A 72089-nucleotide genomic window follows, 5' to 3' on the forward strand; every position below is an offset into this window, starting at 1 on the left:
CAAGATGTCCATAACCGGGGACACGGCTAACCATGATTAGTTTATACACTCTGCAGAGGTTTGCGCACTTTTCCCCACAAGACTCGATCTCCTCTGTTTGATTTCTCGCACTACATGGTGTTTGAGAAACAGATGACCGAGACACAGTCTTCCGGAAACAATAACTCTTTACTCCGGGTGGACAGTTACACCTACTTTCCCCTACATCTGCTAGCCCACCACTGAAAGAGGTCTTGCAACTTACTCAACTATGCTAGAGCCCATAATAGCTTGTGGCTGCACACGGAAGTTTCTAGCATGAATAATCTCATGATCCCTTTGAGTCTGGGTGGCGGTCCATAGGATAATCACACGGAACCCCGGGGTTTCCAAAAATACAGGCAACCTGGTTTCTCCAAGTGCCTCAATCCACCCAGAGGTGTATTTAAGTAGCCACCTTAAGTTGAACCATTAATTAACAATCTCACATCTGTCATGGAAATCACTCACCCAATCCACGTCTATGAGCATAGCATAGCAATATAAGCAACGTAGAAGTAACTCCCAAAGGTTTGATAATAAACAGGACAATAGGTACTACCTCATCTACTTCCCAAAACCCACATATTAAACAGATCCTAACCATGCAATTGTCTGAGGATTGATCTAAAGCAATAAAACTGGGTACTAAGGAGGTATGATCAAAGTGTTACTTGCCTTGCTGATAATCCGTGAAACCTAGAGACTCGTAGTAGCACGCTTCGCACTCTGGGTACTCTATCGCAAACAACAATGACATACATAAGCAATCAAGCATAGATGCACGGGTAAAACTCAAATAAGAGAGCTAACCAGAAAGTTCAACTTAAGAACTCTGGTTTGCAAAAAGAATCAAATCGAACGAAACAATGAAACTCAAACTGCGAAAGAAACAAGATCCGTTTACTAATCTGGACTAAAGTCAAATTTTACAGTAGCAAAAACTTGTTTGAGTTGGTTAAACAAAAAAAGGGTTTCGAGACGAAACTCCAGGCGCTTGAATCACCTGATTCCGATAAATGAGCGAAAAGTTATACTAAAACGAAAATCGGATCAGAAATCCTGATCGAAAATAATCGCGAAAAACCTGAGAAAAAGAAAAACTGACGAACAGGCTAACGAACGAACGTTGGCTATCTGCGACAAACGGGCGAAAACCGTTTGTAAAAACGAACGTATGGACGAACGCCCGCAAAATAAATAAACCGTCGGAAAAACCGACCTAACGAAAAAAACCGGAAATTATAAAAAAAACCGGATATAGATCTAGGGTTTATCGAAATAAACCAAAAAAAACGGCGCGGTGGCGGTCAACTCCGGCGGCGGCGGCGGCGGCGGCGGCTGGGGCGGCGCGGGGCTCGAGGCGGCGGCTAGGGTTTGGGTCGCGGGTGGGCTGTGGGCGGCGGTGGTCTGCGGGGCAGGGTGGCCCGGCTTATAAAGCCCCCCGGGCGGAGTCCCGGTCGGGTACGGCCCGGAGTCGGTTAGACTTTTTTTTAAAATAATTCCGTCGTGCAGAAAAAGAAAAAAAAGGAAGTACTAAACGGACTCCAAAAATCCCGAAATAAATTTTCCCCGTCCTCTAAAAATAAGCCGGACAAGATGAATATTTATTTGGGCCTAAAGTGCAATTTTGAAAAACGCATATTTTTCCTATGCAAATAAAATAGCAATAAAATCCCAAATAAAAATATTCATTTGTTTTTAATATTTTTCCTCCAATATTTCATTATTTTTGGGGAAGTCATATTATCCCCTCTCATATACTTTAAATATGAAAATATTTTTGGAGTGAAAAATAATTAAATAAATGATCCTCGTTTCTATATTTGATAAAACTCAAATATGAAAATCGTGAAATCCCCAACTCTCTCCGTGGGTCCTTGAGTTGCTTAGAATTTCGAGGATCGCAAATCGAAATGCAATAAAACATGATATGCAATGAATGATCTATGTATAACATTCCAATTGAAAATTTGGGATATTACAGTAATGTCTTAAATCATAGAAGAATTTTTTCTTTTGTTGGTATGTAAATCTAGGTGGTAAATATTTATCAACAATGTAATTAGCATAGTCAGGATACCAAGGATTAGCAACATTTATTGCAGCTAACTGCTCATCAGGAAAACTATCATCAATAGGTAGTGGGTCATCAAGCACATTTTCAAGCCTAGATAAGTTATCAACTACGGGGTTCTCAACTCCTTTTCTATCAATGATATGTAAATCAAATTCTTGTAACAAGAGAACCCAACAAATAAGTCTAGGTTTAGCGTCTTTCTTTTCCATAAGATATTTAATAGCAGCATGGTCTGTGTGAACAGTTACTTTGGAATCAACAATATAAGGTCTAAATTTATCACAAGCAAACACCACTGCTACAAATTCTTTTTCAGTAGTAGCATAATTTCTTTGAGCACTGTCTAGAGTTTTACTAGCATAATGAATAACATTCAATTTCTTATCAACTCTTTGTCCTAGAACCACACCAACAGCATAATCACTAGCATCACACATAATTTCAAAAGGCAAGTTCCAATCAGGTGGTTGAACAATAGGTGCAGAGATTAAAGCTTTCTTGAGTGTTTCAAAGGCTTCAAGACAATCATCATCAAAAACAAAAGGAATATCCTTTTGCAAAAGATTAGTAAGAGGCCTAGAAATTTTAGAAAAGTCTTTGATAAATCTCCTATAGAAACTAGCATGACCTAGGAAACTACGAATACCTTTGATGTCCTTAGGACATGGCATTTTCTCAATTGCATCAACCTTAGCTTGGTCCACTTCAATGCCTCTTTCAGAAATTTTATGACCCAAGACAATGCCTTAATTAACCATAAAGTGGCACTTCTCCCAATTCAAGACAAGATTTGTTTGTTCACATCTCTGCAAAACTCGATCAAGATTGCTTAAACAATCATCAAAGGACTTCCCATAAACAGAAAAGTCATCCATGAAAACCTCAACAATCTTTTCACAAAAGTCAGAGAATATAGCCATCATGCATCTTTGAAAGGTAGCAGGTGCATTACATAAACCAAAAGGCATACGTCTATAAGCATAGGTTCCAAAAGGACAAGTAAAAGTGGTCTTTTCTTGATCAGGTTGAGAAACAGGTATTTGTGAAAAGTAAGACTATCCATCAAGGAAGCAAAAGTGTGTGTGCTTAGATAATCTTTCAAGCATTTGATCAATAAAAGGCAAAGGTTAATGATCTTTTCTAGTAGCTTTATTTAATTTTCTAAAATCAATTACCATTCTATAGCCTGCAACAATTCTTTGTGGAATAAGTTCTTTCTTATCATTAGGAACAACAGTAATACCTCCTTTCTTAGGGACACAATGAACAGGACTTACCCATCTACTATCAGCTATAGGGTAGATTATACCTGCTTCCAGAAGTTTTAATATTTCCGTTCTTACCACCTATTTCATCTTTGGATTTAACTGACGTTGGTGATCAACAACTGGTTTAGCATTAGGTTCCAAATTAATTTTGTGCTGACATAGAGTGGGACTAATGCCCTTTAAATCATCAAGAGTATATCGAATAGCAGCTCGGTGCTTCCTTAGAACCTTCAATAATCTTTCTTCTTCATGTTCTGAAAGGTTAGCACTGATAATAACAGGATATATCTTCTTTTCATCAAGATAAGCATATTTCAAAGTGTCTGGCAATTGCTTTAATTCAAACACAGGATCACCTTTAGGTGGAGGAGGACCTCCAAGAGTTTCAATAGGCAAATTGTGTTTAAGCAGAGGACGTTGTTTAAAGAAAATCTTATCTATTTCATTTCTTTCATGCATATGTAAATCATTTTCATGGTCTAGCAAATATTGTTCTAAAGGATCTATAGGTGGCACAGCAATAGAAGCAAGACCAATTAATTCATCCTTACTAGGCAATTCTTTTTCATGATGATTTCTACTAAACTTGGAAAAATTAAACTCATGAGACTCATTACCAAAGCTAACACAAACAGTTTGTTTCTTCCAATCTATCTTAGCATTAACTGTGTTCAAGAAAGGTCTACCAAAGATAATGGGACAGAAGTCATCTTTTGGGGAACCAAGAACAAGAAAATCAGTAGGGTATTTTATTTTCCCACACAAGACTCCGACATCTCTAATAATCCCACAAGGTGATATGGTGTCTCTATTGGCAAGTTTAATAGTAACATCTATGTCTTCTATCTCTGCAGGTGCTATGTCTTTCTTAATTTCTTGATATAATGTGTAAGGAATAGCACTCACACTAGCACCCATGTCACATAAACCATGATAACAGTGATCTCCTATTTTAACTGAAATGACAGGCATGCCAACAATTGGTCTATGTTTATCCCTTTTATCAGGTTTAGCAATTCTAGCAGCTTCTGCACAGAAGTAAATAACATGCCCATCTATATCTTCTTCCAAGAGATCTTTAACCATAGCAACATTAGGTTCTACTCTAATTTTTTTATATGGTTTAGGTGTTCTAACATAGCTTTTGTTAACCATAGTTGAAACTTTAGCATGTTCCTTTATGCTAACAGGAAAAGGGGGTTTCTCAATATAAGTTGTAGGAACAACTGGATCAACATTATAGAGTATAGTTTCTTCTTTAACTGGTACCGGTTCTTTAATTTCTTCTTTAATAGGTGGGTGATACTTAAACCACTTCTCTTTAGGGAGTTCAACATGAATAGCGAATGACTCACAAAAGGAGGCTACTATCTCATATTCAAGTCCGTATTTAGTGCGAAACTTCTGAAAAGCATCGGTATCCATAAAAGATTTAACACAATCATACTTAAGCTTAATACCTGACTCTTTACCTTCGTCGAGTTCCCAATCTTCAGAGTTGCGTTTAATTCTTTCCAAAAGATCCCACCGGAATTCGATAGTTTTCTTCATAAAAGAACCAACACAAGAAGTATCCAGCATGGTTTGATCATTACGAGAAAGCTGAGCATAAAAATTCTGAATAATAATTTCTCTTGAGAGCTCATGATTGGGGCATGAATATAACATTGACTTAAGCCTCCCCCAAGCTAGAGCGATACTTTCTCCTTCATGAGGCCAAAAATTATATATATAATTCCGATCACGATGAACTAGATGCATAGGATAAATTTTTTGGTGGAACTCCAATTTCAAACGATTCCAATTCAATGATCCAATATCATCGCATAGCCTATACCATGCCAATGCTTTTCCCTTCAAAGATAAAGGGAAAACCTTTTTCATCACCTCATCTCCGGGTAAACCTGCAAGCTTAAACAATCCACAAATTTGTTCCACATATATCAAGTGCATATCAGGATGTTCGGTTCCATCTCCTGCATAAGGATTAGCTAGCAGATGTTCTATCATACCTGAAGGAATTTCATATTCAATATTTTTAGTAGGTGCAGTAGGTTGAGGGGTAACTAATTGTGGTTCCGGACGAGGTGAAGATACCTCGAACAAACCCCTCAAAGGATTGTTTTCCATAGTAACAAGTGACAATAAATTTCAGCACACTATATAAATGTTTCCTTACCAAAGGCGCTTCACTCCCCGGCAACGGCGCCAGAAAATAGCCTTGATGACCCACAAGTATAGGGGGTCAATTGTAGCTCTTTTCGGTAAGTAAGAGTGTCAAACCCAACGAGGAGCAGAAGGAAATGACAAGTAGTTTTCAGTAAGGTGATGTTTGCAAGTGCTGAAATTGTAAGTAACAAGTAGTTTGATAGCAAGATAATTTGTAACGAGCAAGTAACGATATAGCAATAAGTATGCAGCAAGGTAGCCCAACCCTTTTGAGGCAAAGGACAGGCCCAAACGGTCTCTTATGATAAGCAAAGTGTTCTTGAGGGTACACGGGAATTTCATCTAGTCACTTTCATCATGTTGGTTTAATTCGTGTTCGCTACTTTGATAATTTGATGTGTGGGTGGACCGGTGCTTTGGTGCTATTCTTACTTGAACAAACCTCCTACTTATGATTAACCCTCCCGCAAGCATCCGCAACTATGAGAAAAGTATTAAGAATAAATTCTAACCATAGCATTAAACTCTAGGATCCAATGAGTCCCTTACGGAATAGCGCATAAACCAGGGTTTAAGCTTCTGTCACTCTCGGAACCCATCATCTAATTGCTACTCCACAATGGATTCCCTTAGGCCCAAATATGGTGAAGTGCCATGTAGTCAACGTTCACATGATTTAACTAAGGGAATCACAACATACATACTATCAAAATATCGAACACATATCAAATTCACATGATTACTTGCAACATGATTTATCCCGTGACATCAATAACAAAGGTAACTACTCACAAATAATAAACATGCTCATGATCAGAGGAGTATTAAATATCATCATGGATCTGAACATATAATATTCCACCAAATAAACCATATAGTAATCAACTACAAGATGTAATCAACACTACTAGTCACCCACAAGCACCAATCTATAGTTCCGGTTACAAGATTGAATACAAGAGATGAACTAGGGTTTGAGATGAGATGGTGTTGTTGAAGATGTTGATGCAGATTGCCCTCCCCAAGATGGGAGAGTTGTTGGTGATGATGATGACGATGGTTTCCCCCTCCGAGAGGGAAGGTTCCCCGACAGAATCGCTCCGCCGGAGGGCAAAAGTGCTCCTGCCCAAGTTCCGCCTCAAGACGGCGGTGCTCCATCCCGAACCTTCTCCTTATTTTTTCTAGGTCAAAATGACTTATGTACCAGAAGATGGGCATCGGAGGTGGGCCGAGGAGGCCACAACCCACCAGGGCGCGCCTGGGGGGCCTAGCGCGCCCAGGTGGGTTGTGCCCACCTGGTGCCCCCCTTTGGTGGTTATTGGCTCCAATATTTCTTAAATAATCCATAAAAAATCTTCATGAAGTTTCAGATCATTTGGAGTTGTGCAGAATAGGTGGCCTAACGTAGCTTTTTCAGGTCCAGATTTCCAGTTGCCGGAATTCTCCCTCTTGGTGTGTACCTTGAAAATTATGAGAGAAGAGGCATTAGAATTACTCCAAAAAACATTATTATGGGTAAAAACATTATAAATAACAGTAAGAAAACATGATGCAAAATGGACGTATCAAAGGTCATCAACCCCTACCTTGCGGAGGTGCTGCAACACCATCAAACCATTGAGATGCGTGAGGGGGTGTTGAACATCCGCGATGTTCAAGGGCCAAAGAGGACCGAAAGCATGGAGACAAGGCTCGAAGCAACGAAGCAACAAGTCTTGACGTCCCAAGGGATGGTGGAACGTGGACTCAACGCCAATCACTCCATGTTCATGGAATTTACCCGTGACCACAAGCTGGACGCCAAGAACATTAGGGAGGCCATCTTCAAGCTTCATGAAAAAACCGAGCATGTCCAATCCCAGATCTATGACCTGCAAAACCAAAACTGTGTGTATGAATACAGATTAAAGAGGATGAGTTTGGCTGCAGATTTGAGGGTCCCAGAGACTCATTCATCTTTTTAGGATGGTGAACCTATGCCTTGGAAAATGGAGGACAAGCCCACAACATCATCAACCTCATCACCACCATCACCTCCGAAGAAGGAGACTTGAGTATATGGGTATGTGCACTCCCCTTGGTTTGTGCCAAGCTTGGGGGAGGTGTCCCGGTATCGTATCACCATCAAATCTCTACCTTTATCGTTTTTCTCAGTTTGATCCTGTTGGATATATCTTGATCTAGTAGAATAAAAGTTTTTAGTATGATTTAGTTTTTGAGTTCTGCTTTATGATCTATCTATGTAATCGAGTCTGTGAGTTATATAATAAAGAGTAGTATTGAGTTAACGGCTTTACTTTCTTGCTTTGATCTTGAGAAAAAGAAAAGGAATAAAAGAAGTAAAAAGATTATATAATGATCTTATGGAGAGTGATGAATTCACATATAAAGAGTATGATGAATAAGATTTGTTGAGAGTTGATCAACATAGTTTTGGTCATTGTTGCAATTAATATGAAGTAATAAAGAAAGAGAGGTTTCACATACAAATATACTATCTTGGACATCTTTTGTGATTGTGAGCACTAATTAAAATATTACATGCTAAAAGCTTGATGTTGGACAAGGAAGACAACATAATGGGTTATGCTTTCTTATATCCGAATAGAAGTTATATTGTCATGGATCCTCCAACATGTTAAGCTTGCTTCCCCTCCTATGCTAGATAAATCTTTTGCACCAAGTAGAGATACTACTTGTGCATCCAAACATCATTTAACCCAGTTTTGCCATGAGAGTCCACTATATCTACCTATGGATTGAGTAAGATCCTTCAAGTAAGTTGTCATCGGTGCAAGCAATAAAAATTGCTCTCTAAATATGTATGATCTTTTAGTGTAAAGACAATAATCTTTATACGAACTTGTGATATGGAAGAAATAAAAGCGACAGACTACATAATAAAGTTCTTTATCACAAGCGGCAATATAAAGTGACATTCTTTTCCATTAAGATTGTGTGCATCCAACCATAAAAGCGCATGACAACCTCTGCTTCCCTCTACGAAGGGCCTATCTTTTACTTTTACCTTCTACCTCTATACAAGTCATGGTGATCTTCATCTTTCCTTTTTACACTTTTTCTTTTTGGCAAGCACTATATGTTGGGGAAAGATCCAGATATATATACCCACTCGGATGTAGGTTATCATAAAGTATTATTATTGACATTACCCTCGAGGCAAAAGGTTGGGTGGCGAAACTATAAGCCCCTATCTTTCTCTATGTCCGACTGAGGCTTTGATCTCATAAGTATCGCGTGAGTGTTAGCAATTATAAAAGACTAAAAGATGGTTGAGTATGTGGACTTGCTATACAAAAGGTCTTACATTGACTTTTTCTGATATTATGATAAATTGCAATTGCTTCAGTGACTGAGATCATAGTTTGTTAGTTTTCATTAAAGTTTCTAATTCATGCTTTACCTTGTGAATGAATTGTTACTTTAGCATAAGAAATTATATGACAATATATGTTGTTGTTTTAAAAATGATCATGCTACCCTCATGTCCGTATTTTATTTTATCGACACCTCCATCTCTAAACATGTGGACATGATTATCGATTTTGGTTTTCGCTTGAGGACAAGCGAGGTCTAAGCTTGGGGGAGTTGATATGTCCATTTTGCATCATGCTTTTATGTTGATATTTATTGCATTATGGGCTGTTATTACACACTATAGTACAATTATGCCTTTTCTCTCTTATTTTACAAGGTTTACATAAAGAGGGAGAATGCCGACAGCTGGAATTCTGGACCGAAAAGGAGCAAATTTGAGAGACCTATCCTGCACAACTCTAAAAGTCCTAAAAATTTACGGAGAATTATTTTGGAATATATAAAGAATATTGGGCGAAGAAAATACCAGAGGGGACCCACCAGGTGGCCACAAGCCTGGGGGGCGCGCCCTACCCCCCTGGGCGCGCCCCTAGGGCTTGTGGGCCCCTTGGCAGGTCTCCAGTGCCTATCTTCTGCTATATATGAAGCGTTTGGACCTAGAAAAAACATAAGGAAGCTTTCGGGACGAAGCACCGCCGTCTCGAGGCGGAACCTTGGCAGAAGCAATCTAGGGCTCCGGCGCAGCTGTTCTGCCGTGGGAACTTCCCTCCGGGAGGTGGAAATCGAAGCCATCGTCATCACCAATGATCCTCTCATCGAGAGGGGGTCAATCTCCATCAACATCTTCACCAGCACTATCTCCTCTCAAACCCTAGTTCATCTCTTGCACTCGATCTTTGTCTCAAAACCTCAGATTTAATAGTGTTGATTACTCCTTGTAGTTGATGCTAGTCCGTTTATTTGGTGGAAAACCATATGTTCAGATCCTTAATGATATTCAATACCCCTCTGATTATGAACACGAATATGCTTTGTGAGGAGTTAAGTTTTTTCCTGAGGACATGCGAGAAGTCTTGTTATAAGTAATCATGTGAATTTGTTATTCGTTCGATATTTTGATGAGATGTATGTTGTCTTTCCTCTAGTGGTGTTATGTGAACGTCGACTACATGACACTTCACCATGATTTGGGCCTAGGCGAAGGCATTGGGAAGTAATAAGTAGATGATGGGTTGCTAGAGTGACAAAAGCTTAAACCCTAGTTTATGTGTTGCTTCGTAAGGGGATGATCTGGATCCACATGTTTCATGCTATGGTTAGATTTATCTTAATTCTTCTTTGGTAGTCGCGGATGCTTGCGAGTGGGGTTAATCATAAGTGGGAGGCCTGTCCAAGTAAGGACAACACCCAAGCACCGGTCCGCCCACATATCAAATTATCAAAGTAACGAACACGAATCATATGAGCATGATGAAATCTAACTTGACAATAATTCCCATGTGTCCTCGGGAGCGCTTTGCTTTATATAAGAGTTCGTCCAGGCTTATCCTTTGCTATTAAAAGGATTGGGCCACCTTGCTGCACCTTAGTTACACTCTTTACTTGTTACCCGTTACAAATTATCTTATCACAAAACTATCTGTTACCGATAATTTCAGTGCTTGCAAAGAATACCTTGCTGAAAATCGCTTGTCATTTCCTTCTGCTCCTCGTTGGCTTCAACATTCTTACTTACCTAAAGGACTATGATAGATCCCCTATACTTGTCGGTCCTCACCCCACGGTGCTGAAGACAGTGCAACTGTCCGTGTCCACTTCGTAAGCACAGTTGGTAATGGAGCCCCTTGCGGTAAGGCATAGTCCAACAATGCCTGCTTCATCTCGCTCGATGACACATCTCTCACTTAACCTCTTAGCTAATTTCTTAAAAAAAATATGATAAATGAGCATCTCACATTACTATACACTAAGGATATCATCACATTCTACACTAAGCATATGACATTACTACACACTAAGCATATCCTCAAATTCTACACTAAGCATATCACAACACATTAGTACACTAAGCATATCACATTACTACACGCTAAGCATACCATAACATTAGTAAACTAAGCATATCACATTACTACAAACACTAAGCATATCATCAAATTCTACACTAAGCATATCAAATTTCTACACTAAGTAACATACCATGACATGGCGGTTAACATTTGTCCTTGTCAGGCAGGTCAGGGATTGCATCCCGACGTAGTCAACAGGTGGAGGAAGTATGTAACATCCCAAAATTCTAAATTTTGGAATGTTATATTAAATAGATAGTTTTGATTGATTGTATGATTGTTTGTGTGAAATTGAGTGAAATTTGAAACTCTTTGAAAGTGAATGAGAGGGAATAAAAGGACTTTCCCAAACTTTCACCTTTGCTTTCTGATCTCCATGAACTCAAATTCTTTTGAGATACAAAACCCTAGAGGGAAGATGTCATGACTTATTCCATTTAAAATGAAAAGGGTTCTGAAAATATTTGAATTTCATTTGGAAATATTTCAAATTCAGAAACTTTATGCAACTCAATAATTTTCATGGGAGAAGATAAAATGACTTCTTCAAACCATATGAAATATGAGTTGGAAGTTTCAAAGAATCAAACTAAAAATCCCTTTGAAATTATTTTTCAATTTGGAGTTATTTGGGTTTTATTCAAATTATTTTTCTCCAAAAATAAAATATATGGAAAATAGGGTAAAATGATTCCCTACATCAAAAAATTGAAGAGAAATAAATTTGAAATCATTTTGGTATTTTTAAAATGATTTTTATTGGGTTTTATTATAGTTTTAGCACTCTTTGTTTTATTTAACTTTTTGTAAAATTTATTTCATGTTAAAAATGTTCATGTTGTAGAAAATCTTTTTCTGAATTTTTTTGATATATAATATGCCCATATATAATTTTTATTATTTGTTGTTTATTTGTATTTTTGTTGTTAGTAAAAAATTATTTAAAAAAGCTTCTTCTCGCCGAACTGGGCTGGCCCAGCCCAGCCGCGCCGTCCCCGACCTCGAGCCGGAGGCCGGATCCCGCACGACGCCGCCGCTGTCGTTTCCAATCGAGACTCCGATCCAGCCGCCCCGCCTTGGCCCCTCCTCCACGCCTCCCGAGGCTGCTCGCCCCCCCCCCCCCCTTTATAAGCTGCGACCCGGCCCCCCCGGACCCCGTCCGCGCCGCATCCCGCCACCGCTCCTCGCCGCACTGCCGCTGCAGCGCTGCCGCCCTCCTTGCGCCGCTAACGCCGCCTGCCGCTGCCCCGCGCCGCAACCCGCCGTCGCTGGAGTTCACCGCCGCCGCCGTCGGTTTTCTCGCCCAAACCGCCGACCGGTAATAAACCGCCGCCAGTGAGGTTTATTTTTAGTTCACCGGTTTAGTTCGTTTTTTTAGAAAAACCTAGATCTGTTTTTTAGGTTTAGTTATTCAGTGTACGTCCGCTTTTCTGTTTCAGAAAACGAACGTTCGTTATTTAGTCTTTTTCTTTTCTGTTAGTTTTAGTCAGGAACCTATCCGCAATTAGTTTACTTACAGTTTAGCCCCTGATCTTCAAACCCTCACAACTTTTTGCTCGCTTATCCAAATCCAACGAAACCAACGTCCACTTCTTCATTATGATCCCCTTTATCCAGTAAAACAACTTAAAATATATTTTTGAAAGTTTAATTTTTTTCAAACAGATTTGAATTTGAACTTCTTTTGTTCATAACTCGAGTTTTATAACTCTAATTTAATTGATCCTTTTCGCAAATCGATGCTCTTGACCTAAAATTTCTGATAAGGCCAAATTTACCCAATTTTGGTACTGTTAGAAATTGTTTTCTATTTCAAGAGTTAATTGCTTGTTTTTGAAGTTTTTTGAGATCTTTTCTTCGATTCTTTTGCATGAGTGCTTATGTATGCAATTGCTTGCTTATGATAGATTGATCGGAGTGTGACGAGTAGAACTATCAGAGTTATGAGCGTGAATCATCTTCATCAATAGTACAAGGCAAGTTCACACTTTGATCATATCCCTTTATTAGCCAGTTTTTATGCATTAGTTTCAATCCTCAAACATTGCATGGTTAGGATTTGATAACATGTGGGTATTGGGAAGTAGCTGATGAGGTAGAACGTATTGTCTTATATTCAACCCTTGGGGGTTACTACGTTATGCTTATACTGCTATGCTATGCTCGTAGACGTGGTTTGGTTTGAGAGAATCCATGAAAGATGTGAGAGTTATTGTTAAACTAAGGTTTAAACTTAAGGTGGCTACTTTAATACACATCTGGGTGGATTGGTTGGGGCACCCCGGGGATACCAGTGGATTGCCTGGACACCTGGGGAATCCAGTGTTGTCCTAGGAGATCCCGGGGTATCCGTGTGATCATCCTATTGGAATGCCACCCAGGCTCAAAGGGATCATAAGATTATTCATGCTAGAAACTTCTGTGTGCAGCCACAAGCCATTATGGGCTCTGGCATAGTTGAGTATGTTGTGTGACCTCTTACAGTGGTAGACTAGCAGATGTAGGGGATGTAGGTGGTACGGTCTACCCATCGTAAGAGTTAATGCTTCTGAAAGACTGTGTCTCGGTCATCCGTTTCTCAAACACCATGTAGTGCGAGAAAACCAACGGAGGAGATCGAGTCTTGTGGGGAAAAGTGCGCAAACCTCTGCAGAGTGTACAAACTAATCATGATTAGCCATGTCCCCGGTTATGGACATCTTGAGTATCTGGTACTTGGATTATTGATTTGATCTCATCACTTTACTTAAATAAATTTGTTGGGTTATTAATATTATTTTGGGATTGAGTTGGGGTTACCTTCTCAATGTTTTCAACAAACTTTGTAGTTAAATAAAAATATATTCTTTGTTGTAGGGAAAATTTGGCTTTATGCAAAAATAAACTTAGAGCCTCCACCAACCAAATATGCATGTAGTGATAGCTTTATTCATCATTGCTCTATGGTGTGAATTTGCCAGTACATTCAATGTACTGACCCTTTGTGGATGCAATGTTGCAGGATTCTTACGACGAGTAAGTGATACGTTAGGATTACGATGTCTACACTCAACTTTGCCGTTGGTGTTGTTGGGACTCCACAACCTTGTTGTTACTTCCGCTATTTGGATTGAGGTAATAGTATTTACGTTACTTTATACATGTGATTTACCTCTATTATAAATCCTCGAGTACTGTATGTGTCAGCATATCGATACAGGGATGACACTTATGCACAGAGACTTTGATCCATTCGGGTCGGTCGCTACAAAGTATGTACCAGAGGTAGACCGATTCGTCCTCACTCAGCCTAATCCATTGGGCATAGAGGGCTTCATCAAGTGGGTCCTCATCATTTTCGCCCTTTGAGTTGAGGTAGATAACAACCAGCCTTGGATTTTGTCTTCTGAAGGAGAAGCTGGTCAGTTCACCCCAGTGAGATGCATGTGGGCGATGAAACGATCCCATTCATCTCCTCCAATCTGGGATATCATTCATCCCTTGTGGACCTCCATAGTGTAGGGCCCTCCAAAAGCGTCGGAGATCACAGTTTCTTGGGTAATAAGGTCATTGAACTCCAATCTCACATTGCAAGGGATGATCTGTGTAAGAAAAACCAAAAAGTAAACACATTGCATTACTGGAAATAGCAAGAAAAACAAAAGAACTAACTATTAGGAGGTTCATGTATTGTGTTACCGCTACATGAACAAAGCACGGCTGGAAGTACATGCCAAACAGCGTGCCACTTGCAAGGTTGGTTGCACACCTTGACTTGCACACTAGACATGGTGGCGGCTGCGCCATTCTACACAAAATATAATTGAAACTAAGTATATAATCAATTTTTACACTAGTAAATCAATTTCTACTAAACATAATTGGAGTTCATTTTACACAAAATATATTGAAAACTAAGTATATAATTCTACATTAGTAATTGTACACACAAATAAATATAATCTACGGAGGGAGACACAAATAAACAAATTCGACACTAGTAATTATAGGAGTTCATTTTATTTGTTCCTAATAATCTAGACACTCAAAATATTTCTAATCAAAATGCATTATAAATATCGGATTCTACACAATATCAATCGGATTATCACTAAAATCTCTACACAAAGCAATCCATGCAACTAACTTTGGGATTCTACACAATACTAATCGAGATAATCACTAAAATTTCTACACAAATTAAAGCAATCCCCTAAATCAACTACATGAATCCCAATGGATCCCATGTGGTGTGTCCGCGGACGGAGGACGCTGGAGTGGAGAGGAAGGAGATGCGATGGGAGGAGTAGTGGATCGAACCTTGGTGCTGGTGAGGGGGGCGACGGGGCGGCGACGGGGGCGGCGACGAGGCGGTGGCGGCAGCTTTGGTTGAGGGGAGTTGTATACGGCCGGGATGGGGTATGAAATGAGAGAGTACGATGAGTTAGGTCTTTTACTAAGTTGACTTAGGTCGGCTATTGCTGGTGTGGGACAAAAGAGCAACGCCATAGCTAATAACAACCCAAATAAAAAAAGACTAAGATTAATGAAAGACTTGACAAAATAAAATACTTAACATTTGAACTAGTGGTAAAGAAATAAAAGTCCTAAAATGATAAAAACACTAAAAATAATGATGAGTACATATTTTGTGACTAGTATAATCATTAAATACTTAAAACACTTGATAAAATGGGAAAATTGTTTCTGGCGTGCATAGAAAACAAATGCCAGCACTAACAAATTAACTATGGCGTGCATACAAAACCAACGCCACCACTATATTCTAAACGGTGAGTACATATGCCAACAGATTTGTGGCGTGTCTAGAAAAAGCTATGCCAACACTAAACATGTAAAGCTGACGTGCTAATTATGCCCACGCCAGCACTATTTTTTTCAAATAGTGCTAGCGTTGATGAAAAATGGCGCGCCACCAACTAAAGTTGTGGCTAGCCGTTGTTCCACTAGTGTCAACAAGGGTGTGGCCTTTGTCCTTGGATGTCCTCCTCTTGAATGTACTTGCAACACCAACCTTGTGGATTGTAGGCTGGGCTCCTTCTCGACCAAGTATCTTGGGATTATATTATCATTGTTTGAACTTACAACGGCGAATTTTTGCCCTACTGTGCTCAAGGGTGGATCTCGTGTGGCTCGTTGGCACAACACCATAATTCCTGTGGAGGAAAAGTCATTATTATTGATTCTTGCTTCTCTAGCTTTCCTACCTACATCATGAGTTTCTATCTGATCTCTGAATGGAATCATGCTAGTTTTGATAGAAATCGTAGTGCTTTCTACTAGAACAATGTTGATAACAAGAAATATAGGGTAGTTAATTGGATTATTATGTGTAGACCCAAAACCAATGGATATTTGGGCATTATGAACACATCCATTATGAATAAGTGCTTAATCATGAAGTGTTGGTGGCACATTCATCACAATTCCCTACATTTTGTCTGGCTTCATATTCTCAAAGCTAATATTTTCCTGACATGGCGCCACTCAATGCTAATTCTAGGGGAGGTTCTCAATTCAATTTTGGAAGTATTTGATGAAATTTTGTGAGGAATTTTGCGGCTTGCTCAAGTTTGAGGTTGGCTTAGGGAACTTAGTTCGACTTTTTTATTGGTGGTAGGGGAATGGCCACCTAGTCGTTCTTTCCCTATTCTGTTAATCCATTGTTCCAACCAAGAGGCCCCCCTCGTGACTAAAAATTGGGACCTTGGTCTACGACAGTTTTCGTATCCAAAATAGATGACAAACTGGCAAGACCTCACTGCCCTTTTTCTTCCCTCTAGGAGACTCTAGATCAGATCTTGTGGCCACATTATTCTTCTGGCGAATTCTTAGTCAGGTCCCTTTATTTGAAAATGGTGCAGGGGCACGTCCTAACCAGTTCATAGATGTTCGGCGGCCCGTATTCCAGTTAAGATAAACTTATTTTCTTTGGCATACAATCATGTTACGTTTCCTAGCTAGGGACCAAATCCTTAGTCACAATGGCAATGCAACGGCAGGATGTTCAATAGGTTTTCACTTTGCTATGTTTGCATGTGAACCTTGGCATTGTATTATCCATCTTCTTGAGTGAAGTTATCGATATAGTAGTATCTATAAAGATGGGCAACTACATTTTTCTCTAAAAAAACACCACACGTACGGACTCACATGGCGTTTATCGAAGACATGGCTCGAGAAACTCGAACACTGATGAACTAAAATCGTCCATGCGCTATGTGTCTATCACTAAAAGAAATTTCTTTTTTTGCCAACACATTGAACATTTCAGACAAGCCCCTCTATGCCTTACTCCCTACCATGTTTGTCATTACGGCCGAGCCTCGGGCTCTTGTGAGTGAAGTGCTTGCTTCTGGTATCACTGACATGGGCGTTGTCAGATCGCATTCCCCCATAGAACGTGTTTCCCTTGGTGGGGACCAAGATTCCATCAGCTCGGAGCTGGAGTCGTCGGTTCAATTCTCGGTCAAATCTACCTATGCCAAGCTGGTTCGTGGGCCTAATATCTGGTATACCATGGCACTTTGGGCTTCTTGGGTGCCCCCTAGAGTACAAACTCTCCTCTAGCAAGCGGCTTAGGACTGTCTACCTTCTGCTATCCACCTTAAAAAATGCAACGGCCCATGCAATGGATGTTGTGTTTTGTGTGGTATGTCGAAAGACGCTAATCACATCTTGCTTCGATGTGCCCCCACCAAATTCCCGTGGAGCTGTGTGCGCAACTGCTTTGACACTAGTTGGAACCCTACCTCTATGACCAAGATCCTTACGTTGTTAAACAACTCCCACAGGCAACATCATCGTTTAGCTTGGAGAACGGTTAGTGTTTTAGCTTGGGCGCTTTGGACTACTCAAAAGAAGCTGGCCACTTAAGGATCTATTCCGTCCCACCATGCTAACTCTTTTTTTAAATGGTCTTTATTTTTTTAGAAGTTGTGACCTCTAGTGAAGACGAAGGACGGTAGGTGGCGACGGCTACCCTTCTCAAGATCACGCAGCTTCACGTCATCCATAGGAACACTTGAATTGGAGCTCGCCGCCCGATTGTTTAGATAGCACTCATCCATTAGTCACGAGTTGTATCCATACTTTTATTCTTCTTATTTGGTTTGTAAAACTTTAACACAGCTGTATCTTGCCTTTTGTTGGCTTTATGTTCAAACCAGACGCTCCTTGTGTCTGTTTTCTAAAAAAAATAAAAGAAACTCAGCTTAAGCAAAAGCGTGCAATGACCCAATTAGATTATCGATCCTACCGTATGTGTGTTCCATCTATTTCCTCAAGAAGTTTTGATAGTTTAAATTAAACTGCCAAAACGTCTTATATTTTGGAACAGAGTGAGTACTAATCATGGAAGCAAACAAACTTATTTTTATTTTGAGATGGAAGCAAGAAAACTTAGTAGTTTTGAAACCACAAATTGACCCCGTACAACTCATTAAACTACTCACTGAGAATGGAGTATGGCAGGAAATCATTCGCAACACGTATGTGGGATCCAATGCCATTTCTCAAATTCATTGGAAACCTGAGGATTCACATTTTTGGAGTGGTGTCATGAAGGCCAAGGAATTCTTCTTCCAATTTGGGACCTTCTTGGTTAGGGACGGTGCTCAGGTTCGTTTCTGGGAAGATACCTGGCTAGGGAACACTCCACTAATGGTGCAATATCCAAGCTTGTACCGGATCGTCAGACATAAATTTGTCACGATCAAACAAGTCTTAGGACAGGAAAACCCTGATATTTCTCTCCGTAGGGATCTTTTGGGGACTCGTCTGACAGCATGGAATGAATTACTCACTCGCCTGGAGGACATTCAACTGTCAGATGAGCCGGACACTTTTCGATGGAACTTGCATCAGAATGGCAAATTTTCGGTCAAATCCATGTATGATGCAATGGTTCATTGTGATGTTCCAGTAGATAACATGAAATTGTGGAAGCTAAAAATTCCCCTAAGGGTGAAGATTTTCCTCTGGTTTCTTAACAAAGGAGTCATCCTAACTAGAGATAATCTGGCACGACGAAACTGGCATGGTTCCAAGACATGTGTCTTTTGCCAACATGACGAGTTTATCAAACACCTATTTTTTGAGTGCAAGTTCGCTCGGGCAGTTTGGGCTATGGTCCAAGTAGCTTCGAATTTATACCCACCACGTAGTGCACGGAATATGTTCGGCAACTGGTTGCGGGGTATAGATAAACAATTTTCTGCACATATTCTTGTGGGAGCGGCGGCTTTATGCTGGGCAATGTGGCTTACCAGGAATGATGTGGTTTTTATCAATAAATGTGTCTCATCTCCTATGCAGGTTATTCATGTATGTACACGATGGCTCCGTACTTGGTCTATCCTGCAGAAGCCGGAAGACAGGGACATTTTTATGATGGCGTCTACACAGCTGGAGCGTACGGCCAGGGAGGTTTTCTACCCCCATGGATGGCGGTGTGATTTACGGATAGGATCTACCGCTCCTTAGGCTGGACACGATTTATTGCTGGGCATTGTATCAAATTATTTTATTTTTAGGGTGCTTTGGACTTTTTGGCTGTGTGCATCTAGCTATGCAGAAGTCGGGCTTTCTTTCAATATGATTGTATCACCTCGATATATCTATTCAATGAAAAGTCCTTTATCGAAAAAAACAACTCATTAGTCAGAGACAAGACCCCGCATCGCGCTAGTTATCTTTTTTTCGAGGGAAAGCAAAGCTTTATAACTTAACGGTGCTCGGGCAAATCGCCCGAAACACAAAGCACCACACGGGGCGGTACATCAGAGTCCCACATCATGCACTCATTTGGTAGGCAATCTCGCCCTACCTGAGCAAGTTCATGCGCTACAGAATTAACTTCGCGACGACACAACATCACCTGTTGCCTAGAGAACCACATCTTAAGTTGGAACTTAGAGTCTTCGATGAGGGCCGCATACGGGGAGGATTCCACCCTGCCAAGATCGAGAGCTTCTTGTAGAAGTTTGGAGTCCGTTTCAAACACCACACGGAGCGCGCCAAGTTCAGCAGCCGTGCTTATAGCTTGGGTGAAAGCTACCACTTCAGCGCCGAAGGGGTCGGCCACCTGCTCAGTTCTGCCCGCCCAAGCCGAGATCACGTCTCCAGAATCATCACGAACCACCACTCCCCAGGTTATTGACCCCTCGCCAGGTCTGAAGCCACCGTCCATGTTCACCTTCAGTGTGCCAGGAGATGGTGGGTGCCATTTCAGCTGTTCCCTCTTTCTCTCTTTGGCGCTGAAAATCTGCAGATATTCCATGGTATAGGACAGCACGCGTCGGGTTAGCTCGTCAGAAGGCACTGCCAATTCTGCTTCCCTCACCTTATTCCGGTTGTTCCACCAGTGCCACCACATGGTGAGTATCTGCACCCGCTTATTTTCGTGTAGCCCCCATAAGTAATCAAGCATGACATGCACAGATGTTATTTCTTCGAGGTCTTGCCTTTCCTTCTCCAGCCCAAGTGCTCGCCACACTGCTTTCACTGACTTGCATTTGATGAAAAAGTGCGCCCCATCCTCGCCAGCACAGCCGCATAACAAGCATTTCGTGCTCTCAATCTTCATGCCTCTCCTTATTAGGTTTGTGCGGAATGCCAAAGACTCATGCTTCAGACGCCAGGTGAACATTTGGATTTTTCGTGGGCATGGGAGTTTCCGGATTTGCTTCCAAGACGGATCCACACATTCATTGAGATTGCCGGCTATTGCAGTGCTGCTCCCAGTATTTCCCTGGCTGTTTACCCTGCCGAGCTGAACCTGTAGCTTGTATGCGTTGCGGACCGAGTGTTGTCCCTTGTTGTCGTAGTGCCATGCAGTAAAGTCACTCACCCCTTCCTGGAGGGGGATTTGCAGGATATGTCGAGCATCATCCGGCCAGAAGGAATCATTCGCAAGCTGTACATCCCAGGAGCCAGTAACCGGACAAATGAGCTCACTGACATGAGTGAGGATGTTCTATCCTCGTGGGGTAATAACTTGCCTCGACCATGCCCTCGGGATCCATGGGTCCGACCAAATCTTTACTTGCGTGCCATCACCAATGCGCCATATGTATCCTTGTTTAACTAAGTCAAGACCATGCAAAATACTCCTCCACGAATAGGATATACCCTCCCGGGGTTCTGCCTCCAAAATGGTGCAGTGAGGAAAGTAGCGAGCCTTGAGAATACGTGCACAGAGGCTGTCCGGGTTTTGCAAGAGGCGCCACCCGCGCTAGTTATCTAGCTAGAATGAGCTAGTATATTTGTTTGCGTTATTTGGATTAGGACGTCTTTCAGCTTTCGTTTTCTCGGCTTAAATGGCCTACATTCGATAATTAATCAGACCCACTCATCGCTCTCAGCCACGTGATCTGTGCTCGCGAATTTAATTTCCAACTGTACATCGGTTCTCTGCTGTATTTGTTAGCTCATCCTTTTAATTCCAGCAATCATAGGCTTCTAAAGATAAATAGAAATAAGTAAGCATCGGCTCCACAGTATAATATATCAGGACACAATCCATAGATAATGAATAAAACTCGCGTACTGTGTACAGAGTGATGCTTTTTTATAGACACGCCTGCAAAGTGATGTTTAGTAAGGCATAACATGGAATAAAGCTGACAAGTAGCTTTATTATTTGAAATTATTTAATAACTTTACATAATCATATGCCAAAAAAAAGATTTTTTTACATCTTTAGAGCAACTCCAATGAAAGTACCCATTTCATCCGCCGCCGTCCGTTTGGGTCAGCGCGGACAAAAACGACGGCCCAACGCAGAGACCCATTTTTACGCGCGGACTCATTTCCGGCCAAATTTAAGACACATTTGGGTCCGAAACGGACCCAAAGCGGACGCCCCTTTCTGCGTCTCTCTCGTCCGCCTCCGCCCGCTGCCGGTCCCGCGTGGCCCACCTGCCATCCACTCACAGAATACTTTTTCTCTCTCCCCTCTCTCTCACGCTAGCCATGTCACAGGTGCTGCCACGCCGCCGCGCCCGCCCTGCTCGGACGCCGCCGTCCTGCCGCGCTCGCCCTGCCAGGGGCAGTACAAGCATCCACGCGAGCTAGCTAGCTTAGTTGCATGGATGCCGGCCTGTGCATGGCGCCCCACGCTAGCTAGCTAGCTAGCTTCGATGCATTGTGGGCACCGGCTCGCGGCGGCGCTCGAGCCACTTGCATGCCATTCTGCACTTCCGCCATGGCTCAGAAGCTCGCTTGTGTGCCCCGGCCATGTCGCCGCTCGCGTCTGACCCGGCATCGCCCTGCCACGCAGCCGCACGAGCTCGCCATGGCCTCGTCCCGCCACGCAGAGCGGCCGCCTCTGTCGCTCACGCGCTCGTTTCGGCCTCACCCCGCATGTAGCGGCGGCGGCGGCTCGCGTGCCCGACCCGGCCTCGCCCCGCCTCGCAGCAGGAGGAGCTCGCCATGGCTCAGGAGAGCGCGCGCCAGGCACGGCTGCGCCCCACCACGCAGTAGGAGGAGCTCGCGCGCCCGGCACGGACGCGCCCCGCCACGCAGCAGGAGCGCGCAGGCCGGGGCGCCGGGCAGGGCCAGAGCAGTAGCGAGCTGCGGCGCGGAGGGGCCTAGCTAGCGCGGTGGCCACGAGCTGTGGTGGGCGGGGCACGAGATGCGGCGTGCGGAGCGAGCTAGCGAGGCGGCGGCGGCGGTCGCGGGGCCGGCGCGAGCTGCGGCGGGCGCGGCGGGCACGGCGAGCGTCGGGCCCGGGGCCGGGGCGAGCGGGCGCCGGGGACACGCAGGGCGCGCGAGAGCTGTAGCAGGGAGCCGGGCGGGGCGACGCGGGAGCTCGCTCGTCAGGTGTTCGACTGGATGCCGACGCAGACATGCACAAAATGCGCCTGCTTCCCGTTGGGCGTAGAGGCCGACCCAAACAAAAAAAACGGATACGGACCGGCGACCCAAACAGACGAAAAACGGACAAAAACGGTATCCGTTTGGGTCGGTCCGTTGGAGTTGCTCTTGCATTCTCTAATCTCTACTCCTAATGTCTCAGTTGGTAGTCCGCGTTCCGGGTTTTATTTTCGTCCCACCTAATACGGTCTTTTTTGGTACTTCTTTCGTCCCATCAGAGACGGGTTTTTTTCGTCCTCGATCCCACCTCCCGCATCCCCTCGATTCCCACCTCCGCCCTCGAACCAGGAAATAAAAATCGGTATGCTCCCACTATGTCCACTGCTAAACCCTCCGGTTCATCGAAAAAAACTCGCACCTGAAAAAATCTACGAAAATTAACCTACGCCCCGACCGCCGCCCGCGGGTCGCCCGCTCCCTCGCGCCCCTGTTGCTCCCTCCTCGATCCCGATCTGGATCGAGGGGACGAGGAGCTCCTGCCTCCCCGAGACCCCGACGGCCGGCCTCCTCCTCGCCCCGCCGCTGCGTCCAGCGCCGCCACGGCCTCTGGAGCCAGGGAAGCCATGGCCTGAGCTCGGCCTCGAGGTCCCCGCCGCCGTCTCCTGCAGCTTCTGCCCCGCCGCCTCACCGCCCGAGCTCGCCGTCGCGCCGCCGCCGGCTCTGGTCGCCTCCACCTCCGCTCCAGGCAACCCTCGGTCGCCGGCTCGCTGGAGCACGACGGCAGACGATGGATGCCTGGTTGTGTGCGACGGATGCAGTTCTCACGCGCAAGCTAGGGTTGGAGCCGCCAGCTCTTCATCCTGCCCGCCGGCGGCGAGTCTTCCCGTCCCGTACTGCCGCCTCCCCGTTATCACAGGTATCTCCACCCCTTCCTCTTTCCCCCTCTTCTCTCCTCTCCCTTCTCCCTCCTCCATCTCTGTTCCCTTCCCCCTCCCACCCCGTTATCTGTTCATGTTGTTGGCACCTGAAGAAGTTGGTGGCATGGTGAAGCCCCTGAGCAAAAGTTGCAGGAGTCTTTGAAGGAGTTGGAGAAGTCTTAAACCTGAGTCCGAATCCAATTTCGTGGGAACAAGCATATATTCCATGAATTTTCCATTAGATTCAGTGGACAGGTAATGTCCTCAACGACACTTGCACACCCTAAACCCTAAAAGAAACAACTAGATGCCTTGGGTAATTTTGGCTGCATCCGTCTTGGTTAGTTGGTTTACATGTGAATTCACACGTTTAAAGGGCATGTGACCATTAACTTTATAAGTATTTATCCATGTTCTAAAGGAATTAAATAGGATGCAGTAGTGCAGACATTCAAAGGAGGTGGGAAGTGTGCATATGCTTTATGTTAGTTATATGCACAGGGCAGCCTATCAATATAGAGGTGTCATTCAGACAGAGCTCTTTGAATATAATAAGACAAAAGATAGGGTTCCTGATTTTTTTATAAGAAGATTCTTCTATATGTTCAGTTACATGATTTTTAATTTGATCATCTTCTTTGAACAATTTTTGTGCTGACTATGATATTTCTTTTGATTTGTAGGTTCATCTGGTCCTTTACTCCTCACATAATAACTGTGAAACTTAATGAGGAACTTCTGAAAAATGCTCCCTCCCCTCTGATGTCTATTTGGTTACTTATGCTTGTGTGGTCTGGTTGTTCCTAAGTGCTTTCGGACATTATTATTTGTGTGATCAGCATTGAGTAGATTGCCTGCAGCAAGATAACTTGAGTTTTTTTACTTAAGTAAACGATATGTAAATAGCTCTAAGTTAACTGGACATTTTGTCGCATTGGCTTGAATCTGCATGTTGCATCATTTGTGCACAATGAAAACTGTATGAACCTGCATTGGATGGTGTATTTGTAGGAAGGTTATCCTTTCTTCAAGGACTGGAAGTTTCCTGGTAAGTGTTCCTTTTTCTTAAAAACTCTGTGTTTGTTCGCTGTAATATTTTGTTTACATCAGGTTTCTCTTTCCTTTTGTGGGCATAATGGGCGAGACAATAATATTCAGAAAGTTGTTGTTTTAGGGAAACTGCTAACTCCATATGTCAGACCCATATCATTGTTGAGCATGCATAGTGTTCCTATGTCATTTCTATGATGTATTTGTTTCCTTTTATATCACAGTAGTCTTCATTTTGGCCATGTACCTTCAAACTGAACCAAAAATGGTTTGTCTGATGACATGTTTGAGGAGATTCTTGATATGAAACAGTACATATGAGGGTGACCGTTTTTTTGCAAGTTTTGTCCGTGGAATCTTTTTGCAGTTGATAAGACATGGGCTGGACTTACTTCCGATCTGCAATATTTTCGGTAAAGTGATTCAAGGTATGTTCGATTGTTTACTTAGGGTGGTTACTGAACCTCTTCCATTGTATAAAGAACTAACCTTCCATTTTAGAAAATATCCCTGCAGGTTACAAACCTAACTGATTGCTTGATAGTTCTTGTTTGAACTGTCGATATTTATAGCTTAATCTGGAGTAAACAAGCCATATAATTATATCATCTTACTATTCTTAGCACTGCATTGATAAGCACCCCATTCTTTGAAAATGTTGAGTTTTATCTTATTATAGGTTTTGATACCAGCACCATTTTGGGTCATAGGAGCGAAAAGCATCTCTTAAATCATGACTTGCTATACTAATCAAGAGGGAGGAAGCAATTAAACCTGTAGAAACCATGAATGAAAAAAAATCATATACCTATCTATACCGTATATCACTTAATCATATGTTTGCATCATTGAGCCGCATTGTCAGCTGGCTAATGGCAACTGGTCCATGGAAACTCCTTAATAGTTAGCCAAAGAAACCTCATCGCGTGGGCACCAGATGGCCTTGCTGCGGCCCTGTGTTACACGCCTGTTTCACTCGAAGCCGTGCCCAGGAGTGCGTCGATGGTCGTTGCCTGCCTCACGCCAAGCTCATCGCTTTGGAATTGACTAGGCATAGGTCATTGTGATCAGGTGGGCAATGCGGCCATCATCGGCGTACAGAAGGATAAGCGGCGACAAGGGTGGGACACAGTGTTAAAATTTAGGGTGTAGACATGTGTGTGGAAGGAGGTGTTGAGACATGCTTATTGTCTAGAAGCATATCATATATTTTCTCCCGTTGCAAGCTATCTCCCCCTGCCTCTCAAAATACAGTAATTGATTGCCTGAATACGTATATGGAATGTGAAACAATATTGCTTACACTAATTGGAATGGAGCTAAATTTTCTTCAATATTTGAATATATGCCTTCAAATATGCAAGATTATACTCCCTCCGTTCCGAATTACTTGTCGCAGGTATGGATGTATCTAGATGTATTTTAGTTCTAGATACATCCATTTCTGCGACGAGTAATTTGGAACGGAGGGAGTAGTTTCCTTTATGAGTATGATGCAGGATTATCACTTATGCAGTTTGATACTTGTGCTGAAATCTTACTTTATTTGAATCTCGATTCTGTTTCAAGCATACTTTGTCGAATTCTCATTGGTTTCATGGTTTCCAGGAAACAAACATCCACTGTGTCAATCACTCAAGATGGTGCATGCAGTTTTCCTGAAAGTTAAGTCTGAGGTAGTCAACAATACATATGCATATATGAATATGTCTCCTGGACTTGAACTTCGATTAATGAAAAGACACTTTCAACTTTGTCAGTTTCATTCACACATTGTTGTGATCTAGAAAGCATACCAAAAAATTGCTTTTTGAAAATGCACTTGGCTCTGAACATGTATGGATCCCAGTGCACCATTTCACTCAATTTTGGAGAAATATGATAATACCCATGGCATTTGGTGCCGGCTGACCCTGACGGTGTGGCATTCGCCCTTTTCAGAGCCTGCTCCTACATAAAGCTGGGTGACGGGACGACGGCCAATTTCTGGGAGGACAAATGGTTGCCGGGTGGGCGTTCCGTCTAAGACCTGGCGCCAACACTGCTCACTTTTGTGCCCAAGAGCACAACTAGGTTTACTTATGCCTTCCTTTTGACTGCAATTCCTTGTGTGAGCTCCTCCCTCTAAATCATGTCCTCCTAATTTATTTTTTCAGTCATCTATGGTTTGGATGGGGCTGGGTTCCTACAACGACGGCAACAGAGGCGACAAACACCACTTTGCAACCTCGCCGAACTGTGTTGCTGAACTGAAGGTACTGTAGCAATCCTTCTGGTTTGGTAGCTACAACCGAGATACTTAGCTTGTTTATGCCTTCATTTTTTTGTAGTAAAAAACATGATTCCAGCATGTGTAGAGTATTAGATTTCAGTTGTTTGTTGTAGTTTGTTTTGCAACCTCGCCGAACTGTGTTGCTGAACTGAAGGTACTGTAGCAATCCTTCTGGTTTGGTAGCTACAACTGAGATACTTAGCTTGTTTATGCCTTCATTTTTTTGTAGTAAAAAACATGATTCCAGCATGTGTAGAGTATTAGATTTCAGTTGTTTGTTGTAGTTTGTTTTCAGGGTTCAGTAAATTCTGCATCAATATTTAAAATTTTAGTATCAAGTGATGATGAGCAAGGTCCGCTTCTGATTGTTGTATGCCAACCCATGTTTTCTATTTGTAGATGGTTGTGTTTTTGCAGTTGGCCTACATCTAATAATTAGTAGTTAATGTCTGGATTACTTTCGACCAAATATTTCGAAAGTTGCTTGTTCTTTTGTACGTATCTGTGTTGGATTATCAATGCATGATCTAATTATCATTTTCTTCATATCGATATCCTATTAATTACTACTACATCAAGGATCTTCATGTTGTTCGTTTTCTTACAAATCCACTCATTGGTAATGATGGTTTAATTTCTTTGATATTTTCTTCAGTTTAGGGACAGCAGCAGTTTTACCACCGATGGTGTTGCATGTAAGCTGGATGTTCTCATTGTTCTGTTGGCTCTGATCGGGTGAGTTCTTCCCTATTTCCTTTTTTGATGCCTCCGTATGCTCAACCTATTATGGTTTTAGTTGTAGTGTGAATGTTTTATAGTTTATATTTTTTTTGTGTTCTCTGGCAGTGTGTATGCTATGAAGTTAAGGTTCTTAAGATTAATGATGTTTATAGAAGGTAGATACGGTTTTATCATTCATTCATGATCATATTTGGCCTCTCTTAGTGGCCAGTCTATGGTAAATCTAATAGTTGCTCTTGATAGTGATGCAGGATGTGAGGTACAACTATCAAAGTGACATTAATTTTGGTTCTGATTCCTATCCGCAGCCTCTTCTACACTAGGTGAGAAATTGGTTAAAAGAGTACATTTTATTACTTTTCTAAAAATATCTTCTGAGAAACATGATTATTATGTTCAGTAGTGTTGCTTCTCTATTCCAAAGGCACATGGAAGTTTACAGAAAAAAATCTTACAATTGTTTTTTTATCTTCAGAGAAGGAAAACACTCGACGATCTGGCTCTGTCTCAGGTATATGCTCCCTCGCCCGCAAGATCCGCTCTCTCCCATCTACGCATCGCAACAGCACTTCAGCTCCTCTTGTGGATTCTCACCAGATCAGGCCACCTCACTCACCTTCAGGTAAACCTTGAGCGACGACACAGTATGTTTTCGCGAACTAATCTTCTTTAGTCAACCTATCGATCCTTGTTGCGTGTGCTTCTTAATCGACATGTGAATAATCTGTTGATGCATGGAAATACATACTGATCTCCTATTTTCTTGCTGCCTGCAAGATAGTATATGCATGAATCTTGTTCAACTACAACAACCTGAAAGCCATGTTATTCTCAGAAAAATTATCATCTACGGTTGTATGCATATGCCTCTTGATATTTACCAGCTCTTCTTAGGATTGCCTAACTAGCATACATATCCTAGCTAGAACATAAGAGTTTGAATTTGTACATGTGAACTGCACATTAAGTTACTATCACCACTGTTTAACAACACTGTTGATTATGACTCAGGTTTGTAAACAGTCATCCATACCATAGGTACGTACGTTAATGCAGAAGCACTACTATGGAATTAGATGTAGTAAGTAGTAACTGCGTCAATCTGAACATTTTAGCAAGTTCATGCATCAACCTTAGGGTCCATCGGTGAAACAAAGCCAATCATATGAATTGAAGGAGCTATTGAAATAAAGTGGAAAGAACAAAGAGAAAATTGAAGATTATCTATATGAACATTCTGAGAATGGGATAGGAGAGGTGGTTCTTCCCAACAGGAAAAAGAGTGGAGCGGTACTGTTATCCTGCCTTTTCTACTACAATCCCAGTTAGCATAATAACATACGTGACATGAAAAATCATATTATCGATTCAATTATGATTCAAGCAACATGAACAATTATCCGTGAAATTCACTTCCAAAACCTGGTTTTATTTAGTTCTAACTTCAGGATAGACATTTACTGTATTGTAATTGCCAGACTTCCAAAATTCTATTATTACCATTGTTTAACAACACTGTTTTTGTCACGGGAAAATTATAGATGGATAAACGTCTCAAATCATACACTATAAAGCTTCCAACACTTGCTTACAGTGTCTTTCTTGTGTAATCAGTCTGTCGTGATGGACAAAGTTAAGATCCCAACAAAAAGTGCTTCTTGATGCTATGATGCAGCAACTTAACCTTCCAAATTACAGTTTACTAAACAGTAAGTGCTTCTCGATGCTATGATTCAGCTTCTTGATGCTATGATGCAGAAACTTGATTCTATGGGCAAGTGATTCATGCTGCTCTTGGTTCTTCTGTATACTTGAAATAAGGAACAATATTTGAAAGTATGATAGTGTTTGGTTAAAACATATACCTCAGTCCATTACTTCAGTTTCTTCTTCTGAAGTTATGTGTTTTCTGCTTTTCTACTTCTTTGCTCTGCTTTACACAATTCACATGGCATTCGAGACCTTTTATTTAGGACCAGGGAAAAACTCTAATTGTTAACTTTGTATTTTCCAACTAACTAGCACATATCTTGCCTAAGCGCATGCCTAGGCAAGCTTAAGCAATGCGTTCTGTTCTGGCCTAGCGCCTAGGCGCTTACACCCTTTCCCCCTTGCTTGCTTTGTTGTTCAGAGCACAGAAGAATTATATTCAAGTATACATCACCGCTGTTATTTTACTTGCTTGCAATTACAGTGTATTTTAAAACACACTTGGCGAACATCTGCTCGTGCTTACAATGCTCTATGAGGGAAATAATAGATCAATACTTGCTTTTTTGCTCCTTTTGAACGGTTGTCAGGACCTCGCCGGCAGATCCCTCAGCTATCAGGGAAGGCAGCCATCAGCGGAGATTGAGGGCGCCTCTCCGGCGAGAGTGCTCATGTCGTGGTGGTTTTCCACCAGCAGCGTGGGGGAGGCGGTGTCCTCTGCGGCTAGGTCTACTTACTGGCGACCTCACCATCACCAGCCCACCTGCAGGTATGCTAGCTCCTCTTCTATTAATGGAAAAAGGAGATGCTCAAATGGATTGGGTGGTACCTTCCTGAAAGTATTGTAGGGATGGACATATGGATTGATTGGTAGGCCCCTGAAAGCTACACAGATCTGAACCGATAACTTCAATAAGAATGTGTATCCCAGCTCCTTTTATAATCTTGAATCCTTCTTGGTCCTACTAAACTGTAACTCATGTTTCGTATTGGAAACAATATTTTGGACATTCCTAACCTGGCCAAGGGAATGTATTGCCCACCTACAGTGAGAGATACATACGAAATAGGTCCTACTAAACACCTAAAAGGATGAGTCATACTGTACTAACATTTTTGCTATCTTTATGCTCCATATGGATGGGAACTAAAAGGATGGTGATATTATTCTACCTTTCAATATTTGGCGGCGCATGTTTAAGAAAATCATAGTGACTAATAAGCATGTCATTTTCTAGAAGGGGCTTGACTGGAATGTATTTATATAGTTAATAAAATCATAGTGACTAATTCTTCAGTTCCTCTATTTAGATTAGAGGTGTATGCATGCATATTAGCCAAGTGATCGGTCTTTCCAGGTCAAAAGAGAAAGTGACCAATATTTTGGCATATTTTCCTATTAAGAATAAATGGATATGCCCATGCACGTATGCACACAGATTTCAGGTTACAGTTTAATTAGGAAACAGATGATACCTCATTGTGTCGTCGTGGTCTGAGAAGAGGGGATATACTTGGTGAATATATATGTTCCACCCGACCATTGTGTTTCTTGGTCTTTTTAACTATTTTGGTTGATGGTCGATCAAGAGGTAGTAGAAACAGATGCAAAAAGAGAGGTGCAGATTTGAGAACTGGCTGACTACAAAAAATAACTCTATATGAAGATTAATTGTAAGGATATGATGCTTCAAGAAATAATGTGCATAATTAAGTCTGGTGCTTTTAACTAGACATGTTGATATGGCCATTGTTTCCTGTTGTGCTTCACCGGCGTCGATGCCACCAACTTCAAGTTCGTCCATCTTGTGATAATGTTTTTGGATTATAGAGCATTTGTAAAGGGCAGTTGATCTTCTCATTGGTTTCATTGGCGTTGTATGCAAGGTCTCAAAAGGTCTGCTGTTCCTGGATGGTGCGTGTGGTATAATCCCCATCTCCCCCAACTTTTCTTTTGTTACCATGCTTTTATCATCATTCACAGTAATTTCTACTTGCGCCTCTTGTCATGTGCTCCACCATTCCTCTCCTGTTCTAGGTCCAAAATGATTTGTTTAATTGTGTTGTGCATGTTATTTCACGGTTGCATCCTTTTTGGTGCTCTATTTAAATCTTTGTTCTCCACTCACTGCCTTAGATAGCTGCATATGAGGATGTACGAAGGATTTGGCTGCGAACTCAATCAGACCATTGGATTGAAGCTGAAGGTATACTTTGGCTGCTTTTCCTATTGTTTTTGTTCCTCTTTTCATGTGTGTTCAGGATTTTCTCCCTCCTTTTTTTCTGCTTTAGAGCCTCAAATTTGACAAGCATATGTTGTCGATTAGTGAGTAATGAATTGACAATATCTTGATCTATGTTGACTCTCATTCTCTACTTTCAGGGGGCATTGCAAAGATACGAAGGAATGGCCTTTCGTTCATAACCTGGTCAGCTACACAACATCTGGTCGTACATGTTTCTATTGCAGCGGCCCAGTTACGTGGAGAAGAATGGCATACGCTGAGGATTGTGTCAGCTGATTTTCTAACTCATGTTTAGCTCATGGATTCTCATTTATCTCTTCAATTTACACAAGGAGGTGCATTATCAGCTCTTATGTATTTTCTTAATAACCGTTGATAGGAATGACAACTATGTTGAGATGTGGTAGACCATTGAATGACTTTTGGTCCAGAATGAAAAATAGAGGCATAATTATTGTAATTTTGTTGCTGCTAATTTCTTTCAAACGAAGCATGGCTTCTAATCCACAAATCACGCTAACTAATGTTCATCACTTCATAACGCCTATAAGAAGTATCTCTCCTTATCTACCTTCCTTCCTAATAGCATTGTAAATATTCTATCATAAGCTTCTTAGAACATTATGTATCATGAATAATCCATGTGTTCCTATCTGCCCCTAAATATATTTTTGTTCACTCTTTCTATACTTGCCTCACTCTCGCCCCTTGCGCCATTGGTGCAACGGGTCATCGATCAATGGCTCATTTAGAACACGAGTTACTGGATTTAGTGAGAAGCCTCAGGGTTGTGAGTTAGCGGGATGGGGGTTGGGGTTGGTCCGTTCAACTACGGATGTCTAAGTGGAATAATTTCCCTACATTAGAAAATGTGGCAAATTGCATGAGCGAGTGGTTCATTGCCTTTTTTCCAGGGGATGTTGCCTTATTTCTACAGTAAGCAAATAAACAGTGTGATGAACTTAATAACTCTATCCTTATTTGCCATTTCCTTCTCACATATTGTATGGGTTTTCGGATAGCCTAGACATACTGAGACAATTTGGGGGTGTCGATTCTCTCTCTCTCTCTCTCTCTCTCTCTCTTGCACGCACGCACGCACACATATTACATACCTTCTCCTCAGTCCTACCGTGCATTATTTGACTTTTGTGCTAATAGATGGGAAAATATGTTGTAAACTTGTGAGTTGTGAGCTACTCCCCCTGTTCCTAAATATATGTCATTCACACTTTCACCCTTATATTTGATGTTAATGTATGAGTGTATGTCTAATTAGGGTTTCTCTCCAGTTGGTTGGTGTTTCAATAGGGGTTGCTTGCTTCCCTTTTATGGCGTAGCTCCTATTACAACACACACATTTCCTTTTGAGTTTTATGTGAAAATCCTTTTGAGCCGATACACAAAACATGAAGTTACATAACTCAAACAAAATTGAAAAATTATTATAAAAATACAAATAAATGCCAATAAAAGTTTAAACAATAAATGTTATCAAAGATTGATATGTCTACCTGTCACAAGAGAGGTAGGAGTAGCATGTTCTAGAACATGTGTTTTTCTGTATTACTTTCTAAATGGTAAATTGTATGGTTTGAAGCGCCTAAATCCATATTATGTAATAGTTTGCCAGCCAATTGCATATTGCAATGAAGTTTCTGGTTGGAACATTTGTTTAAAGGAAAAAAAATCCTTCATGTGTCGTTTTTAATTAATAGATAATAACAATGCACATGCTTTCATGAGGCAAACAATTTTAAGAATTAAAAAAAGGCATTCAAGTGTTATTATCATTTGTAATGCATTGCAGAATAAAGAGTTCAGTGTTTGTGTACCAACTTCTTTATTTTGTGCATCAGGTATATGGTCGAATTACATTTTTTTAATCGAAGTACATTGAAAGCGAATTAGATTTCAATTATTTTTTTATTTGTTATTACCTATCTTTCTATGTATGTAAAGTTTTACATGCAGCCGATACAAATTTTCAAAAGCCCGTGGCAACGCACGGGCACTCTACTGTGTGGCAGCCTCCTATTTGACGCAAAGAGCGTCAAATATGAGGTCCCATGTTTCATTTTCCCCATGTCGTTTGTATGTGCTCTCCTAGGTTATGTATGTTCTGTAAGATTCGGGATGGGGATCATTATTGCAAGAGGCTAGTGGGACTGAGATATCATATGGTCTCTCTGTAGACGGCGTTGCGCGAGTTCAGCTGAGAGTATCTACGAGGTGATGAGGTCTACGAAAGGAGGTGTTTCTTTCACCATCAGATTTGTGTTGGTCATCCAGTTAACATGGCTCCCCAACGGTCGGGTAGCTCCCACGCTCCCACCACCGCTGCCCGCGCTGGTCCTCTCCACAGTCGCCGCGTCACCAACCACCAGCCCCACCGTCGGGTCATCGCTCCGATGCCCGCCGGCCACCTAATGCGCCCCGCCATGAGGCGCCAGTCCCTGTTCCTCCCGTGGACGCGCCGCTTCCGGGCCATTCGCGCCCGGCTTCTGCGGATCTAGAACCCGACAATGAGGGTTGCATCCAGGTGCGTAATCGTCGTCGTCCGCGCCGTTACGCGGATGCGCTCGCCGTCAGGCATCCGGCCGCTCCCAAGCCTCGGATTCCCCGGTGGTTGCGGGGTCGCTGCTTTAAATGCCTCGATTCCGGGCATATGAAGGAACAGTGTGCCGGTGAGATTCGTTGTCAACTCTGTTGGACTTCTCGCCACATCACTCGCACCTGCTCCTCAAACCCCGCCTCCCACAACACTGCTAGCCGACCCCGGTGCCATCGGGTGGATCTGCCCGCCGCCCCAGCCAGGAGAGCTCCGCCTCGCACCAGCCTTTCTGCCATCCTCCTCCGACGCTCTCCATGGAGCACTTGTTGGAAATATGCCCTAGAGGCAATAATAAAATGGTTATTATTATATTTCCTTGTTCATGATAATTGTCTATTGTTCATGCTATAATTGTGTTAACTGGAAACCGTAATACATGTGTGAATACATAGACCACAACATGTCCCTAGTGAGCCTCTAGTTGACTAGCTCGTTGATCAATAGATGGTTATGGTTTCCTGACCATGGACATTGGATGTCATTGATAATGGGATCACATCATTAGGAGAATGATGTGATGGACAAGACCCAATCCTAAGCATAGCACAAGATCTTGTAGTTCGTTTGCTAAAAGCTTTTCTAATGTCAGGTATCATTTCCTTAGACCATGAGATTGTGCAACTCCCGGATACCGTAGGAATGCTTTGGGTGTACCAAACGTCACAACGTAACTGGATGGCCATAAAGGTACACTACAGGTATCTCTGAAAGTGTTTGTTGGGTTGGCATGAATCGAGACTGGGATTTGTCACTCCGTATGACGGAGAGGTATCTCTGGGCCCACTCGATAATGCATCATCATAATGAGCTCAATGTGACTAAGTAGTTAGTCGCGGGATCATGCATTACGGAACGAGTAAAGTGACTTGCCGGTAACGAGATTGAACGAGGTATTGGGATACCGACGATCGAATCTCGGGCAAGTAATGTACCGATTGACAAAGGGAATTGTATACGGGATTGATTGAATCCCCGACATCGTGGTTCATCCGATGAGATCATCGTGGAACATGTGGGAGCCAACATGGGTATCCAGATCCTGCTGTTGGTTATTGGCTAGAGAGCTGTCTCGGTCATGTCTGCATGATTCCCGAACCCGTAGGGTCTACACACTTAAGGTTCGGTGACGCTAGAGTTGTTATGCGAATTAGTGTGCAGTTACCGAATGTTGTTCGGAGTCCCGAATAAGATCCAGGACGTCACGGGGAGTTCCGGAATGGTCCGGAGGTAAATATTTATATATGGGAAGTCCTATTTTGGCCACCGAAAAATGTTCGGGATTTTCCGGTATTGCACCGGGAAGGTTCTAGAAGGTTCCGGAGTGGGGCCCACCTGCATGGGGGGACCCACATGAACGTGCGTAGTGGGGTCAAGGCCTCACACCCTTGGTCAAGGCGCACCAAGATCCCCCCTTAGAAGGAATAAGATCATATGCCGAAGGGATAAGATCAAGATCCCTAAAAAGGGGGATAACAATCGGTGGGGAAGGGAAATGATGGGATTTCTTTCCTCCCACCTTTGCCAACGCCCCAATGGACTTGGAGGGCAAGAAACCAGCCCCCTCCACCCCTATATATAGTGGGGAGGCGCATGGGAGCTTAACCCTTCCCCTGGCGCAGCCCTTCCCCTCTCCAACTCCACCTCCTCCTCAGTAGTGCTTGGCGAAGTCCTGCCGGAGAACTGCAAGCTCCACCACCACGTCGTCGTGCTGCTGGAGCTCTCCATCAACTTCTCCTCTCCCCTTGCTGGATCAAGAAGGAGGAGACGTCCCCGGGCTGTACGTGTGTTGAACGCGGAGGCGCCGTCCGTTCGGCGTTAGATCGGATCTTCCGCGATTTGAATCACCACGAGTACGACTCCCTCATCCGCATTCTAGTGACGCTTCCGCTTAGCGATCTTCAAAGGTATGAAGATGCTCATCCTCTCCCTCTCTTGTTGCTAGAATCTCCTAGATTGATCTTGGTGATGCGTAGAAAATTTTGAATTACTGCTACGTTCCCCAACAACACTATCCACCAATAGCCAGCCACCGCTTCCCTGGCGAGTTGTACACCCATGGGGACCCAGATCTACGACCGGAGAGGGGGGTGGTATAATCTCTCGCACCCCCGGCATGGAGGCGCTGGAGGCTGACTTCCGCAACAGAGCGCTGCTGACCTCGGTGCAGGGCAGGCGACCGGCAGTCTCGCCGGAGGCCCTGGTCCAAGCGTTGGGCCGGATCTGCGGGGTGAAGCGCGGGCACGTGCGGGTGGAGGTCACTCACCCGGCGGATTTCTTCCTGCAGTTTGCTTCCACTGACGATTGCGAGCATGTCTTCTAGAGCAGGGGCCAGATCCGGTGCGCCGGCGCCCCTATCGCCTTCCAGCGATGGCACCGGAGTGTGTAGGCGTCGGGCGGCAAGATGTATTTCTTTTGCAAGATTGGCATCGAAGGTCTACCGGCAAGTGCATGGGAGGTGGGCGCAGTCAGTCAGCTCATCAACAATCTGCATGGTCAACTGGTCAAAATTCTCCCCCAAGAAGATCGGTGGCAGCTGAACATCACCGCCTGGATGAGGAACCCATCTGGCATCCCGAAGATCTATGATTTTGAGGTGCCGGAGCCAGTGGGGCTCCCGAACACAGTGGATCCTAAATGTCCGGTGGCGCCTCCACCGCCGGCGCCCCCGACGGAGAGGCTCACTTTGATCCATCCTCTGACGATCCATCTGTTGGATGTGGTGGATAGGACGGTTCCGTACCTGAAGTTTAACCCCAACTTTGAGCCTGGAGAAGATGAAGACCTCACAAGAAGGCACTGCTGGGGAACGCAGTAATTTCAAAAAAATTCCTACGCACACGCAAGATCTATCATGGTGATGCATAGCAACGAGAGGGGAGAGTGTAGTCAACGTACCCTTGTAGACCGTAAGCGGAAGCGTTATGACAACGTGGTTAATGTAGTCGTACGTCTTCACGATCCGAGCGATCCTAGTACCGAAAGTATGTCACCTCCGCGATCTGCACACGTTCAGCTCGGTGACGTCCCACGAACTCTCGATCCAGCTGAGTGTCGAGGGAGAGCTTCGTCAGCATGATGGCGTGATGACGGTGATTATGAAGCTACCGGCGCAGGGCTTCACCTAAGCACTACGACGATATGACCGAGGTGGATTATGGTGGAGGGGGGCACCGCGCACGGCTAAGACAATGATCAACTATGTGTCTATGGGGTGCCCCCTCCCCCGTATATAAAGGAGTGGAGGAGGGAAGGGCCGGCCCTCTCTATGGCACGCCCTAGGGGAGTCCTACTCCCACCGGGAGTAGGATTCCCCCCTTTCCAAGTAGGAGTAGGAGAGGAAGGAAGGAGGAGAGAGGGAGGAAGGAAAGGGGGGCCGGCCCCCTTCCCAATTCGGATTGGGCTTGGGGGGCGCCCCCTCCTAGGCCGCCTCCTCCTCTCTCCCACTAAGGCCCAATAAGGCCCATACACTCCCCGGGGGGTTCCGGTAACCTCCCGGTACTCCGGTAAATGCCCGAACTCACCCGGAACCATTCTGATGTCCAAACATAGCCATCCAATATATCGATCTTCATGTCTCGACCATTTCGAGACTCCTCGTCATGTCCGCGATCACATCCGAGACTCCGAACAACCTTCGGTACATCAAAACACATAAACTCATAATACTGATCGTCACAGAACGTTAAGCGTGCGGGCCCTACGGGTTCGAGAACTATGTAGACATGACCGAGACTCATCTCCGGTCAATAACCAATAGCGGATCCTGGATGCTCATATTGTTTCCTACATATTCTACGAAGATTTTTATCGGTCAAACCGCATAACAACATACGTTGTTCCCTTTGTCATCGGTATGTTACTTGCCCGAGATTCGATCGTCGGTATCTCAATACCAAGTTCAATCTCGTTATCGGCAGGTCTCTTTACTCATTGCGTAATGCATCACCCCACAACTAACTCATTAGTCACATTGCTTGCAAGGCTTATAGTGATGTGCATTACTGAGAGGGCCCAGAGATACCTCTTCGACAATCGGAGTGACAAATCCTAATCTCGATCTATGCCAACTAAAAAAACACCATCGGAGACACCTGTAGAGCACCTTTATAATCACCCAGTTACGTTGTGATGTTTGGTAGCACACTAAGTGTTCCTCTGGTATTCGGGAGTTGCATAATCTCATAGTCATAGGAACATGTATAAGTCATGAAGAAAGCAATTGCAAATAAACTAAACGATCAAGTGCTAGGCTAACGGAATGGGTCAAGTCAATCACATCATTCTCCAATGATGTGATCCCGTTAATCAAATGACAACTCATGTCTATGGCTAGGAAACTTAACCATCTTTGATTCAACAAGCTAGTTAAGTAGAGCATACTAGTGACACTCTGTTTGTCTATGTATTCACACATGTACTAAGTTTCCGGTTAATACTATTCTAGCATGAATAATGAACATTTATCATGATATAAGGAAATATAAATAACAACTTTATTATTTGCCTCTAAGGCATATTTCCTTCAGGCACGACTACTCGGGCGACTGCATCAGGGTCAGGATTGACGGCACGGGCAGGGGGAACACTCCGAGATCTGGCGGTCACCCCTTTGGTGGCCCTGGCGGCCTCGGCATTGCGGGCGACTGGGGCGGACACAGGGTGAACGGTCTGCTCACTCCTGCTGGCGGCATCCCACCTCCGACCCTCCTGGCTGCTGCGGCAGGTATGCATCGTCGAGCTGGGTCCATGCCGCGGTTGCCCCCGGGAGAAGGGACTCCGTGCACGCCTTCTGGTGTGCGTCTGACGACCCCGCCTGCCACGCTCTCCCCCACGGGCGACTCTGTTGCGACCACGTTCATTGGCTCCGCGGCGCTCGCTGACACGCCCCGGGCTTCGTCGTCTGTGGCCACTACCGCCGTGGGCGCGCTCGCTGAGGTCGCTACGCCTCTGGCTGTGCGCTCCCTACTCTGGTGTGCCCGGTTCGCGCGCTCTTCGGGATCTTCACGCTCCCCACGGTCGCTCTGCTCCACAGCCATGGGCTCGGTGGCTTGGGGCTCTACCCCGGAGCTCGGGGCTGTCGTCAGGTGGTGCGTTGTCTCGTCGCCTTGCCGTCTGTCTTTCGGCTTTGCTGGATGCTCGCAGGCCTCCCCTCTAAGGCAGGAGGTGGTACCGGAGATGGTGGCGTGAGTGGTGGCGGAGGAGAGCATGGCGTCTGGTAGGGATGCTGACAACTGTTGGCAGGTGGATGACTTGCTGCCGATCCGTGTTGATCACAGGCCGGCTAGTCCCACGAGCACTTTCTCCAGTGAGGTGCACACTCCGTTCGCTGTTCCCCTAGCACCGCATCAGCTATTGCCTCCGGATGCGTCCCTGCAGCAACCGGGACGTCTTCTGAGGTGTAGGCCGGACCAAAATCCGCAGCTGAAACGCGGCTGGAGGGGCTCAGTTCTACTCCGATTCTGTCCATTCTCGGTCCATGGCCGGTGGCGTCAGCCCCGGTGAGACGCAGAAAAGCTCTGCCTCCCAACTTCACCCCCCGAAGGAGTGCCAGGATCAACCAGCTCAATGGTGGCATGAAATTTGGCCCAGTGCAGCGTGCCTAGACGGTGCTGCTTCGCCGCATGGGTGTGATCCAAGCCGAAGAGCAATTGTCACAAGAGGCGCTGGATGCATATCGGAAGCTCTTCGACAAGCCGCTCGCGCCACACCACATCAAAGCTGTTGCTACGCTCTTCGATCCGGATGGGGCCGAGTTTGATGAACCTGCTCATGAGGGGTTCACCGCTCTTTCACTGCCGGAGTGTGTGGATCCGTGTGGAGCCTAGTGCTCTGCCGGTTCACTGTTAGGGGCATCCTGATCCTGCCATGTCGTTGAAGGTTTTATGCTGGAACGTGAGGGGGCTCAATAACCCTACTAGGCGCTCGTCAGTTAGGCTTTTTATGCAATCTTGTAATGTTGCCCTTGCTTGTTTACAAGAATCTAAGCTTGAGGTGGTGGATGCAGCAGTGGTCTGCCAGGTTCTTGGTTCTGGGTTCGATGACTTTGATTTTCTGCCGGATGTGGGCACTCATGGGGGAATACTGATGGCTTGCAAACCGGATGTTTTGTGCGTTAATATTATTCACAAGGGAGAATTCTCTATTACTGCCAACGTTTTGTCACTTTCGGACGACAAGGCTTGGGCGGTGACCTCAGTGTATGGTCCTCAGGAGGTGGATGACAAGATTAGGTTCCTGCAAGAGATTGAGCACATTGGACAACAGATGCAGTTGCCAAGGATCATCAACGGGGATTTCAACCTGGTCAAAGGGGAAGCGGAGCGTAGCTCTGGGCGGGCCAATCGTAGGATGGTTGCCAAGTTCAGACACACCATTAACTGTCTGGGTCTGCATGACATGCCTCTGGTGGGCAGGAAGTTTACCTGGTGCAACGATCAACAAAGATTGATCATCACTAGGCTTGATTGGGTGCTTTTCAACAATGATTGGGAGGAAATTTATCCCATCAGTGACCTCCTGGCCCTAAGCTCAAACATATCAGACCACTGCCCGTTGATGTTGTCTTGTGCGGCAGGTCATCCGCGGGCACGACGGTTTCGTTTTGAGAATTTCTGGTGCAAACTTCCTGGCTTCTTGGAGACAGTGAAAAGAGCATGGGAGGAAGAGGTGGATAGCTCAGACCCGGCGAAGGTTCTCTCCATTGAGCTCCAGCGCACAGCCAAAGCTCTCCGCAGCTGGGGCCAGAAGAAGCAGGGCTCTTTGGAGATGCAGTTTCAGATTTCCAATGATGTTATACTCCGTCTAGACACGGCACAAGAGACGCGTGATCTCTCGTTGGAGGAAAGAAGATTGAAAGCTTTCTTGAAAGGGAAGTGTTTGGCTTTGGCGGCTCTTGAAAGAATCAGGGTACGACAGCGTGCCCGGGTCCGAGATCTGCGGGAGGGGGATGCAAACTCCAAATATTTCCATCTGAAGGCTAATGGACGCCGCCGCAAAACACCTGATTCCCTACTTGAAAGATGGGAGTCAAACAGTGACTGATATGGAGGACAAACTGAACTTGGCGCGGGATTTTTTTTCTCTGACCTAATGGGATCTATAGAATCACCTAGCTGTGCCCTCCATCTTGAGGCCCTAGGTTTAAGTCATTTGTCACTGGAGAGGGCCCATGGGCTGGAGGTGTCGTTTACTGAGGAGGAAATAAAACATGTTATCTGGGACATGCCGACGGACCGTGCACCTGGGCCAGACGGCTTTTCGGGTCTTTTCTTCAGGACATGCTGGGAGATAATTGCCAAGGATTTCATGGCTGTTATGAAGATGCTTTTTGAAGGGCGTTTTTACTCATTTGGTGCTCTCAACACCTCCATCCTAACCCTTCTCCCCAAGAAGGAGGACCCCTTGCAGATAAGTGATTTCAGGCCGATCAATCTGATTCATGGGGCGGTCAAAATTATTGCCAAAGCTTTGGCCACCAGGTTGGCCGCGCTTCTGCCCTCTCTCATATCCCAGGCCCAGAGCGCTTTCGTCTCGAAGAGGAGCATACACGAAAACTTCAAGTTTGTTCACAATGCGGCAAGGACTCTCCATCAGAAAAAGAAGCAAGCTGTTATGATGAAAATCGATATTTCGAAGGCTTTCGATACACTCTCATGGAGTTTCCTCATTGAGGTGCTTCGGGCCAGAGGTTTTGGTGATCGGTGGTGCTCCTGGATCCGTGGCTTGCTGAGCACGGCTTCCACCTCCATCCTCGTCAATGGGGAGCTCTCTCAGCCTTTCTCTCTTGGCCAGGGCGTAAGGCAGGGGGACCCGATATCCCCGACGCTCTTCATTCTCGCCATGGACACCATACATGGGATGCTGCAGTGGGCAGTGCACAGGCAGGTGCTGCCAGACCTCGGCCTTGGTAATGCGACCCCGAGGGCTTCCATTTTTGCTGACGATGCGATCCTCTTCTTCAAGCCTCATTTCAATGATCTCCAAGTGGTTGCAGTCACTTTACAGCTGTTTGGTCAGGCTTCTGGCCTTTGCATCAACATGCAGAAGAGCTTGGTCACGTGCATTCGCTGCGATGAAGAACTTGCATCCTCGGTGGCGCAACACTTTGCTGTCGAAAGCAGGATTTTCCTATCAAGTACTTGGGTCTGCCGCTCTCGGTTTTCAGATTGAAACGCCAGGATATTATGCCTCTGGTGGATAGATACTCCAACAAGATGAAGGGTTGGAAACCAAAGCTCCTGCCGGCTGCGGGGCGGCTCACTCTGGTCAATTCGGTGCTTATGGCATTGCGCATTCATCTTATCTCAGTATTACCCTTGCCTGTATGGGCAATCAAGATCATCAACAAGAAATGTTGTGGCTTCATTTGGAAGGGAGAGGAAGAAGTGAGTGGAGGGCATTGCCTTGTCCCCTGGAAACAGCTTTGTTCTCCGAAATATTGTGGCGGTCTTGGTGTTCTCAATCTGCGATGGTTCGGATGGGCTTTAAGATGCAGATGGCCATGGATGAGGTGGGATGAAATTTTAAGACCGTGGCAATTCCTGCCAGATAGCCAGGAGAAAGAGGTCTTGGCAATGTTCAGCGCTGCCACTACAATATCACTTGGCAATGGACAGACCGCACGGTTTTGGACTGACAATTGGCTGCCAAATGGGAGATTGATTGCGGCCTCTACGCCAACTCTGTTCTCCTATGTCAGAGACTCTGGCATGTCGGTCAGCGAAGCCTTGCAAGGGCAGTGCTGGGTCAGACATATCACGGGCAGCATCTCCGTGCAGGCGCTCGCACAGTATCTCACCATCTGGGATACCACTCACGCCACGAACCTGACTTCTGGGGTGACTGATCGGGCTCTTTGGAGGCTCTCGAAGAACCGGCAATTCTCTGTTAGTAGTGCATACAGTTTATTCTTCATGGCTAACGAGCGTTTCGCCTGCAACAAGCCAATCTGGAAGTCTATGCCCCCCCACGGTGCAAGTTTTTCATGTGGCTTGTGGTGCATGGCAAATGCCTGACAGTGGATAATCTGCTTCAATGAGGATGGCCGGCCTCTGTTTCATGCCCCTTGTGTCTATCTGAGCCGGAGAGTTGCGTCCACCTTTTTGTTCATTGTCGCTTCTCGCAGCACGTCTGGAGGCTTTTCAAGACTCGTCTGGGAATAGACTTTCTTTCGCCGGACGACAGCTTCTGCTCCATCGAGGATTGGTGGCTACAGGCCAGAGCAAGAGTGCCCACGAGGATGCGTCGCAACTTTGTCACCGTCACCATCCTGATTCATTGGTGGCTGTGGAAGGAAATCAGACGACTAGCAGTGCAGACAGGGTGCTTGATCTCATTTGCGAAGACATTGCCGTCTGGCGACCAGCGGGATGCGTTATGGAGCTAGGTGTTTAATCTTGAGTCGGCCGGACGTCTGGGCCTCTTTGCGCTTTGTTGTCTGTCTTTTCAGATCATGTTTGGTTTGTTCTTCTTTTGTTTCCTTGGTCCTCCAGCTCTAGTGCGCCTAGACTGCTGACCAGTATGTACTCTCTTCTCCTATCTAATAAAAGTACGGCCACTGGCCCTTCGAGAGACAGATTTGTGTTCGTCCCCTCCATCCTCCATCTTTTCATTCCACAGTTTAATTCTTATCTTCCCTTTAATTCGCCGTGTTCTGGTTAATGACTTTGCTACGGTTTAGTACGTCGACCATGTGGAATTGGGAGGGTTTTTGGGGCTTCGATGTTCTAGGATTGCTTGAGCGGCAAAATGTGTGAGTGACGCGTCTTTGGCACGCATTGTGTGCTAGATTTGGGTGTTTGTGGTTTGTGTTTTTAAGGCTAGGTGTGCAGAGCTCATACTTTTGTGGCCAATGTCGTCGTTGTTATTCGCATTGGTGGATCCTTTGGAGTTTGGTCACTGATTTATTTGTCGATGCTTCCTGTGTGCAATTGGTGTCATCATTCCGGTGGAATTAATTGTTTGCACCATGGTTCCGCCATTCCGGATTATTGCCTCGTCACCCATGTGTGTTTTCTTTGGTTTTTTGCCAGATGGAGGGTGTGATGCCTGATCATGGACGTTGTGGTCAAAAGTGTCCTAGCATGACCGAATTCTCTTGTGATGAGTTTTTGGTTGTAACCGGGGAATATGTAAGAGAGAATTCTTTATTTGGCCCTAGTAAAAAAAATGTTGTTTTGACACTCAAACTTTGTTTTGTTCCCTCTATGACATTTCCATCAGTTTTGGCAACTAACACCGTTAAATACAACATGAAAAGTCCATTTTACCTTTGATGTATTTTGGGACCAAAATTATGAACTGAAAGTCAAAAGCAATGGCGACGGCGGCGCGCAGACAGAGTGCTTTAGCGCGTTGTAGTTGCCACAAAATTATATTACAAGATTGTACTGAGAAACCCATATTAATATGGACCAGTGAACTAATTAACATGTATGAGCAGTACACACGCACAACAATCTCACGGTTTCTCTTTTCACGCACAACACACAGAAGAAATCCATCTCTCAATTTCTCTCTTTGCACACAACACACACATCACATCACGCACACACTCAAGCATGGAAAAGCACGCAATCACATCGACCCAGCTAGCACGCCCATCACTGCGGCACGGCAAGCACGCGTATCATGTGGGAAGCTGGTCAAGCAGTCACTTGCACCACGGCCGGGGAAAGCTGGTCGGGCAAGGCGGGCGCGCACGACGTGGTCGTCCAGCTGGCAGCAGGAGAAGGCTAGCAACGGCCGCTCCTGGTCACCGCTTCGCCCCTACCACCAACAGACCTCCGGCGCCGCGACTTGCCCTGCAAAGCGCCACCACGATTTTTCTCTTTTTTTTCAACCTGCTAAAGCAAGGGTAAATAAGACTTTTCAAGTCGCATTTGATGGTGTTAACAACAAAAGGTGACACGTTGACCAACAAAAAAAGAGCAGTCCACAACTTCCAAGGCGCGCCGGTCAAAGGCCCCCGGAAAAGTAGGATCTAGGGAGGCTACGAGAGTTCCCTGCGCGCCGCCGGTGACGCCGCCGGTTCCCTCTCTCTTCGTCGGCCGCTCCGGCGGCGGGAGGGAGGGGGAACCTCGGGTCTGTTCGCTAGGTGGGTGTGTGGTAGGGTTAGGGTTGAGGGAGACGCTGCCGAGGCCGTTGCGGTGGTGTCGCGTCGGGATAAGTTTCTTCGGGCTCCGTTCGCGGTCAGGCGAGGTTTTTGCCTTCGTCTAGGAGCCAACAGGGTTGGGGATCCCCGGATCTCGTCGAGGTCGCGGGCGTTGGTGGCTGGAGGTCCATCGGCACTGGCCGTTTGGGTCCTCAGATGGGCGATGGATGCAGGGAGATGAAGACCCTTCTTCTTCCTTGTAGGTATGATTTGCTGTTGTTGTTCCTCTCCTTCCTCTGCGCTGATGCTGGTGGGAGATCCTGCTTTGCCCGGGCAGATGGCCCGGCCGCGGTACTGGACCGGTCGGATGACTCGAGTTCTCTTCCTTTCGGAAGGGACACTTTTCGCGGTACTCAAAGCCAAAGATGGCGACGGCTGTTGCAGGTGTGTTGGATTGATGTCCATGCCCTCTCAGCGCTGGTGTCAAGAAAGGAGGAAGCAGCGTGGCGGCAATTGTACCAAAGTCGAAGATGATGACCTGCTTGCGACTGGTTGCAGATCCTTCTGCTGCAGGGGTCTTCTCTCAAGATTTAAGAATGATGACACAGGGCTCCGGAGATCTTCTTGTGTTTTGGTTGTCTTACGGTACTTTAGGTGTTCATGGTTCTTTGTGTTTGCGTTTCAGTGTGCTTGTAAGGGTCAACTACTTTGTACTGATTCGTGGTTTGAACGATAAAATTCTCAAAAAAAAAACAAAAGGTGACGGTAGTGTCCTGTAAGGAATAAAATGAATTTATGATGTCAGAAAGGGAAAAATGAAATTTTTAGGGCCAAATAAGGAACCAGATTTTCAGAAAGGGCCAAATAAGGAGTTCTCTCAATATGTAATGGGGTGTTTTGTTGGTGGTTTACTTATTTATCCATGTTTTGTCTCCCAGGTGGCATTGTCCTTACTGGTTGGCCATTCGGCCGCGTATATTCATGTGCCTCGGTCCATAGAGGGAGAATAATTGACAAAGAGACCTTACATAGAAAAGTAGTGGGGCAAGGCATGCAACCGATTCTAGTCTAGTTTACTACAAAAGTACATATCATGAATGGAGGCAATGGCTACACACCCACCCCATGTTATCTCGCTAACCTCAAAAGTTGTGGGGCCGCCATCTGAAACACCGTCAACTATCCACTAGATCCTTTATGCCGCGATGTGTCATACACGTCTCTTCTCTAGTTCGGACATAAAGTAGTTGTGTCGCCACACTGATTTCCCGTCAGAGGTAAAGAAGCTTGTGGTACATGATGAAGATGAGGTCTTGTTGATACTTGTCAACTGTAGGACGGTGAGACCATCTCCACCGGGGGTGTGGCGGAGTTTGGGTGCCATGTTGCACTTGTGAGTTCTCCGGCCAACAATCTAAAACTATTTTTGTTGAAGCGGGTTTTGCTGCCTTGAATAGAAGCTGGATCATGTTCGTTGTCGTTTCTCCAACCTTAAAAGACATGAAATGTACTATGCATGTGTGTGTGCGTGTGGCATAGTCTGGTTGGGTGGCTCCATATTACTGTGAGTCGAGGAGGAAGGGCAGGATGAAGGGAGTTCTAATGGCTAAGGCCCTCATTTGACCACTGTTGCCACACAGTCTCTCTAAGGTTCGTACTCTCTGAGAGATAAGACCAAGGAGAGGAGATGTTGCTGACCGCGGGCGCACAAATTATTATGGTATATCTTTCGTGGGAAGTACTGATAAAAGAATTCTCGGACCATGAAAGCAAAGAAAAGTGTTAACGAAACGCGCAGCTTGGAGATAGTTTATTATATTTATTGCTTGGCACAAAATATAAAAAACGGTAATGGGCTAAATTAGAAACTTAAGGTAACTCAAATTAGTACAAAAAAGATTAACTAAAAATGATTTAACCTAAATATCACCCGAGCATATTGAGTGTCTAGGTCTCGCTATTACTAGTGGGCAATTGATGGCATCATTCTCATGCACATAAGGAAGTTCCCAAAGAGGTGATGCTCTTATCTGTGCTTTGGAATCACCATGTTACTTGTCCACTTCTCAACACTAACAATGCACACAACTATCGATTTTTGGTGCTGCCTATTTATACCCCTCCACCACCACTTACTCTCTAAGAGAGCCATCAGAACAAAACACAACTTTCACCATTCATTTTCTAAAAGAGAACCACCTGCTCATGTGTTTTTTTAAAGGGGCGCTTTATTACTTGGCGAATTTACAGCGAGTGAGGGATAACTAAAACGCGCACTAGATGGGGCTTAGTGGGCGGCTCACCATTGGGCTTGGCCCAAGTCGTCGGGGCGCTGGATTAAGCCAGTTAGGCGGTGGTTGGCATGGACCGGGCCGGTTCAGCCGAACCGGCTGGTCGGACACTGACCGGTGCAGCTCACCGGTTGCGGGGCTATGCAGGTAGGCGGGGGCCCACGTGGGTGCTTGAGTGGGGATCCTCCCGATCCGATCAGGACGGCGAGCAGCGGCGCTCTCCCACGAGGGCGGCGACAGCAACGGGCGGATCCGAGGTGGAGGTCGTCGGGCCCGGTGGTAGGCGGCAGGGGGACGAGGGGAGCGGCGGCGGAGGTCAGGGTCAGCTGCGGTGAGGGAATTCCAGCGAGCTCCAGGTGACGGCCGGGCGACGGGAGGCTGCGGGATGCTCGGGATCCGGTCAGTGAGAGGCGGCGGCGAGGCTGGTCTAGAGGGCGATGGCGCTCGGTGACGGGGCTCGCCAGCCGGTGGGTCGAGGCGGGGAGGCACGGGGCTACGCGCGCAGAGGGAGTTGGCCGACGCATGGGAGGCCCGGGCCTGGTTGCGGCTCGGGCGCTGGATGGGCTCGGCAGGCCCAGCGAGGGGGGGAGGGGAAGCGGGGTAGGGGGCGCGTGGCACCTCTTGAGTGGCTGCGGGTGACGGCATTGGGATAAGTGGGCGGTGCCGCTGGGTGGAGCTGGCGGTGATAAGTGGCGGAGGTGGAGGTGGCCGGGGCTGAAAATGAGGGAATGTGGGAGGTGGCGGCGCATGTAGGTGGAAGGAGGGGTAGGTTGCCAAAAATGGACGAGGGGTGTCCAAGCAGGTTACTAGGGTTTGAGTGGGGATTTAGGAGCTCTTCGATCCCGATCGGACGGTTTTGGGCAGATGGGGTAGCTCGGCCACAGATTTTCGGATGCCGAAAACGTCCGACGTTTTATCCGGCTATAGTGTCGCTATATGTAACGGTTAGGCTATCAAACAGACTCCGAATGCGACGAAATTTGCCAGGCAGTCTACCTACACTATAACAAGACCGCATGCCAACTTTCATCCCATTTCAAGAACATTTTTATCCCACTTATAAAATAATATTTCGGACATGCCGTGGGCGTGTGCGAGTGTGTTTGGACTCAAAACGGACAATAAAGAGAACTGGGAGACCTCGCAACTACGTACGGATGCAAGTTTTGAAAAGAATGACGACAACGAGTGTTGATGCAATGCCTATGATGAAACGATGAGTGCAACAAACAAATGAAACACAGGGCAACATCGAGAATAAATGGAAGGCAACTGGAGCATCGATCTCGGGGCGTCACATGCCTATACTCATGCCATGCTTGTGTAAAATGTATTTTGTGCTCTTTAACATGTGCTAAACTCAACCTTCACTAGAAGAATTGTAAAAAGTGGTATTTTACTTGTTAAGGGCCTAATCACCTCCCTCTAGACCCCTCTTCTCGATCTTTCAGCTAAACAATACTATTTAGACAAATAAAAAGACACCCTATGTTTACAAGAAGAGTGTCATTCGTGTCATGCACTATATCTTGGCAAATATTCTTGTCAATTGCAAGAACAGGATAACAAACTACAAAACAAAGGTTCTCTAAAAATTCATTTACCTCTTTGTATGGAGGTGATTGGTTGTCTCCAACCAAACTTATGGTCGGATATCCGCAGTCACTAATCTTTAAAAAAAATGATGAGCCATGTACAATATAACATCAATCATGTTCTAACTTCACATACGGAATACAATAGGATGGAACCAACATTTACTCAAATAGTAGATACGTTGGAAGGGAGAGCATTGGACTTACAAAATAGCATATAGACGCTACTTGTAAACCGCGTTAGGATTTTCCCCAAAGAGGAGGGGTGAAGCAGTACAGTAGAGATAAGTATTTCCCTCAGTGAGAACCAAGGAAATTCCCTTCGACGACACCTACACACACAAAAGAAAATACTTGCACACAACGCAGGCAAAATAGCTGTCATTCCCCCGTGAACTTTGTAAAGTTCAGGGTTACGATGGGTTGAGGGACTCGCAGCCTGAAGGGTGCGGTGTAGCTCTTTTATATATATGGAGAGGGACAGTACATGTACAAGTCATACAGTATGTAGAGTCCTATTCGTATACAATATACTAAGTCTAACACCCTCCCTCAATCTTAACCGGTGTCAAGAAGGTTGAGATCGCGCCTACGGACTCCAAACAACGGAAGTAGCAGTGGCTTGGCAAACACATCCGCAAGTTGATCCTTAAACGAGATGAACTTGATCTATAGTAGCTTCTGTTCCATACGTTCCCTCACGAAGTGAAAGTCAACTTTGATATGCTTTGTCCTGGTGTGGATGTAACGCCTAGATAATTAAGCTATAGTAATCCCCTGCTAATGATGCCAGATCATCGCTTTTAATGTTGCTAAATCCCGCTTAGATTCAATCCGGTTCGAATTCAAATTTGAATTAAAGTCAAACAATACATATTTTCAAATGTCAAAAATAAAAAGTACAAAATGTGACAAAAAGTATTTAAATGCCCCAAAGTAATTAAAACAGTGGCTAAAGCAATTATTTAAATGCCTTTTGAATTATAAAAATACTAAACTAGTTTAGTTAAATGCTAAACTAGTTGTGGCAGTGGCCTAATTTATTAATACTAATTTAGGTGCTAACATCATATTTTATACAACTAAAAATAAAATGAAAACAGAAAAGGGAAATAAGTAAAAAGAATATACACAAAATAAATAAAAAGAGAACCCCCCACCAACTGGGCCTCGGCCGAGCAGGGCACTAGGCCGGCCCAGCCGCGCCTTCATAAACCCCACCCCTAGGAACCCTAGCCGCTCCTCCCCCCCCGATCGGATCTGGATTGGGGCAGGTGGCCCCGACGGCGTCGTCCACCGTTGCCCACAGCACCCCCTCGCCGGCGCTGCCTTGTCGCCTCCACGCCTCGCCCCTGCGTCCCATCGTCGGCGCCACCCGTCGCTCGTCGTCCCCGACCTCCTCCCCGGCTTGCTTCCTCACGCCTCGCCGCCCCCGTGCCCCTGCGGCGCGGGTGGGGAACCCCCGGCCTCCTCTTTCCTCTGTCGCTGCGACTCGCCGTTGCCCGCGCCGCCTATCACTGCTCTGGCCCGCTCGCGCCGGACCACTCCGGTCATGCCTTCGCGCGCGCCCCTCCTAGCGGCTCTGGCCGCGCCCCGCGCGCCCCAGGCAGGCCCGACCCCCAAGCCTGCACGTGCGCCCCGGCCTCGGACTCTCTCTGCTCGCCCCGCGCGCCTCCTCTGCTGGCTAGCTGTTGCCCCACGCCACGTCCGCCTCCGCCCCTGTCCCGTGCCCGTTGTCTCCTCGCGTCGCCGTGCGCTACCCTTCCCGTGTTGCTCGGCTCCGCCTTTGCACCGGGCGACGTCGACAGTCGCCTGGATATCCCGCACGCGCCCCGTCTTCGCCCCATCGGGCGCCCACAACCGTGCCCGTAACCACCGCCCGGTTGGCCCAGATGGGCCACAGACATGTGGGGTCCAGCCCCTGAAAACAAAATAATAATTAAAAAATATATATAAATGAAAATAATACTAATTATTAATTAATTAATTACATTAATTAAATTTTTTATTAACCTAATTACATAATTAGATCTGTTTAATTAGATAAGTCAGTGACACACGGGGCCCGCATGTCAGTTTGATCGGTCAACAGCCAATGTTGACCGCTGACGTCATGCTGACGTCACGCTGATGCAATAAATGGTTTTTGATTTAAATTAAATCTGTTAATTCCAAAAATTGAATTAAAACTTTGAGAAATTAATATAAAATAAACCGTAACTCAGATGAAAATGTTTTATACATGAATGTTGCTCAGAAAAACGTGACGAATCCGAATACACACTCTGTTCGTATGTCACATGCCCCTAGGATGGCGAACATGGAACCGCACCCCTCCGTTTCATTTCTCCAAAAATGCCAAACGCGGGAATGTTTTCCCCCTTCGCCGGTATCGTGTAGCACCATGTTAGAAGACCTCTAGCTCTGCCTGTTGTCATGTCATGCATCTGTGTGCTTTATATTTACTGTTTCTTCCCCCTCTTATCTCCGGTAGACCCCGAGACTGCTGCTGATGTCACTGTGATCGACTGCGTCGACAACGACCCTTCTTCCTTTTTCAGCAGAGGTTCCAGGCAAGCAACCCCCCCTGATCATTCCAATATCGCCCATTATATTCCCTCACATGCTTGCCTTAGATTTTGCTACTGTAATTGATTGATCCTATCCTCATGCATAGCCTGCTTTTGTAACCTGATGTTGTACCTTACCCGCTTATCCTAAACTGCTTAGTATAGGTTGGTTAGTAATCCATCAGTTGCCCCTCACCTTGTCCGAGTTGCCCCGGCTTGATGACCGATGACTCGATCAACGTAATCGACGTCTAGAGCCCGACACATCACCTCAAACCCCTTTATTTGTACGACACTGCAGAGTTACTACCGAGTGCTGACGGTGATACCTCGTATAGCACTTCTGATGAGATCTCTGTAGTGTAGTTAATCGGTCGTGGTCTTCGAGGGTGATTCCTCCTTCACCACTCCCGATACGACTCTATCATGCAACACCTCAAGTGTGAACCTCGAGGGTGATTCCTCCTAAGTTCACCTTGACGATTATATCAAGTGGATTGCATCGAGGGTGATTCCTCGGATTGCCCCCTTGATGTTATAGACACATGGTTACCTGGACTTTACTTGAGACCATTGTTGAAGTCGGGTCAACCCTGAGGGGTACCCGCGAGTTGATGTGAAAGTCGGGCGGGCCCGGAGAGCACCCGTGAGATAATTACGAGGCACGGCGGGCAGGTAGACCACCCTAGTGAGAGGGTTGGGCCTGGCCCTTGCCATATTTCCTAGAGACGGGGCAACGGGGTCACATGATCGTGAGTCTTTGCTCGTCTCCGCGAGCTCCCAATACACTAAGGTTTGGGTATTTGATATGAGTTGGCCACTGGCCTATGCACACTAACCACCACACGGGAACAGATATGGGCACGTATGTTTCTTCCGAAAGCTCTATCAGACATCCAGATCAGTATTGTGGCCGGGCCGGATCACGCCAACCAGGCAGAGGTGGTACTTGTATTCCCCTGCGCACAATGACTCGTAGTGCTAAGGGAGATGGGCCCAAGACCCCTGAGCTCTTAGAACGTAGACCGACGGGGACCTCTCTACGGAGCCTAGGTAGGACTATGACGTGTTGATCTTCCAAGGCCAGGCATGACCCAGGAAAGTGTGTCCGGCCAGAGTAATCAAGCGTGTTTGGTAATGTGGTGCACCCCTGCAGGGAAGTTATCTATTCGAATATCTGTGTTCACGGTAATGGACGCTCGGAGATGTATCTCGATCTATTACAACTAGAAATGGATACTTGAGACATGAGATGGATATGTTGGCTCCGGGATTGCTTTCTCGCAGGGAGTCGAGAAAGGATCTCTGGGCGTTAATGCTACAACATGCATGTTAATTATAAAATGCTATTTTGTACTCTTCTGAATGTTGCAAGATGCTTGAAGATGCTAGTCTTTGATAGGCTAGACTTTCCCTTCTCCTCTGGTATTCTGCAGTTCAGTCCACAGATACAGCTTATTCCTTTGATACCGATGCATACTTAGTATAGATCTAATGTCAGTCTTGTGAGTACTTTGGATGAGTACTCACGGTTGCTTTGCTACCTCTTTTTCCCCTTTACCTGTTTGTTGCAACAAGATGGTGGATCCCAGGAGTCAGATGGCACTGCCGACGACTTTTACTACCCCGAGGCCCGAGGGTGCCTACTACTACGTGGAGACCGCCGACGACCAGGAGTAGTTAGGAGGTCCCAGGCAGGAGGCCTTGCCTTTTTTATCATTGTTGCTTTTGTGCTGGCCTTCTTAAGGCAGTCTTATTTAACTTATGTCTATACTCAGATATTGTTGCTTCCGCTGACTCTTGTGTTTTCGAGCTTCTGTATTCGAGCCTTCGGGGCCCCTGGCTTGTAATATGAAGCTTGTTTTATTTTAATTTGTGTCTAGAGTTGTGTTGTGATATCTCCCTGTGAGTCCCTGATCTTGATCGTACACATTTGTGTGTATGATTAGTGTACGATTGAATCGGTGGCGTCACAGTGGAAGACAAGATTAGATGAGAGATAAGTGGCTCTAATATTGTCACACCAAAGTATAGGAGGCATGTCTTGAGAGATACCCAATCCTCACAGCAACCCCAAATGAGCTCAGCAGTAGCATTTGCAACAGCCTTGTATTCTGCTTCCGTGCTACTGCGAGAAACAGTGGTTTGCTTCCAAGCATTCCAGGCGGTCAGATTCAAACCAAGAAACATAGCAAATCCCCCCATGGATTTCCGATCATCCGTACTTCCCGTCCAATACACATCAAAACAGGCAGACAACAACATAGAGGAAGCAGGCCGGAGATGTAGTCCAAACGAGGCAGTGAGACAAATGTAACGCAGAATGCGTTTAACTGCCGACCAGTGGGTATCACGAGGTGGATGAAGATACTGGCAAATACAATTAACCCCAAAGGAAATGTTTGGTCGAGTGATAGTGAGGTACAGTAGACCACCAACTATGATGCGATATTGAGTAGCGTCCTCAGCATCAAGAAGCACACCAATGTCAGCAGAAAGCTTCTCCATCACAGACATGGGCATAGAAACAGGCTTACACTTCAGCATCCCAGCACGTCGAAGAAGATCCAAGGAATATTTCTTCTGAGTAAGCGAGAGACCACCAACAGTATGTGTAATTTCCAGACCCAAAAAATAATGAAGCTAGCAGCCCAAGATCCTTAATAGCAAAGTCATGTCGAAGACTACGGATCAGTCGATCAGCAGCAGCAGATGATGAACTGATGAGAGTAGTATCATCAACATAAACCAAAAGATACATCGTGACCTTCGGGCTGTGCAGAAGAAATACTGATGTGTCTACAGTAGATGGAACAAAGCCATGTGAGTGAAGATCGGAACCAAGACGAGCATGCCAAGCACGAGGAGCTTGTTTGAGACCATAAATCGCCTTGATCAGCCAACAAAGATGATGAGGCCGATCAGGATCAACAAAACCAGGAGGTTACCGCGTGTAAACTTCTTCCTCTAAGACACCATGAAGGAATGTATTCTGAACATCGAACTATCGGAGAGACCATCCTTGAGTAACTGCCAATGAGAGAAGAAGTCGAATGGTGGTAGGCTTGATGACAAGACTGAAAGTGTCTTCGTAATCAAGACCATAACATTGTTTAACTCCTCTGTCAACCAAGCGTGCTTTATAGCTTTCAACAAATCCATCAACATGCTTATTGACTTTAAAGACCCACTTGGACTCAATCACATTAACCCCTGAGACAGGAGGAACGAGTGTCTAGGTCTCATTTTTCTGTGGTGGAAAAAATTCATGTTCCATAGCAGCTCCCCATGAGGTATGCTCATCGCCGCTTGAAAACGACCAGGTTTAGAACTCGGATCATAAACCGCGTGTGCCATACTAGAAGCCAGCCATGCAACAGTGCCATCCGTCCGTTGTTTTGGTTGAAAAATGCCACTCTAACTACGCGTGTTCACACGACGAGGAGCAATCGGAGCTTGTGGCAGTGTTGGAGATGGAATAGGAGCAGGCGACGCAGATTCCGAAGATGCCAACCCAGTTGATGTTGATCCAGGGATATCCTAGGCCGCTGCTACATGGAGCACTAGTAACGGTGTGTAAGGCATCTAGGCTTCTAGTTCGGACGCATCATGAGCCGTGGAGGATAGCTCGGGAGTGCGCACCACAGCTGACCCAGGGGCCGACTCAGTGGTAGCGCCATGCACAAGAGATGTCGGCTCGGCTGGCTCCGAGTCAGCGAACGCCGGCTCATGCGGGGCTGCCACTTCATGGCGCCCGTCCGGCTGCACACGATGGACGCCCAAGCCATGCAAGACTAGGTGATATTTCTCCAACTTATCTATAATTTTTTATTGTTCCATGCTATTATATTATCTATTTTGGATGTTTTATATGCATTAATATGCTATTTTATATTATTTTTGGGACTAACTTATTAACCCAGAGCCTAGTGCCAGTTTCTGTTTTTTCCTTGTTTTTGAGTTACAGAAAAAGGGTATCAAACGGAGTCTAAACGGAATAAAACTTTACGATGATTTTTCTTGGACCATAAGAAACCTAGGAAGCTTTGGGAGGAGGCCAGAAGGCACACGAGGTGGCCACAAGCCCTAGGAGTGCTCCCCAGGGGGGCGCCCCTAGGCTTGTGGGCCCCTCAGGGGTCTCCTAACCCTAATCCCGGCACTACGAATCCTCAAATATTCCCCCTATGCCAGAAGCATCCACAAAATACTTTTCTGCCGCCACAAGCCTCTATTCCCGTGAGATCCCATCTTGGGGCCTTTTCTCGCACCCTACTGGAGGGGGATTCAATCACGGAGGGCCTCTACATCAACCTTGTTGCCCTTCCGATGAAGCGTAGTTTACCACGAACCTAAGGGTCCATAGCTAATAGCTAGATGGCTTCTTCTCTCTCTTTGGTCTTCAAGACAATGTTCTCCTCGATGTTCTCGGAGTTCTATCCGTTGTAATATTCTTTTGCAGTGTGTTTGTCAAAATTCGATGAACTGTGGATTTATGATCAGATTATCTATGAATATTTTTTGAGTCTTCTTTGAACACTTTTATGCATGATTAAGGTATTTTTTGTATTTCTCTTCGAACTATCGGTTTGGTTTGGCCAACTAGATTCGTTTTTCTTGCAATGGGAGAGGTGCTTAGTTGTGGGTTCAGTCTTGCGGTGTCCTCACCCAGTGACAGAAGGGGTAGCGAGGCACGTATTGCATTGTTGTCATCAAGGATAAAAAGATGTGGTTTATATCATATTGCTTGAGTTTGTCACTCTACATCATGTCATATTACTTAAAGGTTGCTCTGTCTTATGAACTTAATACTCTAGATGCAGGGAGGAGTCGATCAATGTGTGGAGTAATAGTAGTAGATGCAGAATCGTTTCGGTCTACTTGTCACAGACGTGATGCCTATATTCATGATTATTGCCTTAGATATCGTCATAACTATGCGTGAATTGCTCGACAGTAATTTGTTTACACACCATAAGTTTTCTTTCAAGAGAGAAGCCTCTAGTGAAACATATGGCCCCCGAGTCTATTTTCCATCATATATTTTCAGATCTTTAAACCAAAAAACCCCAAAAAAACCTTGCTGCAATTTATTTATATTTACTTTAGTTTGCTCTTTTATTTATCTTTTATACCTATCCCTATCAGATCTCACTCTTGTTCGTGGCCGTGAAGGGATTGACAACCCCTTTTTTTGCGTTGTGTGCAAGTGTTTGTTAGTTTGTGCAGGTGCATATATTGGGGACTTGCATGTGCCTCCTACTGGATTGATACCTTGGTTCTTAACTGAGGGAAATATTTATCTCTACTTTTTTGCATCACCCTTTCCTCTTCAAGGGAAAAATCAAGGCAAGCTCAAGAAGTAGCACGAAGAACTTCTCGCGCCGTTGCCGGGGAGGTTCTACATCGAGCCTACCAAGTACCCATCATAAACTATCATCTCTTGCACTTACATTATTTGCCATTTGCCTCTCGTTTTCCTCTCCCCCACTTCTAAAACGCTTTTAGAAAAACACAAAAATATTTGCCTTTTTATTTGCCTTCTTTTCGTTTGCTTTTTCGTTTACCCTTTATGTTTTACTTGGTTTGTTTACTATTTTGCTTGACATAATCGTGTGTTTATTGAAATCAGAAGCAAACAAAAAAAGGGGTTTATGTATCTTCATCCACTTTCTAATCTTTTTAAAAGATCCAACTATGATGAACCAATTGCTAGTGAGTTGAGTGCACGAGATTATCTTTATGAAGTTTTGCTTGAAATTCATGAATCTGAAAATTGTGATGATGTGCTAAAAGAAGAAGTTTATGAAGTGATTTCGGATATCTCCTTGAATGGAAAGCATGATTGCAATGATGTTATTGTAAATTCTATTAATGTCAATTTTGCTAATAATATGCAAAACCCCAAGCTTGGGGATGCTAGTTTCGCTATGTCCACTACTTATTGCGATGATCATGATTGGGGTGATTCTTCTTATGATCTTCAAAATTTATTTAAGACTAATGATAAATACGTTTGCTATAATGTTGAAAGTGGGTTTGGAAGAGTGTTAACTTCAGGAAATAATGATCCCACTACTTTGGAGATTGATAAATCTTATGCAATTTTTGATAAAAGTGGGTTTGGAGAGGCCATGACTATACTTGATGATAATCCCACTATTTTGGAAGAGTGTCAACTTTGCGTGCATGTGGATCATGTAGAGAATATGTTATGTGATAGCTATAATGTTGAATTTGAATATTATCCCACATGCAATTATTATGAGAGAGGAAAATATGGTTGTATAAATCTTCATGTTACTAAATTACCTCTCTTCATGTTAAGATTGCTATTGTTTCTTTTGTCTTCCTTGCATATGCTAGTTTTTGCTTGTCTTGATAATTTATTTTCTTATAAAATGCCTATGCATAGGAAGTATGTTAGACTTAAACATGTTTTCACAAGCTATATGATGCTCTCTTTGTGCTTCAATTCTCATCTTTCATATGAGCATCATTAAATTTATCAACGCCTAGCTAAAAGGCTTTAAAGAAAAATGCTTGTTGGGAGACAACCCAATATTTTCCTATTCTGCTTTTATGAGAATACACGTTATTACTTCTGTAGTAATTGTGTTTTGGTGTTTTAATTAGTGTTTTAGCAAAGTAAGACCCCTGTGATGGTCTACGGTGATAGTTGATTTGATCTTGCTAAAAAATAGAAACTTTTGCGCTCATTGCCAGAATTTTAAAAAATCTCAGAAACGTGATTTTGATCTGAATTTTTTACACAAGATTGATATAAAAATTTCCCATATTTTCCTATGTTTTCAGGAATTTTTGGAGTTACAGAAGTATACGAAGTTTCCAGATTACTACAGACTGTTCTATTTTTGACAGATTCTGTTTTCTATGTGTTGTTTGCTTATTTTGATGAATCTATGGGTAGTATCGGGGAGTATGAACCATGGAGAAGTTGTAATACAGTAGATATTACACCAATATAAATTTAGAATGAGTTCACAACAGTACCAAAGTGGTGATTTATTTTGTTATACTAACGGAGCTTACGATTTTTCTGTTGAGTTTTGTGTTGTGAAGTTTTCAAGTTTTGGGTAAAGATTTGATGGACTATGGAATAAGGAGTGGCAAGAGCCTAAGCTTGGGGATGCCCATGGCACCCCAATGTAATATTCAAGGACAACCAAGCATCTAAGCTTGGGGATGCCCCGGATGGCATCCCCTCTTTCGTCTTCAATCCATCGGTAAATTTACTTGAGGCTCTATTTTTATTCACCACATGATATGTGTTTTGGTTGGAGCGTCTTGTATGGTATGAGTCTTTGCTTTTTAGTTTGCCACAATCATCCTTGCTGTACACACCTTTTGAGAGGGACACACATTTATTGTGAATTTATTAGAATACTCTATGTGCTTCACTTATATCTTTTGAGCTAGGCAGTTTGCTCTAGTGCTTCACTTATATGTTTTTAGAGCACGGCGGTGGTTTTATTTTATACTCCCTCCGTCCCAAAATAAGTGTCTTGAGCTTAGTACAAATTTGTACTAGAGCTAGTACAAAGTTGAGACACTTACTTTGGGACGGAGGGAGTAGAAATTGTTGAAATATCATGCTTGACTTATATTATTTTGAGAGTCTTTAAACTGCATGGTAATTTTCTTAGGTTATGAATTTAGTCCTAATATGATAGGCATCCAAGAGGGATATAATAAAAACTTTCATATAAAGAGCATTAAATATATGAGAAGTTTGATTCCTTGCATTTGTTTCGAGATATAAAGATGGTGATATTAGAGTCATGCTAGTGAGTAATTGTGGATTGGTAGAAATACTTGTGTTAAAGTTTGTGATTCATGTAGAATGCACGTATGGCGAACCGTTATGTGATGAAGTCGGAGCATGATTTATTTTTTGATTGTCATCCTTTGTGTGGAGGCCGGGAGCGCGCGATGGTTAACTCCTACCAACCTCTCTCTAGGAGCATGCATGTAGTACTTTGTTTCGATAGCTAATTTTTTGCAATAAGTATGTGAGTTCTTTATGACTAATGTTGAGTCCATGGATTATACGCACTCTCACCCTTCCACCATTGCTAGCTTCTCTAGTACCGCGCAACTTTCGGCGGTGCGTTAAACCCACCATATACCTTCTGCAAAACAGCCACCATACCTACCTATTATGCCATTTGCATAGCCATTCCAATATATATTGCCATGCAACTTCCACCGTTATGTTTTATTATGACACATACCTTCATTGTCATATTGCTTTGCATGATCATGTAGTTGGCATAGTATTTGTGGCAAGGCCACCGTTCATGTTTTTTATACATGTCACTCTTGGTCATTGCACATTCCGGTACACCGCCGGAGGCATTCATATAGAGTCATATTTTGTTTTAGTATCGATTTTTAATTCTTGAGTTGTAAGTAAATAAAAGTGTGATGATCATCATTATTAGAGCATTGTCCCTTGTGAGAGGAAAGGATGATGGAAGCTATGATTCCCTCACAATTTGGGATGAGTCTCCGGACTTTATAAAAAAATAAAAGAGGCCAAAGAAGCCCAAATAAAAAAAGAGAGGCGAAAGAAACCCACACAAAAAATAAGAGAAAAAGAGAGAAGGGACAATATTACTGTCCTTTTTCCACACTTGTGCTTCAAATTAGTGATGATGTTTGCTAAGACTACGTCGGTGTTTCCCCCAAGAGGAGAGGATGATGTAGCATAGCAATGGTAGGTATTTCCCTCAGTAATGAAAAACCAAGGTATCGAACCAGTAGGAGAACCAAGCAACAAAACATAAACAACCCCTGCACACAAATAACAGCCACTCGCAACCCGACGTGTTAAAGGGGTTGTCAATCCCGTTCAGGTAACGACGCCAGAAGGCACGATGACGGGAGAAAATTATAATAGATTGAAATAATAGATCGCAAATAAAATAAAGTGCAGCAAGATATTTTTGTATTTTTAGTTTAATAGATCTGAATAAAAACGCAAAGAAAAAATAGATCGCAAGGCAAATATATGAGAAAGACGACCCGGGGGCCGTAGGTTTCACTAGTGGCTTCTCTCGAGAAAAATAGCAAACCGCGGGTAAACAACTTACTGTTGGGCAATTGATAGAACTTCAAATAATCATGACGATATCCAGGCAATGATCATTACATAGGCATCACGTCCAAGATTAGTAGACCGACTCCTGCCTGCATCTACTACTATTACTCCACACATCGACTACTATCCAGCATGCATCTAGTGTATTAACTTCATGGAAAAATGGAGTAATGCAATAAGAACGATGACATGATGTAGACAAGATCCGTTTATCTATATGGCGGTAGATATAGATCTCATCTTTTAATCCTTAGTATCAACGATACATACGTGTCGCTTCCCTTTCTGCCACTGGGATCAAGCACCATAAGATCGAACCCACTACCGGGCACCTCTTCCCATTGCAAGATAAATAGATCAAGTTACCCAAACAAAACCCAAATATCAGAGAAGAAATCGAGGCTATAAGAGATCAAAGAAACTCAAATAACTTTCATTGATATAAAAAGATATAACTGATCATAAACTCGAAGTTCATCAGATCCCAACAAACACACCGCAAAAGAGAGTTACATCATATGGATCTCCAAGAGACCATTGTATTGAGAATCCAGCGAGAGAGAGAAAGCCATCTAGCTACTAACTACGGACCCGAAGGTCTACAAAGAACTACTCACGCATCATCGGAGAGGCACCAATGGAAGTGGTGAACCCCTCCGTGATGGTGTCTAGATTGGATCTGGTGGTCTGGACTCTGCGGCGGCTAGATGAATATTTCGTCGACTCCCCTAGGGTTTGTGGATTTTTGGGGTATTTATAGAGCAAAGAGGAGGTCCGGGGGGCACCCGAGGTGGGCACAACCTAGAAGGGCGCGCCTGGGCCTCCTGGCGCGCCCTGGTGGGTTCTGCCCCCCTCGGGGCACCCCCTAGGTGCAACCAGGGCCCATTGCCTTCCTTCTGGCCCATAAAAAATCATCGTGGAGTTTCGTGGCATTTGGACTCCGTTTGATTTTGATTTCCTGCGATGTAAAAAACATGAAAAAAAACATCAACTGGCACTTGGCACTATGTCAATAGGTTAGTACCAAAAAATGATATAAAATGACTATAAAATGATTATAAAACATCCAAGATTGATAATAAAATAGCATGGAATAATAAAAAATTATAGATACGTTGGAGACGTATAAGCATCCCCAAGCTTAACTCCTACTCGTCCTCGAGTAGGTAAGTGATAAAAACAGAATTTTTGATGTGGAGTGTTGTTCATCAAGTCATATTATATTCTTTTCTTTATAGCATGGACATTTGGACTTTTATGTGATTAAAAGCAATAGCCTAGTTTTGACATAATAATTTAGATACCCGAGCATATCAACAAGCAACCATGTCTTTCAAAATATCAATGCTAAAATAAGTTATCCCTAGCCCATCATGCTGAAACATTGATCCATTCATGAAACACACTCGAATATTAGCTACACCCAATACTTAAGTACGATCATATTGCCTCCTAGTTGGTGCTTTTGTAAGAGAAGATGGAGACTCAAATTCAAAAATAAAATTGCATAAAGTAAAAGAAAGGCCCTTCACAGAGGGAAGTAGGGATTTGTAGAGGTGCTAGAGCTAAAAGCGAAAAATTAAAGATAAAAACATTTTGGGATGTGTATCCATCCCACCAACGAAAACGACGTAGAGCTATGAAAACTTTCCATGCTAGATATGCCATAGGCGGTTCCCAAACAGAAAATAAAGTTTATTTCTTTTTCCACCATTCTTTCACTTTCCATGGCTAGCCGTATCCACGGGTGCCTTCCATACCAACACTTTCCAAGGAATTTATTATTTGACAACATAAAGTAAATTCATTTTTGGATTTCGGGACTGAGAATCCCTAAAACCTTTGCCTTACTCTCGTGCAATGACAAGTGAATAAACACTCATCTTGAGAATAACACATCCAACATGGAAAATATTAGCCACCCGTTACCATTCCGCGAGCGAAACAAATACACAAAAGAGAAGCTTATTTTGAATAGAGATGGCACATACAAATTTGCTTAGAATGGCAAAAGAATACCGCATATAGGTAGATATAGTGGAATCATGTGGCAAAACTGGTTTAAAGGATTTTGGATGCACAAGTAGAGATCATACTATATTCCAACTTCGAGAGATCCGTTAGTATAAGAAAGCAAACCACTACTATAAGTGTTGTGTTAAACCAATTCATATTTTGTTTTTGTATTATATCTACTGTATTCCAACTTTTCTATGGCAAAAACTCATCAAAGAAAACCATAGAGCCATCAAAATAAGCACACAACACAAAGAAAACAGAATCTGTCAAAACAAAACAGTCTGTAGTAATCTGACTTTGGAGAATACTTATGTAACTCCAAAAATTCTACAAAAATAGGACGACATGGGTAATTTGTATGTTAATCTTCTGTAAAAATAATCAAGGCAAAATCTCTTTTATTTGATTTATGAAAATTATTTTCGTGAGCACAAAGTTTCTGTCTTTTTCAGCAAGATTAAACAACTATCACCCAAGAAGATCCTATTGGCTTTACTTGGCACAAACACTAATTGAAACATAAAAGGCACAATCATACCAGTAGCATAATTGTTTAAACACTCAATAACAGAAAGCAAAAAGCAAAAATAAATTTTATTCATTGGGTTGCCTCCCAACAAGCGCTATAGTTTTACGCCCTTAGCTAGGCATAAAATTTCAATGATGCGCACACAACAGATAATAATTGAACCACAAAGTGAGCATCATGAAACATGTGGCAAACACATTTAAGTCTAACATACTTCCTATGCATAGGAATTTTATAGGAAAATAAATGATCAAGACAAGAAATATCTAGCATATGCAAAGGAGATGAATAAAACATTGACAATCTCAACACAACGAGAGGAAATTTAATAACATGAAAATTTCTACAACCATATTTTCCTCTCTCATAATAATTATATCTAGGATCATAATCAAATTCAATAATATAACTATCATATAAAATTTTCTCTTTATGATCCACATGCATGCAAAGTTGACACTCTTCCAAAATAGTGGGATCATCAAATAAAGTCATGACCTCTCCAAACTCACTTTCATCAAAAAAATTATAAGATTGAACACTCTCCAAATATGTGGGATTATTTTTAGCTAAAGTTGACACTCTTCCAAACCCACTTTCAATATTATCGCAAAAATATTCATCATGGGGCTTAAATAAATTTTCAAGATCATAAGAAACATTATCATCCCAATCATGATCATTGCAATAAGTAGCGGACATAACAAAACAAGCATCCCCAAGCTTGGGGTTTTGCATATTATTAGCACAATTGACATTAATATAATTTATAGTAAAACTATTGCAATCATGCTTTTCATTCAAGGAGCTATCATGAATCACTTCATAAATTTCTTCATCACAATTTTCAGATTCACGATTCTCAAGCAAAACTTCATGAAGATAATCTAGTGCACTCAAGTCACTAACAATTGGTACATCGTGATTGGATCTTTTAAAAAGATTAGCAAGTGGATGGGGATCCATATCAATAGATTTTTAGCAAGCGAAGATGCAAGCATATAGAAGGCACATGGCAACACAAGCAAAAGATCTGACGAGAAAAAGGCGAACGAAAAAGAGGGCGAATAAAACAGCAAATTTTTGTGAAGTGGGGGAGAGGAAAGCGAGAGGCAAATGGCAAATAATGTAAATTGCGAGGAGATGAGATTTTTGATTAGGAACCAAGTTACGTTAAAGATCCTCCCCGGCAACGGCGCCAGAAATTCCCTTGATGATGTTTGCTAAGACTACGTCGGTGTTTCCCCCAAGAGGAGAGGATGATGTAGCACACCAATGGTAGGTATTTCCCTCAGTAATGAAACCAAGGCATCGAACCAGTAGGTGAACCAAGCAACAAAACGTAAACAGCCTCTGCACACAAATAACAGCCACTCGCAAACCGACGTGTTAAAGGGGTTGTCAATCCCTTTCGGGTAACGGCGCCAGAAGGCACGATGATGGGAGAAAATTATAATAGATTGAAATAATAGATCACAAATAAAATAAAGTGCAGAAAGATATTTTTGTATTTTTAGTTTAATAGATCTGAATAAAAATGCAAAGGAAAAATAGATCGCAAGGCAAAATATATGAGAAAGAAGACCCGGGGGCCATAGGTTTCACTAGTGGCTTCTCTCGAGAAAAATAGCAAACGGTGGGTAAACAAATTACTGTTGGGCAATTGATAGAACTTCAAATAATCATGACAATATCTAGGAAATGATCATTACATAGGCATCACGTCCAAGATTAGTAGACCAACTCCTGGCTGCAACTACTACTATTACTCAACACATCGACCGCTATCCAACATGCATCTAGTGCATTAAGTTCATGGAAAAACGGAGTAATGCAATAAGAACGATGACATGATGTAGACAAGATCCGTTTATCTATATGGTGGCAGATATAGATCTCGTCTTTTTATCCTTAGTAGCAATGATACATACATGTCGGTTCCGTTTCTGTCACTGGGATCAAGCACCGTAAGATCGAACCCACTACCGGGCACCTCTTCCCATTGCAAGATAAAAAGATCAAGTTGGCCAAACAAAACCCAAATATCGGAAAAGAAATACAAGGCTATAAGAGATCATGCATATAAGATATCAAGGAAACTCAAATAACTTCCATGGATATAAAAAGATATAACTGATCATAAACTCAAAGTTCATCAGATCCCAACAAACACACCGCAAAAGAGAGTTACATCATATGGATCTCCAAGAGACCATTGTATTGAGAATTCAGCGAGAGAGAGAAAGCCATCTAGCTACTAACTACGGACCCAAAGGTCTACAAAGAACTACTCACGCATCATCGGAGAGGCACCAATGGAAGTGGTGAACCCCTCCGTGATGGTGTCTAGATTAGATCTGGTGGTTCTGGACTCTGCGGCGGCTGGATGAATATTTCGTCGACTCCCCTAGGGTTTGTTGATTTTTGGTGTATTTATAGAGCAAAGAGGTGGTCCGGGGGCACCCGAGGTGGGCACAACCCACCAGGGTGCGCTTGGGCCTCCTAGCGCACCCTAGTGGGTTGTGCCCCCCTCGAGGCACCCCCAGGTTCAACCAGGGCTGATTGCCTTCCTTCTGGCCCATAAAAAAATCATCGTGGAGTTTCGTGGCATTTGGACTTCGTTTGATATTGATTTCCTGCGATGTAAAAAACATGGAATAAACAACAACTGGCACTTGGCACTATGTCAATAGGTTAGTACCAAAAAATGATATAAAATGATTATAAAACATCCAATATTGATAATAAAACAACATGGAACAATCAAAAATTATAGATACGTTGGAGACGTACCAAGTAGCACCATGATCTTCATGATAGAGAGTTTCCTGTTTTTTCACTTTCATATACTAGTGGGAATTTTTCATTATAGAACTTGGCTTGTATATTCCAATGATGGGCTTTCTCAAATTGCCCTAGGTCTTCCTGAGCAAGCAAGTTGGATGCACGCTCAATTAGTTTCTTTTTGAGCTTTCATACACTTATAGCCCTAGTGCATCCGTTGCATGGCAATCCCTACTCACTTGCATCGATATCGATTGATGGGCATCTCCATAGCCCATTATTTTGCCTAGTTGATGTGAGACTTTCTCCTTCTTTTTGTCTTCTCGACAACCACCATATTCTATTCCACCTATAGTGCTATATCCATGGCTCACGCGCATGTATTGCATGAAAGTTGAAAAAGTTTGAGAATACTAAAGTATGAAACAATTGCTTGACTAATACAGGGGTTGTGCATGATGGAATACTTTGTGTGATGAAGATGGAGCATAGCCAGACTATATGATTTTGTAGGGATAACTTTCTTTGGCCATGTTATTATGAGAAGACATGATTACTTTATTAGTATGCTTGAAGTATTATTGTTTTCATGTCAATGTTAATCTTTTGTTTTGAATCTTATGGATCTGAATATTCATGCCACAATAAAGAAGATTGCATTGATAAATATTAGGTAGCATTTTACATCATTTTTTGTTTTTATCATTTACCTACTCGAGGATGAGCTGGAATTAAGCTTGGGGATGCTTGATACGTCTCCAACGTATCTATAATTTTTGATTGTTCCATGCTATTATATTACCTATTTTGGATGTTTTATATGCATTAATATGATATTTTATATTATTTTTGTGACTAACTTATTAACCCAGACCTAGTGCCAGTTTTTGTTTTTCCTTGTTTTGAGTTTTACAGAAAAGGAATATCAAACGGAGTCCAAACGGAATAAAACGTTACAATGATTTCTCTTGGACCAGAAGAAACCTAGGAAGCTTTGGGAGGAGGCCAGAAGACACACGAGGTGGCCATAAGCCCTAGGGGCGCGCCTCGGGGGGCGCCCTAGGCTTGTGGGCCCCTCGGGGGATCCTAACCCTAATCCCAACACTACAAATCCTCAAATATTTCGCCTATGACAGAAGCATCCACGAAAATACTTTTCCACCCCGCAAGCCTCTGTTCCAGTGAGATCCTATCTTGGTGCCTTTTCCGGCACCCTGCCGGAGGGGGATTCGATCATGGAGGGCCTCTACATCAACCTTGCTGCCCTTCCGATGAAGCGTGAGTAGTTTACCATGGACCTAAGGGTCCATAGCTAGTAGCTAGATGGCTTCTTCTCTCTCTTTGATCTTCAATACAATGTTCTCCTCGATGTTCTTGGAGTTCTATCCGGTGTAATATTCTTTTGCGGTGTGTTTGTCGCGATCCGATGAATTGTGGATTTATGACTAGATTATCTATGAATATTATTTGAGTCTTCTCTGAACTCTTTTATGCATGATTAAGATATCTTTGTATTTTTCTTCGAACTATCGGTTTGGTTTGGCCAACTAGATTGGTTTTTCTTGCAATGGGAGATGTGCTTAGTTTTGGGTTCAGTCTTGCAGTGTCCTCACCTAGTGACAGAAGCAGTAGCCAGGCACATATTGCATTGTTGCCATCAAGGATAAAAATATGGGGTTTATATCATATTGCTTGAGTTTATCCCTCTACATCATTTCATCTTACTTAAAGCGTTGCTCTGTTCTTATGAACTTAGTACTCTAGATGCAGGCAGGAGTCGGTCGATGTGTGGAGTAATAGTAGTAGATGCAGAATCATTTCGGTCTACTTGTCATGGACGTGATGCCTATATTCATGATCATTGCCTTAGATATAGTCATAGCTATGCGCTTTTCTATCAATTGCTCGACAGTAATTTGTTTACCCACCGCATGTTTTCTTTCAAGAGAGAAGCCTCTAGTGAGACCTATGGCCCCCGGATCTATTTTCAATCATATATTTTCAGATCTATAAACCAAAAAACCCAAAAATACCTTGCTGCAATTTATTTATATTTACTTTAGTTTGCTCTTTTATTTATCTTTTATACCTATCTTTATCAGATCCCACTCTCGTTCGTGACCGTGAAGGGATTGACAACCCCTTTTTCGCGTTGTGTGCAAGTGTTTATTAGTTATTGCATGTGCATATATTGGGGACTTGCTTGTGCCTCCTACTGGATTGATACCTTGGTTCTTAACTGATGGAAATACTTATCTCTACTTTGCTGCATCACCCTTTCCTCTACAAGGGAAAAAGCAACGCAAGCTCAAGAAGTAGCACTAGGTGATCAATGTTAGGTGCACTAGGAACCTCTACATCATCCAGAAGCTCGATACGAATACCACGCCCGGTACCTGCATCATGGTGAGGAAGAAAAATAGGAGAATACACAACATCTACAAATTGTAAGATGAAATAGGTGATGATGGAATATATTTGGAGGAAGTTTGTGAGTCGGGAATATTTGAGAAGGGATAGTGATTCTTATCAAAGAAAACATCACGAGAAATATAAACACGACTGGTCGGAACATGGAGACACTTGTATCCTTTATGAAGAGAGCTATACCCGAGAAAGACACATTTTTAGACCGGAACTCAAGTTTGCGATTATTATATGGTCAAAGATGGGGCCAGCAGGGGCACAACCAAACACCTTGAAAAATGTATAATCAGGTGTTTCTTTAAGCAAACATTCAATGGGAGGTTTTCATACCTAGCACTCGTGTAGGGAGGCAGTTGATGAGAAAACAAGATGTAGAAAAAACATCATTCCAGAAACGGAATGGTACAGATGCATGTGCCAAAAGAGTTAACCCAGTTTCCACCATGTGATGATGCTTACGTTCAGCCGTGCCATTCTGCTGATTTGTATGAGGACGGGACACGCGGTGTGTGATCCAAAGTTTTCCAAAGAATGTGTTGAGGTTGCGATATTCCCCTCCCCAATTAGATTGAACATGCAGTATTTTATGATTAAGAAGACGCTCAACATGAGTTTGAAATTGAAGAAAGACATTGAGCACATATGCCTTGCGCTTAAGAAAGTAAAGCCAAGTAAAGCGACTTTAAGCATCAATAAAACTGACATCGTAATTATGACCACTAACGGAGGTTTGAGATGGGCCCCATACATCTGAAAACACAATTTCTGGAGGATTTTTAACTACACGAGTAGACTCTAAAAACGGAAGTTGGTGACTTTTGCCTTGCTGACAAGCATCACAAGCAGAGACATCTTTATTGTTGTACACAACTAGTAGTTGATGACGATGAAGGACATGACCCACAATCGGAGAAGCTGGATGACCGAGACGCGAATGCCATTGAGATGAATTGACACGAACAGTGTTGAAGACGTTGGAGGCCGTGGGTGCATCAAGTGGATAGAGACCATGTTTGTAATGAACTTTAAGAAGAACGCCCCTTGTTGCACGATCCTTAAAAAAGACATCGACAGGGTGAAATTCAACAAAGACATCATTGTCATGAGTAAGTTTAGGAAGAGATAGAAGATTGCATGTAACAGTGGGAACTTCAAGAACATCACAAAGTTGAAGTTGCCTAGAGGTACTAGCGGAAAGAGAGGTTTAACCAATATGTTCGATGCGCATACCTGACACATTGGTTATGTGCACCTTGTCCGGACCATGGTTGGGCTCGCGGGAGTGAAGCTTGTCAAGTTCATTCGTCAGATGATCCGTTGCTGCGGTGTCCATGTACCAGCTTGCATCGATGGGATACGAAGGAGTGTGGCCTTGAGGGACACCAACAGGACCATGAGTAGCCATGGAAGTTGGGCGCTCATTGTTGCATCCATCATTGTCAATGCCCAAAAAGTCACGCTTAAGAGTTTGTGGCAACAAGATGCAACATGGCCCTGAAAACCGCAAAGCGGGCATGTGGGACGCCCGTCATTGGGATATCCGCAAGTAGGGAAAGATGAACTATCTGCAGATGATGAGCTTCCTCTTGAACGTTTGTTGTTGTTGTAGGTCTACTGATGTGGTGGTGAGGGAAGGATCACCTTGCCACCAGAGGAACCACCACCACGATAGGGCGGCCACGACGCACCACGAGTCACGGCGTTGGCCGAAGAGAATCCACCATGGATTTCAGCTGATGGACGAGACTCAATGCGTTGTTCAGTCTGAAGTAGTCGAGCATAGAGATCCCGTGGGGGCATCGGAGTATCACAACCTTGTACCACCTCGACCAAAAAAATCATAATCACCATCAAGTACACCAAGGATGAAACCGGTGAACTCCTCATCAGAGAGAGGTTTCGCAATGGCAGCTAATGTGTCAGCAAGATTATTTACTTTGTTGAAGTACACAGTGGCCGAGAGATCAAGTTTCTGCATGTCTTGAAGTTGTCGACGAAGCGCCATGGATCACACCATGGACTGAGAGGAAAAACTACCCTCGAGTGTTGTCCAGGCTTCCTGAAAAGTAGACGCAAGGAGAATCATGCCGGCCACACCCTCTGTTAGTGATGACCGAATCACCGAGAGTATGGCCTGATCCTGCTGAACCCAGACGGTGTACGCTTGGTTGGGCACCATGTGCTACACACCGGTCGCCGTCATGGAGACGACAGTTGATGGCGGGCATGGCAGCGACCCATCAACATAGCCGATAAGGTTATGGTTGTTAAGAAGGGGAAGAACTTGTGTGCGCCAATAGAGGAAGTTGTCTGTCAAGAGCTTGATGGTGAGGAGGTGTGCGAGTTGGAACGATGCAAATGAAGGAACATCTACCACCGTGGGCTGACGGATGGGAGCAGGCCGCACCGCGGCAGTGCAGGAGAACATGGAGGAGGGGAGAGGGTCATAACCCCGACGATGAAGGAGCCGAGGGTGTTGCTAGTACTGGTCGGACCGGCGGCAATGCTCACCACCATGGCGTTATCGTGGTTGGAGAGTAGGGAGGCCAGGGTAGTAGAGAAGATTTCCCCAGCGGTGGAGGCACCAGAGGAGGCAGCAGAAGACATTGGATCAATCTAGTCTAATACCATGTAAAGTTCAGGGTTACGATGGGTTGAGGGACTCGCATGCCTGAAGGGTGCGGCGTAGCTCTTTTATATATATGGAGAGGGACAGTACAGGTACAAGTCATATACAGTATGTAGATTCCTAAATAAACAAATTGTAGCAAAGTAATTTTGGTTTTAATAATATGGTAATAATAGACCCGGGGCCATAGTTTTCACTAGAGGTTTCTCTCTTTAACACATAGCATACGGTGGGTGAACAAATTATAGTTGGACAATTGAAGGAAAAGCGCATAGTTATGACATTATTCATAGAAATTGTGACGCCCCCGATTTGACCGTACACTAATCATGCACGCAAATGTGTACGATCAAGATCAGGGACTCATGGGAAGATATCACAACACAACTCTAAAAGTAAAATAAATCATACAAGCATCATATTACAAGCCAGGGGCCTCGAGGGCTCGAATACAAGTGCTCGATCATAAACAAGTAAGAGGAAGCAACAATATCTGAGTACAGACATAAGTTAAGCAAGTTGCCATAAGATGGCTAGCACAAACTGGGATACAGATCGAAAGAGGCGCAGGCCTCCTGCCTGGGATCCTCCTAAACTACTCCTGGTCGTCGTCAGCGGCCTGCACGTAGTAGTAGGCACCTCCAGTGTAGTAGGAGTCGTCGTCGACGGTGGCGTCTGGCTCCTGGGCTCCGGCATCTGGTTGCGACAACCAGGTAGAAGGG

General features: G+C 44.1%; 3 protein-coding genes across 17 annotated transcripts; 2 read left to right on the forward strand and 1 right to left on the reverse strand.

Annotated features, from left to right (window-relative positions):
• Nucleotides 1-14416: 14416 nt before the first annotated feature.
• LOC141022740 (uncharacterized) lies at nt 14417-20968 on the reverse strand. The gene is made up of 3 exons (XM_073499001.1): nt 20945-20968; nt 19822-20859; nt 14417-14524 (listed from the first exon to the last, which is right to left on the reverse strand). Exons 1-3 carry the CDS (start codon nt 20966-20968, stop codon nt 14417-14419), a joined length of 1170 nt encoding a protein of 389 aa, XP_073355102.1.
• Nucleotides 20969-23285: 2317 nt separating this feature from the next.
• Nucleotides 23286-32186, forward strand: LOC120964730 (uncharacterized). Of its 15 annotated transcripts, XR_012184597.1 has the most exons (15): nt 23287-25155; nt 26336-26403; nt 26669-26800; nt 26884-26982; nt 27655-27734; nt 27846-27895; nt 27984-28063; nt 28216-28362; nt 28752-28778; nt 28878-29030; nt 29355-29449; nt 30041-30219; nt 31282-31374; nt 31588-31657; nt 31834-32186. XR_012184597.1 is itself a non-coding variant. In XM_073500173.1 (14 exons), exons 11-14 carry the CDS (start codon nt 30122-30124, stop codon nt 31989-31991), a joined length of 363 nt encoding a protein of 120 aa, XP_073356274.1. In that variant the 5' UTR covers nt 23286-23932; nt 24361-25155; nt 26336-26403; nt 26669-26800; nt 26884-26982; nt 27655-27734; nt 27846-27895; nt 27984-28063; nt 28216-28362; nt 29355-29449; nt 30041-30121; the 3' UTR covers nt 31992-32186. The 15 variants fall into 15 exon arrangements, 10 of the variants coding, with proteins under 10 accessions (XP_073356274.1, XP_073356275.1, XP_073356276.1 ...); XM_073500173.1 differs by lacking the exons at nt 28752-28778; nt 28878-29030 and having other exon boundaries at nt 23286-23932; nt 24361-25155; nt 31338-31374; XM_073500174.1 differs by lacking the exons at nt 28752-28778; nt 28878-29030 and having other exon boundaries at nt 23286-23676; nt 23791-25155; nt 31338-31374.
• Nucleotides 32187-39931: 7745 nt separating this feature from the next.
• On the forward strand, nt 39932-41351 carry LOC141022741 (uncharacterized). The gene is made up of 3 exons (XM_073499002.1): nt 39932-40112; nt 40188-40202; nt 40288-41351. The coding sequence occupies exons 1-3, from the start codon at nt 39932-39934 to the stop codon at nt 41349-41351; spliced, it is 1260 nt and encodes a 419-aa protein (XP_073355103.1).
• Nucleotides 41352-72089: the final 30738 nt, after the last annotated feature.

The sequence above is a fragment of the Aegilops tauschii genome, chromosome 5, assembly GCF_002575655.3.
Source record: "Aegilops tauschii subsp. strangulata cultivar AL8/78 chromosome 5, Aet v6.0, whole genome shotgun sequence".
Taxonomy (NCBI): domain Eukaryota; kingdom Viridiplantae; phylum Streptophyta; class Magnoliopsida; order Poales; family Poaceae; genus Aegilops; species Aegilops tauschii.

Excerpts from the sequence above, each read along its gene's own strand:
- LOC120964730 (XM_073500173.1), top strand. The coding sequence starts at position 30,122 with ATGTCGTGGTGGTTTTCCACCAGCAGCGTGGGGGAGGCGGTGTCCTCT. Across the intron at positions 30,220-31,337 it reads CATCACCAGCCCACCTGCAG|GTCTCAAAAGGTCTGCTGTT; the intron begins GTATGCTAGCTC and ends GTTGTATGCAAG. Across the intron at positions 31,658-31,833 it reads CCATTGGATTGAAGCTGAAG|GGGGCATTGCAAAGATACGA; the intron begins GTATACTTTGGC and ends CTCTACTTTCAG.
- LOC141022741 (XM_073499002.1), top strand. The coding sequence starts at position 39,932 with ATGGGTGTGATCCAAGCCGAAGAGCAATTGTCACAAGAGGCGCTGGAT.
- LOC141022740 (XM_073499001.1), bottom strand. The coding sequence starts at position 20,968 with ATGGATCCCGAGGGCATGGTCGAG. Across the intron at positions 20,860-20,944 it reads ATCCCGAGGGCATGGTCGAG|CTTGCGAATGATTCCTTCTG; the intron begins GCAAGTTATTAC and ends TGGGATGTACAG. Across the intron at positions 14,525-19,821 it reads TGTGGTTCTCTAGGCAACAG|ATCATCCCTTGCAATGTGAG; the intron begins GTGATGTTGTGT and ends TTTCTTACACAG.